The 72,089-nt window shown below is 44.5% G+C and overlaps 2 protein-coding genes across 2 annotated transcripts; both read right to left on the bottom strand.

The window, feature by feature from the left end:
- Positions 1-37,158: 37,158 nt before the first annotated feature.
- SDF2L1 (stromal cell derived factor 2 like 1) lies at positions 37,159-43,387 on the bottom strand. The gene is made up of 3 exons (XM_033953557.1): positions 42,963-43,387; positions 41,075-41,271; positions 37,159-38,779 (listed from the first exon to the last, which is right to left on the bottom strand). Exons 1-3 carry the CDS (start codon positions 43,135-43,137, stop codon positions 38,495-38,497), a joined length of 657 nt encoding a protein of 218 aa, XP_033809448.1. The 5' UTR covers positions 43,138-43,387; the 3' UTR covers positions 37,159-38,494.
- Positions 43,388-50,466: 7,079 nt separating this feature from the next.
- LOC117365723 lies at positions 50,467-70,457 on the bottom strand. Its single transcript, XM_033956475.1, has 2 exons — positions 69,828-70,457; positions 50,467-51,481 (listed from the first exon to the last, which is right to left on the bottom strand). The coding sequence occupies exons 1-2, from the start codon at positions 70,041-70,043 to the stop codon at positions 50,915-50,917; spliced, it is 783 nt and encodes a 260-aa protein (XP_033812366.1). The 5' UTR covers positions 70,044-70,457; the 3' UTR covers positions 50,467-50,914.
- Between the last annotated feature and the right edge of the window lie 1,632 nt (positions 70,458-72,089).

Genomic DNA, 72,089 nt, shown 5'->3' with positions numbered 1-72,089 from the left:
CAGTGCGTTTGATTGTTTGTAGCATTGTTTGTAATTTGTTCTTAATGTACGTTCTTATTATACTTTGGTTTTATATTATGTAAAACCGCTTTGAATTTTAATGAGGCGGTATATCAAATTTTTAAATAAACCTGAAACCTAAACCTGAAACTTCTTATGTTCATTTAAAACTTTATAGCCACTTATTTTAACAGCTGACATGACCCTGGAAAAGCAGACCCAACATGTTTCGCACTCCGTGCTTTATCAAGGGTCCCCCGTGGCCGGTCTTGTCATCTGACTTACACAAAAGTTTAGTGGCCTTATGATAAAGACCACCAACCATTCCTCTGGACCGACTCCATCCTGTTTATACCTTTTTGAAGGTGCGATCTCCAGAATTGTACATAATATTCTAAATTAGGTCTCACCAGAGTCTTATATAGGGGCATCAATACCTCCTTTTTCCTACTGGCCATACCTCTCCCTATGCACCCTAACATCTTTCTAGCTTTTGCCATCAACTTTTCAACCTGTTTAGCCACCTTTAGATCATCACTATCACACCCAAAAGTTCTTCACCCCTAAACTGTACCTTTCCCTCAGGTTTTTGCAGTCCAAATGAATGACTTTGCATTTCTTACCATTAATAATAATAATAATAATAATAATTTTATTTCTTGTATACCGCCCTGCCATTAGTTCTAGGCGGTTCACAATTAAATCTTAGCTGCCAAATTTCAGACCATTCTTCAAGCTTCACCAGGTCTTTCCCCATATTATTCATACCATCAGGAGTGGCTACTGGCTACTCTATTGCAGATTTTGGTATCATCCACAAAGAGGCAAATCTTACTTGACAGCCCTTCAGCAATATTGCTTTCAAAAATGTTAAAAAGAACAGGCCCAAGAACCGAACCTTGAAGCACACTATTGGTAACATCCCTTTCCTCAGAGAGATCTCCGCTGACTACTACCTTCTGTCGCCTTCCACTCAACCAGTTCCTGACCCAGTCTATCATTTTGGGACTCATTTTGAGGGCACTCAGTTTATTTACTAAAATCTAAATACACCACATTTAGCGCACCGCCTCTATCCAATTCTTTGGTCTTCCAGTCAAAGAAATTGATCAGATTTGTATGTCAAGCCCTGATTCTAGTGAATCCATGTTGCCTTCGGTCTTACAATCCACGGTGTTCCTAAAACCGCCCTATTCGACAAATTCATTGACAATAACAGACCACCCTTAAACTAAAACAAACCCTCCGTAAGCGCTATTCAATCTCTCAGGAAGCTCCAATTTTTCATATATTCTTTACCCATGGAACTTAAATTAGTATGTAACTTGTCTATGTAACTTTTCTATTTTAGGCTCCTTATCATTCACTGACTGTCCAGCCTTCTTTCAATGTGAACCGCCTAGAAGTCGCCTGACTATGGCGGTATAGAAAAATAAAGTTATTATAAAACATCACTCTTCTCTGTTTGAAAAATATTTCCATTAATTACCACAGAAGTCAGACTTACTGGGCAGAACGTCCCTAAGTTTTTTCTGTACCCTTGCATTATACACCATTACACCATCACACACATGTAAAATGAGTGGGAGTGTGTGACACAGTGGTTAAAGCTACAGCCTCAGCACCCTGAGGTTGTGGGTTCAAATCCCATGCTGCTCCTTGTGACCCTGGGCAAGTCACTTAATTCCCCATTGCCCCAGGTAGATTAGATAGAGTGTAAGCCCACCAGAATATATAGGGAAAAAAATGCTTAAGTACCTGAATGTAAACCACTTAGGTAATAAGTGGTATATAAATACAACAAATAAATTATTAATTTTACCGAGTATCTGAATCTAAGAAAATTATTGCTAAGAATTATATAAATTATTTCTCAAGCTGACCTCTGAAATGCTCTAGCCATCTGTCGCCATACTTTTGCAAGCCTGAAACAAAAAGTTAAGTACCCCTTTCAGTGAATAGAAAAGATAGCTGGGTTTGGTACCAGTGTCAAACAGAACTTTATTCTGCATGATATGCACAATAATAGAAGACGCAGCAGTGTCAAACAGAACTCCATTCTCCAAGCTATGAACAGCAAACAGAGCCTGGAGTAGAACAAAAAGACACAGGGTTTGGAGCAAAAGTGTTAATTACCTAAGCAATCAAAAGCTGGGATGAGACAAAACAAATGTCATCTACCTGAAAATCCCCAGACAATGACCCTATTAAAATCCAATCAAGGTTCTGCCCAGTTAATAATCATATGACCAGCCAAATCAACTGACATCATCCACTCAAACAGAAACCCGTTTTGAACTATTCCTGATTTGTGATTGGTCCTGACTTCCAGCTCCTATGGTCCATAAAAAGGGGAGGTTCACCTAAGCTCCTCCTCTTTGGATTGCCACTGGACATCTGCAACACACCTTGCTGCGATCTTGCACCTAGGTTTCCATACTCCACTCCCAGCTATTCTGCAACTGAAGAACTTGTCTTCCATCTCCTCAAGATACCCTCTGCAAATAACAGACCCTTTCTCACTCTTCTAACCAGAAGCAACAATAAGAAGAAAATACTTTTGGGGTCTTTATCAGAGTGAGTTACTTTTAGTCCAGCTTAACAATATTTTATTTTGTAGCACATTTCCTTTTTTACAGATCACTAAATTGTAACTAAAATTACTGCATTGCCTGCATAGTATTGTAAATAAACTTGCTCTGTAAAAATAAAAATCTAGTTGTTCCTTAAATGCTCTAGCCATCTGTTCTTAAATATAACATAAAACTAAGTTACACATTAGGTAGGCAGTGCCTTCTCCAAATTAACATCACACACACACACTGATTACACTGCACAACAATTTTTTGGTTAAGTCTTGATTCCTGAAAAGTTTTTGGTGATTATGACAGGTACCAACTTGGTATGCTCAAATATGGTTTTGGTTTTACTGCATCACGTAAGAACTATGAGAAATAGACATTTTTATGTTTACTGACAATAAAATATATAGTCAAGTTTACGTTTCGCACAAGCGACTAAATGAAACAGAATTAAAAGTGTTTTGCTCCCGAGTTTCTTTTATATTCAGTGTCTGGTGCATCACGTTGTAGCATCCAACAATAGTCGGCAAGCATTGACGGATTCCAATTGCCCTGGTATCGTTTCTCCATCGTAGCTATGTCTTGATGAAACCTTTCACCGTGCTCGTCACTCACAGCACCGAGATTTGCGGGGAAGAAGTCCAAGTGTGAATGGAGGAAATGAATCTTGAGTGACATATTGCACTTCATTCTCTTGTATGCTTTGAGAAGTTTGTCTACCAGCTGAATGTAGTTTGGGGCTCTGTAATTGCCCAGAAAATTGTCAACAACGTCTTTCAAGGCTTTCCAGCCAATTTTTTCCGGCCCAACTAACAGATCTTCAAATCGCTTGTCACTCATAACATGTCTGATCTGGGGGCCAACAAAAATACCCTCTTTGATCTTGGCATCAGTTATTCTTGGGAACATCTGTCTTAAATAACGAAAACCTTCCCCTTCCTTGTTCATTGCTTTCACAAAATTCTTCATGAGTCCCAGTTTAATGTGAAGAGGAGGCAAAAATATCTTTGTCGGGTCAACAAGCGATTCATGTGCTACATTTTTCTGTCCTGGAACTAACTTTTTACGGAATGGCCAGTTCTTTCTAGAATAGTGCGACTCTCTGTCTCGGCTGTCCCATTCGCAGATGAAACAGCAGTACTTTGTATAGCCAAGCTGCAGTCCTAGTAACAGAGCAACGACTTTGAGGTCTCCACAGATATTCCAGTTATACCTGGTATACTGGACATACTTTAGTAACATTTCCATATTCTCATATGTTTCTTTCATATGTGCTGCATAGCCAACAGGTACTGAAGGATAAACGTTGCCATTGTGCAACAGAACAGCTTTCAGGCTTAACATTGACGAATCAATGAAAAGACGCCACTCTTCCGGGTTGTGATCACAACCAAAGACCGAGAACAATCCTTCAATGTCACAACAGAAACAGAGACTGTCGACTTGTGCAAAAAATTTGGTTATATCATGATGCCGGTCTCGAAACACAGAAATTTTCGTACCTGGTGATAGCAAACACCATTCCTGCAGTCTCGAACCTAGCAGCTCAGCTTTTGCTTTTGACAGACCCAAATCTCTGACCAAATCGTTCAATTCGGACTGTGTTATCAGATGTGGATCGCCTGATGAGGATGGTTCAAAATCCGGGTCAATGTCACTGTTAGAACCCTGCACTGCAGTTTCTTCATCTGGTTCGTCTAAGGTCCAATCCTCTGGTGGTTTCGGAACTGGAAGACTGTCATCATGTGGCATGGGTCTCATTGCTGAAGGCAGATTAGGATATTCAATTGACTTCTTGTTTTTGGCAGAGAAACCAGACACATTAGTCAAACAGAAATAACAGTCCGTCACATGGTCTTTCTGTTCTCGCCATATCATCGGAACAGCAAATGGCATCGTCTTTCGAGTACCTCTGAGCCAGGCTCTCAGACTAACAGCACATGTCGCACAGCAAATGTGAGGCGCCCATTGCTTGTCTTGATCACCTATTTTGCAGCCAAAATACAGATGATAGGCTTTCTTTACAAGGGCAGTCATCGAACGTCTCTGAGGCGTAAGTGTATATTCCCCACAGATATAGCAGAATGTGTCGCGGCTGTTACGACACCGACGAGACATATTGCCCGACACCAAAACGTCTATAGCATCAAGCTTACTTACTGTTATATTGCTACAGCTACTATACTACTATACTTTACTATACTGATACTATATACACACACGGACTATCTATATTAACCAAATGAGCAGGATCGGTGTATGGAAGCCACCATTATAGCATGGTGAGACAGCGCAAGCTCGTTCAGACCTGCCCAGACATGCCCAGGATGTCATCTTCCATAAAACAGCTTCCAACCTGGCTAGATTTTATGCATGGACATACCCAGGCGGCACAAACCGTTGTTGATAAGACACTTATGGGAGAAAAAATTGTTTGCATCCAAATATAAGAAAAAATCACGACAAAATTGAAGATTTCTCTGAAATGGTACGTGATGGGTAATTTTTGATGTAATATTCATGATCAGCACCCAAAATTCTATAAGAAACACCCAGCAGTGTTCAGGAAGCAAAAACTTTGTTGTGCAGTGTTATCTGGTCACTTTTGAAACCTTTTTGGCACTTATACCTGCTTTTACATCATCTAACTCACAGCGTATAAGTTTCACTTAGGAAGTCTTATCACACATTCGATTATCCCTGCAGAATGACTAAGGGCTCCTTTTACTAAGGTGCACTAGCGTTTTTAGCATGCGTGCAAGATTAGCGCGCACTAGCTGAAAAATTACCACCTGCTAATCTTGCACGCGCTAATCTTGCACGCATGCTAAAAACGCTAGTGCACCTTAGTAAAAGGAGCCCTTAGTCATTCTGCAGGGATAATCGAATGTGTGATGAGACTTCCTAAGTGAAACTTATACGCATTAAGGCCCTAACGCACCTTTGTAAAAGGAGTCCTAAGTCTAGGTCGGCCCACATCCCACCCTAACCACTCCTCCAGAAATGCCCCTTTCAGCTCTGGACGCACAGTGGGATTCAGAGGCCTAAAAAGTCGCTGGATATGTCCATAAAGCCATTTCAATTATCGGCACTTGGACGACTTGTCTTTTAGGACGACCAAGTGCCGATTTGGGGTGTTTTTTTTTTTTTTTTTTTTAGACATGTTTAAGCTTCGATTATGAGCCCTTTAGTGTCTTGTCCCTTTGAGTTGCAGAGGACAGAGCCTATGTGCTGGTCTGAACATGAGCCTCAGGTAGTGATGACTTTTCCATGGCACACAGTACCAGTGAAGTATGCAGCTTGGTTGCCACCCAGGTTGGAGCACCATCTCCTCCAAGCACATCACCCTTCCTCCAGGCAGTGGGGGAGTGGTGCATGGCATGGTCACAGGGCTACAGTCTGCATGTGCTCAGTCATCAACTCTGTTTTTCCTTTGCCCTGGAACAGGAAGTTAACATCAGAGGGAGCTGCGGCCTCTACGTGCACCACCTTATTATTTGCACCCACCACCCTGCTCTTGATACGCTATTGCACATTATTCAGATCTAAAAGCTCCAAAGCAGAAATTAACTTCTGCCACAACAAATAGCACTTGTGGGTTACAACTATTCATGGAAAGCTGTCTTAGGAAGTCATGTTTACATTTTTCATGTGTGAACAGATAGGTGAGAGTTAACAATATCTCTGATCTTTCTCCTCAATGGCTTGGAAGAAATACAATACAATAAATACAATAAAAAAACTGAGATTAATACAAAACACCGCCGTTCGACTAATTTTCGGACTAAGAAAAAACGACCACATCAGCCCCTACTATAAAAAACTACATTGGCTTCCAATTGAAGCGCGAATACTATTCAAATTTGCTTGCACCTGTTTCAAGCAAGCCTGGGGAATAGCACCCTCATATCTACAAACTCACTTCATCCTACACAACCCCACACGAGCGACCAGAAACAAAAATATCTTTGCATACCCAAAGATCACTGGCTGCAGATACAAATCATTTCTGGATAGAACCTTTAAGTTCCAAGCGAACAGACAGCAAGTTTGGCTGAAAAACTACATAAATAAACCTAATCAGTCTTACAGTGCATTCCGCAAATCGATCAAAACCGCCTTATTCGCAAAATTCACGGGCTAAAACGGTCCCCCCCTTCAATAGGACTCCCTCACTGTAAACGCCTTTCTTTCTCTAAAGATGCCCCTCACATATTCAGATATTCGCTTTCCATAGAACTCCAACTCAATGGAAGTTCTAAAGAAATACTCAGATATTCATTACCTATTGAACTCCAAACTATACGTAACTTTCCCTTCTACAATATTGTATTATATTTAGACTCATTGTAGGATACTGTATTTAGACTTATGTATAGTATTATATTCAGACTTATGTATTGTATTGTATTCAGACTTATGTATTGTATTGTGTTCAGATTTTTGTATTATATTGTAGTTAGACTCGTACTATATGGAACTGTATTGTATACAAAATCTTTGTATTGTATTGTATTGTATGTTGACTTATTGTACTGTATTGAGACCTCTTGTTATTCGCTGATTGTCCAGCCTTCTTACACTGTAAACCGCCTAGAAGTCGATTGACTATGGCGGTGTAGAAAAATAAAGTTATTATTATTATTATTATTATTATTATTATTAAATAACCATGTATGGCACTGTGGTGAAAGCTATTGTGCAGAACTTGGACAGTTCCCCAGTCCAGAGTGGACATTTATAGCCAAGGACTGCTGTTGACCTATTGCCAGGTCTTCTGCACCAAAATGTGCACCATGGAACAAGCATCAGTGCTTATAGTAGAAGTGAGACTTTCTTCCTTTCTTGCAGCAGTGAAAGGATAAGCAGCACCAACTTGTGGCCCAAGTGGAAACTGCAGTTTGTAATATACAGTACAGCCATGGAAGTTTATTTCTGCCTTTCCGGTATATCTGATGCACTTATTATGTTAGGCAGGTTTTTCTATTCCATCCTTACCTTTACCCCGGAGAGATTTAAAGGTGCCCTCAAAAGCTTTCTGTATATAGATGCTTTTGATTCATAACAAGTTTAAAACTGACAGATTGACCTAATCTCCGCAATCCCTGTCCTGCCTCTTTCAAACACAGTGGTATTTTAGGCAACATTTAATCCCTTCCCTAACATTTTAGCCTATCTATGTTCTTTTCTTGAAAATTGTAATTCTACCCTTCATCCTCCCTTGCAAGTCTGTCTGTAGTCTATATTTGTTGTCTAAATGTTAGCGGGGCTCATAAAGCAATGTTACTTACCGTAACAGTTGTTATCCAGGGACAGCAGGCAGCTATTCTCACTAGTGGGTGATGTCATCCGACAGAGCCCCGATACGGACGTCTCACAAGCATGTCTTGCTTGAAGAAACTCAGAAGTTTCGAGATGCCCGCACCGCGCATGCGCCAGTGCCTTCCCGCCCGATGGTCCGGGCGTGTCTCCTCAGTTCAGGTAGCTAGCAGAGAAGCCAACCCAGGGGAGGTGGGTGGGACGTGAGAATAGCTGCCTGCTGTCCCTGGATAACAACTGTTACGATAAGTAACATTGCTTTATCCCAGGACAAGCAGGCAGGTATTCTCACTAGTGGGTGACCTCCAAGCTAACCTCAATGGGACGGTGGGAGAGTTGGCAACTTAGGAGAATAAATTTTGTAACACTGTTTGGCCAAACTGTCCATCCCTTCTGGAGAAAGTATCCAGACAATAATGAGAGGTGAAAGTATGAACCGAGGACCAAGTGGCAGCCTTACAAATCTCCTCAATCGGTGTCGATCTGAGGAAGGCTACAGAGGCTGCCATTGCTCTGACCTTGTGGGCTGTGACCTTACAGGGAAGGGGTAATCCAGCCTGGACATAGCAGAAAGAGATACAAGCCGCCATCCAGTTGGAGATGGTGCGCTTCGATACAGGTCGTCCCAACTTGTTTGAATCAAAGGAGACGAAAAGTTGGGGAGCAATTCTGTGTGGTTTGCTGCGATCCAAGTAGAAAGCCAAAGCACGTTTACAGTCCAGAGTGTGTAGAGCTGATTCTCCAGGATGAGAATGAGGCTTTGGAAAAAACACTGGAAGCACAATGGATTGGTTGAGATGAAAGTCAGAGACCACCTTAGGTAGGAATTTCGGATGAGTGCGGAGGACCACCTTGTCATGATGGAAAACTGTGAAAAGTGGGTCCGCCACCAAGGCCTGAAGCTCACTGACCCTGCGAGCAGATGTGAGGGCCACCAGAAAAATCACTTTCCAGGTGAGAAACTTTAGTGGAGCCTTGCTCAGAGGCTCAAAAGGAGGTTTCATAAGCTGAGAAAGGACAACATTGAGATCCCAAAACACTGGAGGCGGTCCTTTCATAAATCTGGAAACCACAGGATGAGCAGAGAGAGGTTTCCCTTGTAGAGGCTAATGGAAAGCCGCAATAGCACTCAGGTTGGCTCGTATAGATGTCGACTTGAGACCAGACTGAGACAGGTGTAGAAGATAGTCCAATACAGAGGATAGGGAGGCTCGCTGAGGCTCCTTAGAGTTAGAACTACACCATGAAGAAAATCTAGTCCATTTTTGGGAGTAGCATTGACGAGTAGCAGGCTTCCTGGAAGCCTCCAAGACATCCCTCACCGCCTGGGAAAACTGGTGAGGAGTTACGTTGAGAGGAACCAAGCTGTCAGGTGGAGAGACTGCAGGTTGGGATGAAGCAGTGATCCTTGATGTTGAGTAAGTAGTGAAGGAAACACTGGAAGAAGGACCGGCTCCCTGCTGCTGAGTTGAAGTAGAAGGGAGAACCAAGGTTGTCTGGGCCACCGAGGAGCTATCAGAATCATGGTGGCATGGTCGGACTTCAGCTTGACCAGAGTCTTTTGAATGAGAGGAAATGGAGGAAACGCATACAAAAAGCGATTCCCCCAATCCAGCAGAAAGACATCTGCCTCGAGGCGAAGAGGAGTGTAGATCCTGGAGCAAAAGAGAGGCAGTTTGAAGTTGTGGGGAGCCGCAAAGAGGTCTATCTGAGGCGTCCCCCACTGTGCAAAGATCTGATGAAAGGGCGAGGAATGCAGTGTCCATTCGTGAGGCTGGAGGAGACGACTTAAGTTGTCCGCCAAGACATTGTCCTTCCCTTGAATGTAGACAGCTCTGAGGAAGGCGTTAGAAACATAGAAACATAGAAAGATGACGGCAGAAAAGGGCCATAGCCCACCAAGTCTGCCCACACCACTGACCCACCCCAATAAGTCTAGATGCTAGTGAATCGTCTTACGTAGGGATCCCACATACATGTCCCATTTGTTCTTAAAGTCAAGCACGCCTGTGGCCTTGACTACCTGCACCGGAAGCTTATTCCAGTGATCTACCACCCTTTCCGTGAAAAAATACTTCCTGGTGTCACCCCTAAATTTCCCCCCTTTGAGTTTAAGCGGATGCCCTCTTGTGGTCGAGGGTCCCCTGGGGAAGAGGATGTCATCTTCCACCTCGACACGTCCTGTGATGTATTTAAATGTCTCAATCATGTCTCCCCTCTCCCTGCGCTCCTCAAGAGTGTAGAGCCGCAGTCTGCTCAGTCTCTCTTCGTACGAGAGACCCTTGAATCCCAAGATCGTCCTAGTGGCCATCCTCTGAACCGACTCGACTCTAAGCACGTCCTTACGGTAATGTGGTCTCCAGAATTGCACACAGTATTCCAGATGAGGTCTCACCATGGTCTTGTACAGCGGCATTATGACTCCTGGTTTCCGGCTGACGAAACTTCTATTGATACATCCCATCATTTGCCTTGCCTTGGATGTGGCCTTCTCTACCTGCTTGGCAGCCTTCATGTCTGCACTGATGACTACTCCCAAATCTCTTTCTACTGAGGTTCTAGCTAATGTTACCCCATTTAAGGTGTAAGTTCTGCACGGATTTCTGCTACCGAGATGCATGACCTTACACTTCGTAGCATTGAAGCCTAGCTGCCATGTCGAGGACCAGATTTCCAACGTACGAAGGTCCTGTGTCATACTATCATGTAAAACGCCATCACTTACTATGTTGCACAGTTTTGCGTCGTCGGCGAATAATGTCACTTTACCTTGCAGCCCTCGTGTCAAGTCCCTTATGAATATATTAAAAAGGAGAGGACCCAGGACCGAGCCCTGTGGCACTCCGCTGGTCACCTTTGATGTTTCAGAGAGGGTACCGTTTACCATCACCCTCTGAAGTCTACCACTCAGCCAATCATTGACCCATGCAGTTATCGTCTCACCCAGCCCCATTGATTTCATCCTGTTTAGTAACCTGCGGTGTGGGACGCTGTCAAAAGCTTTGCTGAAATCCAAATATACTATGTCCAGAGACTCTCCTGAGTCTAACTTTCCTGTAACCCAATCAAAGAAGCTGATGAGGTTGGATTGACACGACCTACCCTTAGTGAATCCATGTTGACTAGGATCCCTAAGATTCCCCTCATCCAAGATAGTGTCCAACTTACGTTTAATTAGTGTTTCCATGAGTTTACATACGATCGATGTGAGACTCACTGGTCGGTAATTTGCTGCCTCTGCCCTACATCCCTTTTTATGCAGAGGAACAACGTTCGCTATTTTCCAATCCAGGGGGACTCTCCCCTTCTCTAGGGAGAGATTGAAGAGCATGGCTAATGGTTCCGCCAGGACCTCGCACAGCTCTCTGAGCACTCTTGGGTGCCCAATCCCAGACTCTGAGAGCTTCCTGGCAGAGGGAGGCCGAGCCCGTGCCCCCCTGCTTGTTGACATAATACATGGCGACCTGATTGTCTGTGCGAATGAGGACCACCATGTCGAGAAGCAGATGTTGAAAAGCTTGAAGAGCATTGAAGATGGCTCTGAGCTCCAGAAGATTGATCTGATGGAGGTGGTCCGCACTGGTCCAGAATCCCTGAGTGCGAAGACCATCCAGATGTGCTCCCCAGGCAAAGTTCGAGGAATCGGTCGTGAGAACCTTCTGGTGGGGAGGAGTGTGAAACAGCAAACCTCTGGATAGATTCGAAGAGGTCATCCACCAAAGTAGAGACTGCCGAAGAGCAGGAGTGACGATGATGTGTCGAGTCAACGGCTCCGACACCTGAGTCCATTGAGACGCCAGGGTCCACTGAGGAATTCTGAGATGGAGTCTGGCAAACGGCGTCACATGAACTGTAGAGGCCATGTGGCCTAGGAGGACCATCATGTGTCTCGCTGAGATGGATTGGTGAGAAGACACAGACTGGCAGAGAAGAAGAAGAGCTTCCAGGCGCTGAGGAGGAAGGAATGCTCTGAGGTGGATGGTATCCAGGACCGCCCCGATGAAGGGGAGCGATTGTGAAGGTTGTAGATGAGATTTGGGAAAGTTGATCTCGAATCCCAAACTCTGCAGGAACAGAACCGTGGACAGGGTCGCCGAGATGACCTCCGAGGCCGAGGGCACCTTGATGAGCCAGTCGTCGAGGTAGGGGAAAACCTGAAGACCCCGGTTCCGGATTGCCGCGGCCACTACTACCAGACACTTCGTGAAGACTCTGGGAGACGATGACAGGCCGAAGGGAAGCACTCGATACTGCAGATGCAGATGTCCCACCCGAAATCTGAGGAACTTGCGAGAGGCCGGATGAATGGGAATGTGAGTGTAGGCCTCCTTGAGATCCAGAGAGCATAACCAGTCGTTCTGCTCGAGGAGGGGGTAGAGAGAAGAAAGGGTCAGCATGCGGAACTTCTCTTTGACTAGGAATTTGTTGAGGACCCTGAGGTCCAAAATGGGGCGCAGGTCGCCCGTCTTCTTCGGAACAAGGAAGTACCGGGAGTAAAACCCCTGGTTGTGTTGGTCCACAGGGACCGGCTCAATGGCCCGGAGCCGGAGCAAGGCCTGGGCTTCCTGAAGAAGAAGGGCGGTCTGTGTCAAGTTGGAAGGATACTCTCTTGGCGGGTGGTCCGGAGGGACCCGATGGAAATGAAGAGAGTATCCTTCCCTTATGATAGTAAGAACCCAGAGGTCGGTGGTTACGGCCTCCCAGCGATGATAAAAATGATGGAGGCGTCCTCCGATGGGAAAAACAGGGGGAGGCGGAACGAGACTGGTTATGCCCTCTACGAAACAGTCAAAAAGGCTGAGGAGCCTTAGGGACAGCAGAAGGTTGAGACTTTTGCTGAGCCTTCTGAGGGGGCTGCCGCTTCGCAGGTTGCCTCGCAGGAGGAGCTTGCCTCGGCTGATAACGCCGCTGATAGATCAATGGCGGTCGAGAGGGCCGATACTGCTGAGGCTTAGGCTTCGGCCTAAGAATGGACTGGAAGGACCTTTCATGATCAGACAGCTTCTTAGTGACTGTCTCGATGGATTCGTCGAAAAGATCCGCCCCAGCACACGGGACGTTTGCCAGCCGGTCCTGAAGATTCGGGTCCATGTCAATGGTTCGTAACCAGGCCAAATGGCGCATCGCCACAGAGCAGGCTGCCGCTCGGGCCGAGAGCTCGAAAGCATCATAGGCAGATTGCATCAATTGAAGACGAAGCTGGGACAGCGAGGCAACCACCTCCTCGAACTCAAACCGAGCCTGGGACTCGATGTAGGGCGTGAATTTCCGAAGCACAGGTAGAAAAAATTCCAAGTAGGTGGCAAAGTGGAAATTATAATTCAGGACTCGAGACGCCATCATAGAATTCTGATAGATGCGTCGTCCAAACTTATCCATGGTCCTGCCCTCGCGGCCCGGAGGCACCGAAGCATACACCTGGCCAGGATGAGACCGCTTGAGCGAGGATTCGACCAGGAGGGACTGATGAGAAAGCTGAGGCCCCTCGAAGCCCTTGTGATGCACCGTGCGGTACCGAGCATCCGATTGTCCAGGGACCGCAGGGATAGAGTAAGGAGACTCAAAGCACCTCATGAAGGTCTGGTCAAGGAGCTTGTGCAGAGGTAGGCGTAAGGACTCGGCTGGAGGACGAGGCAAGTGCATGGTATTGAGGTACTCCTTGGAGTATCGAGACCCGGCATCGAGGGTAATGTCCATGTCATCCGCCATCTGTCTGAGAAACGAGGAAAAGGACAGTTGGTCCGCCAGCGCCGGTCTGCGAGAAGGACTAGAAGAAGTCGAGGCCTCGGGCTCCATAGAGGCCTGTGAGCAACAGGGCAAGTAAAACACCTCGGGGTCCTCGAACTCCGGGCCCGGAGGAGGAGACCCAGCCAAAGCAGAATACCCCATCCGAGGCAATTTCTTCTGAGGTGAGACGATCGAGTGCCGAGAGGAATGCCTCGAAGAGTGTCTGGATCGATGCTTGGAAGGGGATCGAGCCCTTCTGTGAGAATACTGGTCCCCAGAAGCCTCCAAGGAGCAGATAGGACTCGAGGCTGTCGATCGGAGAGGCGGAAGAGTCGGCGCCTCCCCAGAAACCGCCCAGGCTTGATAGGGGGTTCGGAAGAACTCGTCCTGCTTCCTGCTATGCCCAGGACTGGGAGGCCTTGAAAGTGGACGCCACACTGAGTCATGGGGCAGGGTAACAGGTTCCAAGGGGGGCAAGTCGCTAAGCGAAGCTTTCCTCGAGGGAATAGGCTCCAAAGGAGGCATATCACTAAGGGAGGCCTTTCTCGTGGGAATCGGTTCCAAGGGAGGCATGGCACTACCTGAGGACCGCCTTGACGAACTGGACACCGCCCGCCGCTCCTCCTCGCTAAGCAACGAGGTCGAGCGGTGCGGTGGAGGAGGGGGGGGGCGGGCCGCCCCTCGGAGCCGGAACTGGCAGGTCACCCTGGATTGAGGCAATCAGCCGGGGAACCATGGTGGTCATGAGTTCCACAAACTGAGCCTCCAGAATGGACCTCAGCGAAGCCGATATGGAGGGATCCGCACCAAAAGGGGGCCCTTCCGCACGGTCTCCGTGCTCTTTCGGTGCTGCGTGCTTTTGCTTGCCAGCCTTCGGCACTTTAAGCACCACCGGTGGAACTATAGGGGTCGATACCTGTTCCGAGGAGACGGAGGAATGCACCGGCGCCGAAGTTGAGGCTGAAACCGGCGTGAACGAGGCTGGTTTCAGAAGGCCCGAAGCGGCCGGGGAGGCAGAGGGCTTCGCCGAAGGAGTCAAGGCACCAGTTGATGTCGAAGACGAAGGATCCAACGAAGCTTCCATCTTGAACATGGACTCCCACAGCAGGCAGCGGCGCTTAAACGCTCGCGCCGTCAGAGTGGAGCAAGGCCGGCACGATTTCGGAAAGTGGTCTGGGCCCAGACACTGTAAGCAGCGTCGATGAGGGTCCGTGAGCGAAATCGCGCGCTGGCACTTGCTGCACTTTTTAAAACCGGTGATCGGCCGGGACATAGGCCGGAAAAGTTTCGCCTCAAGGTCGAAGGCGCAGGGCCCCAGCCACGCGGCCGACCCTGTATCGGAAGTAAACTTTTTTTTTTAAAAGAAATCAAAGAAAGAAAATAAACGCACGGGAGAGCCAAAAGAACCCAATCCGCGGCAATAAGAAGGCAAAAAAACAGATTCAATGGGCGCAGAATTGAAGTGAACTTCTCAGCTCCGCGGAAGAAAAAGAACTGAGGAGACACGCCCGGACCATCGGGCGGGAAGGCACTGGCACATGCGCGGTGCGGGCATCTCGAAACTTCTGAGTTTCTTCAAGCAAGACATGCTTGTGAGACGTCCGTATCGGGGCTCTGTCGGATGACATCATCCACTAGTGAGAATACCTGCCTGCTTGTCCTGGGATAATAATAATAATTACAAAAAAAAGTCTAAAAAGTGACCTAAATCGGTACTTGGACGATCAAAAAGCCAGATCATCCAAGTACCAATGATCAAAGCTAGTTTTTGACATATCTAAAACCATCTTAGGCTTTTCCCCTGTCTCTAAACGCATAGAGCAAAAAGAGACATTTGTAGAGGAGGGGAAAGGGCGGAAGGTGGGCCGACCTAGACATAGTCATACAGCAGGTATAACCAAAAGTGTTAACAGGTTGCTTAGTCGGCACTTATACGTTTTGACTTAGACCAAGTCAAAACAGGTATAAGTGCTGAAAAAGGGGCCGCTGCGCTGATCGCAGCTGCCACGATTAGCTCAGCGGCCCCGGCAACCTGCCCACCCCCCACCACAATGATCACGGCAGGAGAGATGCCTCATCTTCCCTGCCACAATGGCGATCGCCCAAACTTCCGCCAACCGCGGCACTTCGGGGTGAGGATCGCGGCAGGAGAGATGAGGCATCTCTCCTGCCGTGATCATTGTGGTGGGGGGTGGACAGGTTGCCGGGGCCGCTGAGCTGATCGCGGTGCCACGATTGGCAGCAGTTCAGGGGATCACTATCGCGGCAGGGGAGATGAGCCATCTCTCTTGCCGCAATCGTTGCTGGGGGGGGGATTCTGTAACCGGTGTTCTTTTTGACAGATACCGGTTACAGAATCCAGCTTTTAGGCGAAGGACTGGTCCCTCCTTCACCTATAAGGTCTTCTTTTGGGCGTTTTGGACATAGGCTGTTTTTTGGTTGGTAATGTTTTGTAAATATAGTGGTGGTCTGGGTGTTTAAACAGCTGAACGTAGAGGTAGGCCATTAAAAAAAACCCAAAAACCCTCATTTTGGATGTTTTTTTTGAGCATGAACATTTCTCCTGCTTCTACTTTCAGCGTTTAGGGCCTAGGCCAAAAAGAGACTTAGGCGTTTTTTAAATTATGCCCCTCCACATGTTTATTTTTTATTGTTAATTGCTTAGAAATTTTTTATATAAGCGTTTTATCAAATTTTTATATAACTTGGAAACTAATTAGTTCAAGGATGGATAACAAAGGATGGACCAAATTGTCCAGAATTACAAAGTTGGAGCATAAGATTTATATTACAATAAAGAATCATTTATGATGAAAACAAAAAATATTTCATCAGTTTCCTAAACCGGAAATAATGCCCATAAACATGAAGTCCGAAACGAAGCTGATTCCATAAACGAACAAGTCGATACTGAATTGACAAAGAGAAGTGTTTGATTTTACTTTCTTAGCCATATGAAATTTTAGTTGATAAAGATTTCTCATATGATATTTAGAAAGAGGATTATGCAATAAAGTCACTAACCTCCCCCTTTACAAAAACTATAGTTTTTAGCCAGCCACAGTAGTAACAATTCAGATGCTCATAGAATTCCTATGAGCGTCAGAGCTGTTATCGCTATGGCCGGCACTAAAAATTACACCACGATTTTGTAAAAAGGGGGGCGGGGGAGGGTAAATTAGTCCAATATTTTGGAGCATTGTCCATCAACATCCTGAAAACTGTGACTCATAACTTGAATTTTAATTTAGCTATTAAAGGTAACCTGTGATACAATTGTTATAAAAAGCGAAACAAAAATAGTTAAAGAAGAAATCTTTTTTTTTTATTTTTTAAGTTTCAGCCAGAGTATGCATCTAACCACAGCCAACTTCAGCAGGAATATATGCAAGTAAGGAGGCAAAATGTTAGCAGTGAGGGGTTTGCAGTCTGCTAACGCAGCTTCAAAACATAGGGAATACAATATACAGTAAGTCAGTGGAATGTATTAGACATCACTGAACACTCCCTCGCCCCTTTTATTATGCTTTGTACTGGGAAGGCCAGATAAAAAACAAATGTCATGCAGTAAGGGAAATGGGATGGGACTTGATATGCCACCTTTCTGAGGTTACAACCAAACAGTTTGCATATTATATACAGGGAAATGAATTTGATATACTGCCTTTCTATGGTTACAATCAAAGTGGTTTAGATATTATATACAAAAACTTATTTTGCATCTGTTTAGGGTTACCATATGGCTCCAAAAAAAGGAGGACGGCTTGAGACATCCAGGTTTTACTTTAATTGAAAGCAATGCAAGTAAAACCAAGATGTCTCAATCTGTCCTCCTTACTTCCATTGCTTTCAATGGAAGTAAAACCTGGATGTCTTAATCCATCCTCCTTTTTCTGGAGCCATATGGTAACCCTACATCTGGGGCAACAGAGGGTTATGTGATTTTCCCAGAGCAAAGGGAGCTGGAGTGGAAATTGAACCTGGTTTTCCATACCACTTCACTAACCATTAGGCTACTCATCACAGTAAATAAATAGGAGTGAATATTTTTCACTCCGTGCATAATTAAACTCTGGAATTTGTTGCTGGAGGCCATTTTAGAAGCAGTTAATATAGCTGTGTTAAAAAAAAAAAGGTTAGACAAATTCCTGGAGGTATCTTCAGGGGTGGTGGTACAGGCCTTCAAGGGGGACAGGCATTCAAGGGAGGGGGGGGGGGACAGGATTTTGTAGATTTCAATCATTTCTCCTCAGCCATCTCTTTTCCAAGCTGATGAGCCCTAACCTTTTTAGTCTTTCCTCATCCCCTTTATCATCTTGGTCGCTCTTCTTTGAACCTTTTCTAGTGCCGCTATATCTTTCTTGAGATATGGAGACCAGAACTGAACGCAATACTCCAGGTGAGGTTGCACCATGGAGAGATACAGGGGCATTATAGCATTCTTAGTCTTGTTAACCATCCCTTTTTTTAAATAATTCCTAGCATCTTGTTCGCTTTTTTGGCCGCTGCTGCACATTGAGCGGAAGGTTTCATCATATTGTCTACATTCAAAAGGAAGCTGCAGGTATTTTTTGTGGGTCCCAACTGTTATTCTGCAGGGATCTGACTAAGACACTAGGCAGGACATAAGAACATAAGAATTGCCGCTGCTGGGTCAGACCAGTGGTCCATAATGCCCAGCAGTTCGCTCATGCGGCAGCCCTCTGGTCAAAGACCAGCACCCTAACCGAGACTATCCCTAACAGCGCACGTTCTTGTTCAGCAGGAACTTGTCTAACTTTGTCTTGAATCCCTGGAGGGTGTTTTTCCCTATAACAGCCTCCGGAAGAGCGTTCCAGCTTTCTACCACTCTCTGGGTGAAGAAGAACTTCCTTACGTTTGTACGGAATCTATCCCCTTTCAATTTTAGAGAGTGCCTTCTCGTTCTCCCTACCTTGGAGAGGGTGAACAACCTGTCCTTATCTACTAAGTCTATCCCCTTCAGTACCTTGAATGTTTTGATCATGAACCCTCTCAATCTCCTCAGTTCGAGGGAGAAGAAGCCCAGTTTCTCTAATCTTTCACTGTACGGCAACTCCTCCAACCCCTTAACCATCTTAGTCACTCTTCTCTGGACCGTAGTATTAGGACCTAGCTGAATATCAGCCGAGAGTTGCATAAGGTGATCACATGAACTCACTGCATCACCAGATATGTACAATAAAACTGGTGGGGGTAGACCTTAGTCAGCCCTTAAATACATGTGAGATGGGAAGTAAGAGGAATCAGGATCAAGGGGGAAGGAGGATTAGCAGGACAACTAGGTCAGCAACCCAGGAGCTAACCAGCTGCCAACCAATATTCAGGTCAGTGACCAGTTAGCTTTGCTGCTAAAGTTAGGACAGAGCAAAAAGGCTGTTCTAACTTTAGCTGCAAAGCAACTTTTAATTGCCTACCTAACCAATTGGTCTGAATATGGCTGCTCACTGGTTAGGTCCTGCCTCTTAAGAACATAAGTATAGCCATATTGGGTCAGACCAGAAGTTCATCTAGTCCAGTATCCTGTCTCCAACAGAGGCCAATCCAGGTCACTAGTGCTTGGCAGAAATACAAATAGTAGCAACATTCCATGCTACCAATCCTGGCAAGCAGTGGCTTCCCCCATGTTGTCTCAATAACAGACTGAGGAGTTTTCTTCCAGGAACTTGTCCAAACTCTTTTTTATTAATGCAAATATGCTAACCACTGTTACCACGCCCTCTGGCAACAAGTTCTAGAGCTTAATTGTTCTTTGAGTGAAAAAATATTTCCTCCTATTTGTTTTAAAAGTATTTCCATGTAATTTCATTGAGTGTCCCCTGGTTTTTGTAATTTTTGAAAGAGTATAAAATCAATTCCACTCAGGATTTTGTAGTCCTCAATCATATCCCCCCTCTGTTGTCTGCTTTCTAAACTGAAGAGCCTTAACCTCTTTAGCCTTTCCTCATACAAGAAGAGCTCCATCCCCTTTATCATTTTAATCATTCTTCTTTGAACCTTTTCCAATTTCACTATATCTTTTTTGAGAGATTGAGACCAGAACTGAACGCAACACTCAAGTTGCGGTCACACCATGGAGCGATACAGAGGAATTATACTGAAATATTCTTGGTCTTATTTATCATCCTTATCCTACTAATTCCTAGCATCCTGTTTGCTTTTATGGCTGCACCATGCTGGCAAAAGATTTCAGCATAGTATCTACAATGACACCCAAATCCTTTTCTTCAATGTCGACTCCTAAGGTGGATCTTAACATCAGGTAATTATGCTTTGGATTATTCTTTGCATTTGTCCACATTAACCCGTCCTTTACAAAGCCGAAACTACCATTTTTAGCACCGGTCACAGCAGTAACAGCTTGGGCGCTCATAGGAATTCTATGAGCGTTGGAGCTGTTACCCCAGCGGCTGGCACTAAAATACGCAGATGCAGTTTTGTAAAGGGAGAAGGGGGGGGGGGGGGGAAATCTCATCTGCCATTTGGATGCTCAGTCTTCCAAGTTCCTAAGATCTTCCTGCAATTTTTCAGTCAAAATGTGTTTTATAAAGTTTGAATAATTTCATGTCATCTGCTAATTTAATCACTTCACTTGTCATTCTGATTTCCAAATCAATTAAATATTACCAGTCCCAGTACCAAACCCTGTGGAACTCCACTATTTATACTCCTTCATTGAGAAAAATGGCCATTTAACCCTACCCTGTTTTCTGTCCATTGACCAGTTCCTAATCCATAGCAGAACATTGCCTTCTATCCCATGACTTTTTAATTTTCTTAGGACTCTCATGAGGAAAGCCTTCTGAAAATCTAGATGAACTAGATCAACCCTCTCACCTTTACCCATATGTTTATTCACACCTATTTTACTTGGGCTTCAAGTCTGGCTTACTGGTCTGTAATTTTCCAGATCACCCCCCAAAATCCTTTTTTAAAAAATTGGCATTATATGGACCACTTTCCAATTTTAAAGTACTATGAACGATTTTAGCGACAGGTTACCCACTCACTAACAGATCAGCAATTTCATGTTTGATTTCTTTCAGGGGTGTATACCATCTACTTCTGGTGATTTAGCATTCTTTAAACTTGTCGGTTTGGTTCAGTACAGCTTCCTTTCAGTTTCTCTGCATCTTCGCCCTTGAAAACCATTTCTGGTGTAGGTAGATCTCACATCTTCTTCCATAAAAACTGAAACAAAGAGTCAGTCTCTTAAGTATGGCCTTGGGCTTCTCGAGTGTCCCTTTTGCTTCTTGATAATGTAATGGTCCCACAGATTCTCTCACAGGCTTTTTGCTTCTAATGTACCTGAAAAAAGTTACTATGAATTTTAGCGTTTGGCTCCTCCTATACTCTGACCACTGACTGCCCTGGCACTAACTGGGCAGTACAAGAGCAGTCTGTGATGATATTCAGTGGCGCTGTCTAACTGCCACTAAATATCACAACTTAGGCCAGTGATTCCGAAACCTATCCTGTGGGAACTCCAGCCACTCAGTTTCTCAGGATATCTACAATGAATATTTATGAGATAAGAGTTGCACACCAAGTAGGTAGTGAATGCAAATCAATCTCATGCATATTCATTATGGATATCCTGAAAAATTGACTCGCTAGGTATCACTGACTTAAAAAGTCAGAAGCTATTTAACCAGGTAGGAGCCTCTGCTGGCCATTTAAATAGCTTTGAATATCAGGCCCTTAGGCCCTCTTTTACTAAGGTGTGCTATGCTTTTTAGCACGCTAAACGCATGCATGTTATTCTATGAATGCATTAGCGTTTAGCGCGTGTGTAGATTTAGCACGCACTACCTGTGCACTAAAACACTTAGTAAAACAGGGGGTTAGTTTCCCCTGTATGATTTTGTCCTTCTTGAGCAGTATTTCTACTTAATGAGTTAATGGAGCAATTTTCAATCCAATCCTTGCCGGGGGAGGAGGGAGTGGGGAGTAGAACACCCAGCCAATCAGGCTTTCAGAATATTCACAATCCCTTCCCTGCCCCTGATATTCAGACTGCAGGAGATAGCTGGCAATTTCACATGGTCCACAACAATACCAGAATCAATGCCTGCACCATATCCAGTGACAAGCACTGAATTTCCTTTGATTTTTGCTGGCCAAGGCATAGCTATCTAAGCCAATATTCAGCAGGTAGCTGGCTAAGTCTTAATGGCCAAAGATAGACCACATTTTTAGGAAGCTCCATTTAGTTGCCAAGCTTAGCTGGCGAGCCACTGAATATTGGCGGCAACTGGCTATGTTATGTGATTGACTGGTAACCAGCTGTATGCTCTAAGCCAGATATTCAACAGGTGATCAGCAGCTATCTCCCATTGACTATTGTTAGATAGCCAGCTCTATGCCATTTAGCCAGCCGAAACTGGCTAGCTACATAGCACTGACATACAGTGCCTCTTTGGTATACAAATATTTTATGCATATTCATTGTGGATATACTGAAAACCGGTGTGCCCCAAGGCCTGGGTTGTGAAATACAACAGTTTCACTGACTTCCTCACAAGCTTTCTGCTTCTAATGTACCTGAAAGTTTAGCTGGCGAGCCACTGAATATTGGCGGCAACTGGCTATGTTATGTGATTGACTGGTAACCAGCTGTATGCTCTAAGCCAGATATTCAACAGGTGATCAGCAGCTATCTCCCATTGACTATTGTTAGATAGCCAGCTCTATGCCATTTAGCCAGCCGAAACTGGCTAGCTACATAGCACTGACATACAGTGCCTCTTTGGTATACAAATATTTTATGCATATTCATTGTGGATATACTGAAAACCGGTGTGCCCCAAGGCCTGGGTTGTGAAATACAACAGTTTCACTGACTTCCTCACAAGCTTTCTGCTTCTAATGTACCTGAAAGTTTTTATTTTTTGCCTTTATGACAACCTTTTCAAATTCTTTTCACTTTCCTTTTCAGTGCTTTGCATATAACTTACCACTACTTATGCTTATTCCTATTTTCTTCCTTTTCCAGTTTTTTTTTTTAAAATGTTCGATTCTAAGAGCCTTTTTCACCTTACCATTTAAAAGAGGCATAGCAGGGGTGGTGGCACCCCCCAATGCCACACTCACACCATCCCTTCCCAAACCCATACCTCTTTCAATCTTTGCTAGCGCAAGCAGCTTCTCCGACCTGCTGCTTACATTGGCGCTGGCTTTCCCTCCGACGTCACTTCCTGGTCATGCGACCCAGTAGTGATTTCAGAGGGAGCCATGGCAGCACAAGCTGGTCCGCGTGCTGCAGGAGAGGCTCAGCGGACCAGAGGGGAGGTAGAAGAAGCCGCCAAAGGAGTCGGGCAGAGGCAGGCAGGCAGAAAATCAGCTGGGGTAGCGGCGAGAGGAAGCTCCGCCCACCCCCCCGCGTCAGAGGCAGAGTCAGCGCCCGGGCTCCCCCTTAAAAGGAGTCGAGCCGAGCGCGACCTGCACTCTGACCGCGTGCTGCAGGAGAGGCTCAGCGGACCAGAGGGGAGGTAGAAGAAGCCGCCAAAGGAGTCGGGCAGAGGCAGGCAGGCAGAAAATCAGCTGGGGTAGCGGCGAGAGGAAGCTCCGCCCACCCCCCCGCGTCAGAGGCAGAGTCAGCGCCCGGGCTCCCCCTTAAAAGGAGTCGAGCCGAGCGCGACCTGCACTCTGACCGCGTGCTGCAGGAGAGGCTCAGCGGACCAGAGGGGAGGTAGAAGAAGCCGCCAAAGGAGTCGGGCAGAGGCAGGCAGGCAGGCAGAAAATCAGCTGGGGTAGCGGCGAGAGGAAGCTCCGCCCACCCCCCCGCGTCAGAGGCAGAGTCAGCGCCCTGGCTCCCCCTTAAAAGGAGTCGAGCCGAGCGCGACCTGCACTCTGACCGCGTGCTGCAGGCGAGGCTCAGCGGACCAGAGGGGAGGTAGAAGAAGCCGCCAAAGGAGTCGGGCAGAGGCAGGCAGGCAGAAAATCAGCTGGGGTAGCGGCGAGAGGAAGCTCCGCCCACCCCCCGCGTCAGAGGCAGAGTCAGCGCCCGGGCTCCCCCTTAAAAGGAGTCGAGCCGAGCGCGACCTGCACTCTGACCGCGTGCTGCAGGAGAGGCTCAGCGGACCAGAGGGGAGGTAGAAGAAGCCGCCAAAGGAGTCGGGCAGAGGCAGGCAGGCAGAAAATCAGCTGGGGTAGCGGCGAGAGGAAGCTCCGCCCACCCCCCCGCATCAGAGGCAGAGTCAGCGCCCGGGCTCCCCCTTAAAAGGAGTCGAGCCGAGCGCGACCTGCACTCTGACCGCGTGCTGCAGGAGAGGCTCAGCGGACCAGAGGGGAGGTAGAAGAAGCCGCCAAAGGAGTCGGGCAGAGGCAGGCAGGCAGAAAATCAGCTGGGGTAGCGGCGAGAGGAAGCTCCGCCCACCCCCCCGCGTCAGAGGCAGAGTCAGCGCCCGGGCTCCCCCTTAAAAGGAGTCGAGCCGAGCGCGACCTGCACTCTGACCGCGTGCTGCAGGAGAGGCTCAGCGGACCAGAGGGGAGGTAGAAGAAGCCGCCAAAGGAGTCGGGCAGAGGCAGGCAGGCAGAAAATCAGCTGGGGTAGCGGCGAGAGGAAGCTCCGCCCACCCCCCCGCATCAGAGGCAGAGTCAGCGCCCGGGCTCCCCCTTAAAAGGGGGCGAGCCAACGGCGCGCGGCCGTTCGGCGCGCGGCGAAGGCGAGCGGCAAAGGCGCTCGCCTTAGCGAGAGCGCCTTTGCGAAGAGCCTTAAGAAGAGCCAAACAGAACACCGTAGGGCATATCCTTTGTTCTAAACACCCTATTGCTCAGATCTCTCTAACACCTAACTCTGAACTCTCTAACACCTAACTCTTCAACTTTACTCCTCAGACGCCCTAACCTCAGAGGCCCTAACCTCACATACTCTCATACTATCTCTCATACTCTCATATTATCTCTCATACTATCTCTCATACCATCTCTCTCTCTCACATTTACTGTCTCATACTATCTCTCATACTCTCATACTATCTCTTATACTCTCACATTTACTCTCTCCCTTTTGTTGTTATGGCAGGGCGGACAAGGAGTGTGAAACCTACAAGCAAGGTCGGCATCCCCTGCACTGAGGTGATCCGGGAGATGACCTCAACCTATGTACAGACGGAGGAGAACACAGCACCATGAAAGGACGTCTCCGTGCAGACCGAGACCATCCCACAGCAGTACATTATGACCTCCACACAGACAGAGGAGGTCAGCCAGCAGGATGACGACATCATGCAGGAACTCAGGAGCCTCAGGGAGGAGGTGAAACGTCTAAGAGGCATTAGAGAGGACGAGGCCTATATCGATGGGATAGTGCAGGAACTGTCCCAAATCACAGAACGGGCCCGTGACGGATCTCCCATGGTGACGCCAGGGCCGTCACCACAGAAACCAACTGTTGGAGTTCAGGAGATGGATGGAGACACTGACTCCTGGCAGTTGGTGACCTCATCCACAGGTAAATGTAGGAGACCCCGCCCCCCATTTACAAACTCTTCACCTTCTTACTCTTTCTCTCACCAGGACAGCTTCACATCGACTCCACATCTGAACCTGAAGAACAGATTCCAGATCTTGCAGGAGGAGACTACCGACGTGGAGCAAGACCAGGATCAACACATAGCTCCTTCTCCGGGGACAATGGATCGACACACCCAAAAGAAGCGTAGAGTCATAGCCATTGGGGACTCCATGTTGAGGGGCACCGAGGGACCAATATGCAGACCAGATATGCAGTCGAGGGAAGTCTGCTGTCTTCCTGGAGCCAGAATATGAGATGTGACCACCTGTCTTGATAGACTTCTCAAGCCCCAGGACTACTTCCCCATGCTGCTCATCCACGTCGGAACGAATGACACTGCCAAGAACACCCTGGAGGACATAGCCAGAGACTTCGGAGCTCTGGGAAAGAGGCTGAAGCAGACAGCACAGGTAGTATTCTCTTCAATTCTTCCTGTTAGGGGCAGAGGAAGGGACAGGGACGAACGTATCCTGAAGACGAATGAGTGGCTACAACGATGGTGCCGGGAGATGAACTTCGGATTCTTGAATCACGGAGAGACACTACAGGGACCAGACGGACTCCACTTGACCAACAGAGGTAAGAACGTCTTCGGACACCGACTAGCCCACCTACTTCGAAAGGCTTTAAACTAGGTAAGTCGGGGGTGGGTACCCACTTTTACACCAGAGCAGTAAGTAACAATCCTGATGTGGCGAACCAAAACTCCGCTTCTAAGTCTAAGGTAAGTACCCTTACTGCAAAAGAATTGCTAGGAGACACTTTAACTCAAATGGGTGGTTCTCTGCATGAGCTTAGTAAACAAAAAGAGTGGAGAGCTATGTATGTTAACGCACACAGCCTAGGGAATAAATTTCTAGAACTGGAAACAGAAATAGTTAATGCAGACCTAGACGTAGTAGCAATTTCAGAAACATGGTTCACAGACTCTCATGGGTGGGATATAACTATACCAGGATACAACCTGCTTCGCCAAGACAGAGAGGGTAAGTTAGGAGGAGGGGTAGCACTTTATATCAAAGAAAACATCAAGACAACCAGAATCACAGATATCAAGTACACTGGGGAATCCATCTGGGTAAACCTGGCCAGAGGCGGAGAAAAATGCTTGTATCTGGGTGTCGTGTACAGACCTCCAAGACAATCGGAGCACAAGGACATTGAATTAATTGAAGACATTGAGAATATCACCTTACGGGGAGACGTTGTTCTGTTGGGAGACTTTAACATGCCTGATGTAGATTGGAACACACTTTCAGCGACTACTTATGATAGCAGGAGGATATTAACGTCCATGAAGGGAGTACGACTCAAACAATTGGTATTAGAGCCCACTAGGTCCCAGGCCATCCTGGACCTGGTACTTACGAACGGGGAAAGCGTCTCAGAGATCTCGGTGGGAGAACCGCTAGCCACCAGTGACCATAACATGGTATGGTTCAACCTTAGGAAAGGCTTCCCTAGATCACAAACAAAAACAAGGGTACTCAATTTCCGGGGCACTGACTTCACACGCATGGGAGACTTCGTCCATCAGACGCTTCAGGTTCAAGAAGTAACGGAGAATGTAGAGGTTATGTGGTCAACCTTGAAATCGACCCTTCATGAGGCAACTATCCGCTACATAAAATCAGTAACTAAACAACAAAGAAAAAAGAAACCCCAATGGTTCACTGATGAGGTCTCGTACCTCGTCAAGGATAAGAAAAGAGCGTTTCTCTTGTACAAACGCACGGGGGAAAAAGAAGCAAACATTGAATACAGGACAAAGTCTGCAGCGGTCAAAACAGCAGTCAGGGAGGCCAAACTTCGAATGGAAGAAACTCTAGCGAAGAACATTAAAAAAGGGGACAAATCCTTCTTCAGGTACATTAGCGACAGGAAAAAGAATGCAGACGGGATAGTACGCCTTAGAACGCCAGACAGGAATTATGTGGAAACAGATTCTGAAAAAGCCAAACTACTGAACGATTACTTCTGTTCAGTCTTTACCTGCGAGGCGCCAGGGCACGGGCCACGGCTGGAAGCAAAGGAAAACAAGGAAGACCCATTTCTGAATTTTGAGTTCACACCAGCTGATGTTTACAGAGAACTTTCAAGACTCAAGGTGAACAAAGCCATGGGACCGGACAATTTACACCCAAGAGTGCTCAGAGAGCTGTGCGATGTTCTGGCGGAACCGTTAGCCATGCTCTTCAATCTCTCCCTAAGTACGGGGAGAGTCCCCCTGGACTGGAAAACAGCTAACGTCGTTCCTCTGCACAAAAAGGGTTGCAGAGCAGAGGCTGCGAATTACAGACCGGTGAGTCTCACATCAATAGTGTGCAAACTTATGGAAACTCTACTTAAAGGTAAATTAGACACGATAATGGATGAAGGGAATCTAAGGGATCCCTGTCAACATGGATTCACCAGAGGCAGGTCATGCCAATCCAATCTTATAAGCTTCTTCGATTGGGTGACAGGAAAGCTGGACTTGGGAGAGTCTCTGGACATAGTGTACTTGGATTTCAGTAAAGCTTTCGACAGTGTCCCACACCGTAGACTACTAAACAAGATGAAATCAATGGGTTTGGGTGAGAAACTAACTGCATGGGTCAGTGATTGGCTGAGTGGAAGACTTCAGAGGGTGGTGGTCAACGGCACCCTCTCTGAGACATCGGAGGTAACTAGTGGAGTGCCGCAGGGCTCAGTCCTGGGACCATCCCTTTTCAACATATTCATAGGGGACTTGACCCGGGGGCTTCAGGGAAAAGTAGCACTGTTCGCCGATGATGCCAAACTGTGTAACATAGTAAGTGAAAGCAACCTACAGGATAGTATGACACAAGATCTGATCACGTTAGAAAACTGGTCCTCGACATGGCAGCTAGGCTTCAACGCTAAAAAATGTAAGGTCATGCATCTCGGCAGAGGAAATCCATGCAGAACATACTCCTTGAATGGAGAAACGCTAGCTAGGACCTCAGAGGAACGGGACTTGGGGGTAATCATCAGTGCAGACATGAAGGCTGCCAAACAAGTAGAGAAGGCCTCGTCAAAGGCAAGGCAAATGATGGGATGTATCAATAGAAGCTTCGTCAGCCGTAAACCTGAAGTCATAATGCCACTCTATAGAACCATGGTGAGACCCCATCTGGAATACTGTGTGCAATTCTGGAGACCACATTACCGGAAAGATGTGCTTCGAGCTGAGTCAGTCCAGAGGATGGCCACTAGGATGGTCTCCGGACTCAAGGGTCTCTCATACGAAGAAAGACTGGGCAAACTGCAGCTCTATACCCTAGAGGAGCGCAGGGAAAGGGGTGACATGATTGAGACATTTAAGTACGTCACGGGTCGTGTCGAGGTGGAAAACGATATATTCTTTCCCAAAGGACCCTCGGTCACAAGGGGGCACCCGCTCAAACTCAGAGGAGGGAAATTTAGTGGTGACACCAGGAAGTATTTCTTCACAGAAAGGGTGGTAGATCACTGGAACAGACTTCCGGAGCAGGTGATCAAGGCCACCAGCGTGCTCGACTTTAAGAATAAATGGGACATCCACGTGGGATCCCTACGAGGGTCGAGTTAAGGAACAGGTCATTAGCATTCAGACTTAATGGGGTGGGTCAATAGAGTGGGCAGACTTGATGGGCTATGGCCCTTTTCTGCCGTCATCTTTCTATGTTTCTATGTTTAAGCAGCAGGCTGTAGTTGCTCACACTGACGAAGATTTAAGGAGGTATGTGGGGACAGGGAAGGGAGGGCACAAGCTTGGCACAGGAGAGCAGAGAGGTGCCAGCGCCCCCACCAAGTCAACACCTAGGGCAGTTTGCCCCCCTCCCCCCTTACTAAGCCATTACTTTTAACCAGTCTGGCTGTCGTTTGCCCTTCCATCTTTCTGAAAGGTGATCTAGGCCAGTGTTTCTCAACTTGGTCCTGGAGTACCCCCTTGCCAGGCAGGTTTTCAGGATATCCACAATGAATATGCATAAACTTGATTTGCATACACTGCTTTAATTATATACAAATTTCTTTCATGCATATTTATTGTTGATATCCTGTAAACCTCACTGGCAAGGGTACGCCAGGACAAAGTTAAGAAACACTGGTTTAAGCTTCCAAGACTGATTAAAAATACTATGTCCACACCTAATTTAAACTCCTTTTAGCATTAGTTACCCTGTTGAAAGTTCAAGGCTGACAGTGTAAGGAAATGTATTCACTCCAGTTATTAACTCAAATTTGATCATCTCATTATCACTATCATCGAGCAGACCCAATACTTATTTCTCATTCTGTCCTGCATTCAATTAAGGGCTAGATCTCAACCACTATACTGCCCTGAAAAGCCAAAACAGAATAACTGTTGAGAAAGCTCGTAAATATGAGAAAAGTCGAAGAAACTGATTGCTTTGAATAAATCCCCATGATTTAATACAGGCCAAAACTAGGGTGTTCTGGCTTAACCTATCTCTCATTTAGCAAGAGATAAAATGTGTTGCACTTTTGCTACAGGCTTGAAAATGCATCCAAGCATTAAATGGTTTCCATACTAAGAAATACACAGTAACTATAGAACATCTGGTGAATTAGCTTAGTTTTGATAATTCTGGCTTTTCAGGCAGTACTGTAAAGCCAACAAAACTACAATTAGCACAAAACCATGACTGGTGTAGGTATAACTTCTTCTGTTGCTCAAGAAACCAAAAATTGACCATGTATTGATCTCTCTCTCTTCAAACATACTGATAAAGATAAATTTGATAGAGGACGATACTGGAAGAATAGCCTAGTGGTTAATGCAGTGAGCTGGCAACCTAGGAGCTGAGTTCAATTCTCACTGCAACTTCTTGTAACCCTCCATTGCCCCAGATTCAAGATATGTATCTGTATAATAATATGTAAACCACTTTGATTGTAGCTACAGAATGCCAGTATTATCAAGTCCCATCTCCTTTAATAAGGCTGGAGTAATTTTTTTTTTTCTGTGTGGTTGATTCACATTCCAACTGTACACTGCACTATCAAATAAAATTCAGTTTGGTATTTTTATTCATGACCTTTTTGTATTATATTCAAGCTGCATATTACTTGTACATATTTTGAGAGAGTCACATTTTTGTTATAGACTTCATATATTTAGGCGATTCTTTCCATAGGGGACGTGAGGATGTTTATGCCTCAGAGGATCCCTGCTCAGTTTATAAGTGCACCTTCATTTTGGTTTTTAGGACACATTTTTTTTGTGCATTTCTATTGTGTTAAAATTACAAGTCCAGACTGTTACTACCATATTCCCCCTCAAGATCACTTCGCTCGACTCAACAAAATCTTCTCTTAATCCCTTCAATTTGCCATATCGTATATGATACCACACAGAAAACTTATCTTCTCAGTCACTGTGCCAACTCTCTCGCATGCTCTACCTAATCATCTTAGGCAAGACGGCTGCTTATTAAAATTTAAATCTAATCTTAAAACATTTATGTTTAAAAGACATTTTCGATATATAAAATAACTTCAAACATTACCAAGCCAGGACTATTTCTTTTTCCCTTTTTTATTTTGCACTATAATGTAATTAATGACCCTCTTTCCCTTCTGTAGCAAGTTTATGTTTGCGGGAATTTGTCTCTGATTATATTTATGTATACTGCTTTGACTTAAAGATAGGCAGTATATCAAATTAAAAATAAACTTTAAACTTCTGGGTGCAGCTATGTTTTTGTCTCTAACATTTTTGATTTGTCCCTATAAAAGCCACTCCAATTACCATTCTGGGTATAATTCATTCCCCACCTTTGACAAAAAGGGCACTGTGCCCTAAATATGATTTTGAAAAACTGGCTCTTCATGGAGCCACTCATATTACAACAATGGATATCTTATAACTATGGAGAGGTGTAAAATCTCATACTGGAGCTTGTTGATAGGCAAATAATTTCAAGCAAGCTGGGAACCTTTTTGGGTGTCTAAATGGCACTGTGAGGAGCAAAATATTAAATTGTTGATGTAACACATGGATATACTTTTAATCATAGGATGTGGAAATATTATTGTACATGTTTTATGTATTTTGGTACAATAAAAGAGAATTTCAAATATTAAAAAAAAAAAGTGTAGCTCATTTTGTTTGTTCCTAGATTTGTATATTTTTGGAGCATTTGTTCTAAATTACTTAATCCCTTATATATTTTTGTGTTAACCTATATGTGCGACACATCAGGCAGTGATTTTTCTAACGATCATTCAAACTCTTTCACTTCTTCAACCTATCCCGAGTTTGAATAATCTTAAGTTTAAAAAAAACCCCAAACAATGTAAAACCCTCATCAGAGCAACATTATCCCCTACAACTCCTAGATTCTGATAGAATGAATTTAATGACATTCCTATGCTCTAAGTCACATGATCAGCAATTGGGCAAGCAATCATTTTTCCAGTTACTAACGTGTGCTTCTTTAGAAATAATTAATAGTAGTAGTATTCCTCAAGAACAAGATTAAAGTTCACATTTCTGGAACTGTGTCAAGAGGGAGTGGTTTAGTGGGTAGCAGCATTTTTACTGCAAATATGGTTGTTTTGTCTACCTAAAACAAGGAATTATAAGATAGAATGGATACTTTGTTTATGCATAAATTCACACACAGAAGTCCATCGCTGTATGCAAAACACGCTTTGCCCCCTCTGTGGGCAATTTTGCAAGGGACTTTCATCCACTCAGATAATGTCTTGTGAAGGAGTTGCCAAATGGTTCGTGCAGTGGACTGAAACCCAGGTTCAGTTCCCAATGCAATTCCTCCCGTGACTCTGTGAAAGTCAATTAACCCTCTATTACCCTAAATATAAATTAAAGTACATGTATAAAATATGCAAATGGCTTTGATTGCAACCACAGAAAATCAGTATATCAAAACCAATCCCCTTTCCCTCTTATGTTTAAAATTTATTTTATTGAGCTAATCAAAAGCACCAAATTGAAGAACAGAACAAAATGCAAACAAGATCAACATTTTCCACAGATCTTCCCCACGAATAACCCCACCCCACCCCCCGGGTCCTCCTTCTTCCAGGTACAACATGACTGATAAAAACACAAAAGAAAATAGGCACACCAATTACAACAAGGTGGGACAGGAAACAAGATTCGACAGTTAAGCAATCGGCTACGAGCCAGAGGAGTCATGGTTGTCCAAAATGGTTCCCAAGTGCGCTGAAAGATGCAACCCGAGAGAGAAGAAAGGTCCATCACATCCCTCCGCTCCTACATCAGGAGAGTAATCATCCGACAGCGCCAAAGGGAGTAATCCGGAGCATCAGTCTCAATACATTTCAGGGCAACGAGAACAGTCCACTTAAGAAAAGCTGCAGCCCCCTTGTTCGAGGGAAGTAGTGAGGGACAGCTCCAAACAAAAACAAAGGGGAGCATTGAATGGTAATTGTTCACCCTTTCCGTCTTATAAAACTGGCCAGCAGTAATACATACCAGGTCTGACAATTTAAGTTCATGAACTTGCCACCGTGCACTTACATTGGCAACACTGCACAAACAGCTCAGTAAGGTTTCATAACTTTGGCATCAGTGTCTCACAGCTGTGTTCGTGTTGACATATTGCGTTCATTCTTGTATGTTTTTGTGTGCCGTTGTGAGAATGTCGGAGCTCGAATTAGAGCATCGAACAAAATGTTTAATCCATTTATACATTGCCGTTTTCTTCATGGCATTATCCCCATAAACTTGGACTAACATGTGCCTGATTTCACTTCCACTCTTGCCAAGTTTAACAAGAAATTTAACGTTCGTTTGTTGCTCTAATTCAAGCGCCGACGCTCTCACAATGGCACAAAAAGATGCAACAAGAATGAACGCCACTCAGCAAGACACCGCCACACGTCAACATGAACACAGCTTTGAGGCACTGATATACCAAGGTTATGAAACCTTACTGAGCTGTTTGTACAGTGTTGCCAATGGAAGTGCACGGTGGCAAGTTCATGAACTTAAATTGTCAGACCTGGTATGTATTACTTCTGGCCAGTTTTGGGAAAGGGGACTTGTTTTGATATACTGGTTTTCTGTGGTTACAATCAAAGCCATTTGCATATTTTATACAGGTACTTTATTTTATATTTAGGGTAATAGAGGGTTAATTGACTTGCCCAGAGTCACGGGAGGAACTGCATTGAACTCTCAGACTATTAGTTGTGACTGCATTTTATGAACTGCACATATACACTTTTATCAAGGTGCGGTAGGCGGTTAACGCGCAGAATACCGCGCGTTCAACCACCTGCTGCGTTAGTCGCTAACGCCTCCATTGACGCGGAGTTAGTTTTTAGGCTTGCTGCGAGGGTTAGCGCGGGATAAAATGTTCAATGCGCTAACCCCCCATAGCGCACCTTGATAAAAGGAGCCCTTACTCTTACCAGCCTATTGCTGAATATAATTACACTTACCTTTGAGCAGCTACCTACCTTCCCTTCAGTAAGTTTATAGAACAGACATAGATCACCTTTATAATATATTCAATACTTGCCTCTTATAATGGTTGAATGGTTGATTTTATACTTGCCTCTTATAATGGTATAATGGTTGATTTTATAAAATCATTCAACCATCAAATGTGGGAGAGCAGTGACAACTTATCACCACAGTAGTAGCAGCCCTTTCTTGGTTTAAAATCTTATCCGATGACTGCAAGTAAAATGGCATAGTTCACTTACAATTTCTCAGAGCCTTGTGGACACTGCATGGGAGAGACTATCTCTGGCCCTAAAAAGTTTAACATTTATCTCGCACTATAATACAATCATTGTGTTTAATTCTTTATAGATGACATTCAGCTTATTTCTGCAGTGACTCTACTTCTCCTGTTTCCTTTAGGCTTTTTGAAATGGCTTAAGCTAAATTCTTCAAGGACTGATGCCATACTTTTTTCTTTAAACCTCCCCCTCCCCCCAAATTTCATTCCATTGAATAACATTATCTCATGTCTCTAAAAGATTCAGTATGTATTCTTGGTTTCACCATTGAAAAGTCTCTTTACTTTGATTCCCACATATCTAATTTAAGAAATGTTGCTCTATCCTTGAGCATTTATATAGCCATTACTTGGCCAACCATCTCCAAGACCTTTACACCCTTGTCCTGTCCCACCCCCACGACTACTATAATTCTCTATAGTATAGCCTGATCTTAGAGCTACTCAATTTTGTTGTCTCCAATTGATTCAGAACTAATAAGCTTCTATATGGTAAGAAGAAATTTGGCAGTCCCCCACCTTCTAAAGGAAGAACGCCAACTTCCCAGGTCCTGTTAAGTTAAGATGAAAAGTCTGAATCCATATGCACCATACAGATGTTCCAGTGCATCTCATACCGCCTGATATTCATGCTTTTTATCCTGCCAGAAACAGCTCCTGGCCGGTTAAATAGCTTTTGGCTGGTTAATCATTAATATTCAGTGGGAGACAGCCAGCTATCTCTGATGAATTTTAGTATTTAGCTGGTTATAGTGCACGATAGCTGCTGATTTTAAGCACTGACTGGCCATGTTTAGTGGCCAAATCAGGTAATGCAAAGAGCTGGTCTATCTTTGGCTGTTATAACTTAAACGGCCATCACTTAAAAATCTATGGAGCTGGCTAAGTTTGAGCCAGCCAAAAATAGACTGGATATTTAATGCCAGTCATCAGAAACAGTCTGACCTTGAAGATCCAGGCTCAGTGTAAACTGCAGGAGTTAACCGGTCTCCCCTCCATGGCCTGAAAATTGGCTCTATAGCATTCAGCAGGAGAAGCTGATCTGTAATTTTCTCTTTGGTTATCAGTGATAATCTGCATCAGCCACTGGAGATTTGATGAAAACTAGGTAAACACTCCAGCACTTTCTAAAAAAAGAATGATGTATTAGGATAGACCAAAAAGTCCATTAATCCCTGTAGCCTACCTCAGGCAGTGGCTAATACCCAGCAGAATCCAAAAGATTACATCCATTCCTTACAGCATGCTGCTGGGAATGAGTATTTTCGTGGCTAGTAACTGTTTGAGCTTTTCTGGTACAAGCTTCTCCAAACTCCTTTTTAAAACCCCAACTATGCTGGCCATCTAATCTTCTGTAAAATTCAACTGATTTTATTTTCTCCAAGATATTTTAAATTTGCACTCAATATTTTCATGGTGCTCATCTCCCTTAAGCGTAGCTGACCTTATGTTTTAGCAGCATATTCATGGGACTCAGCAGAAACATGCTTGCTCCACTCAGATTTGAATATTGACAGCAAATCTCTGCACACCAATTGACCTGACAATTTTAAAATCTGGAAAAGCAGTGCCTCCCTGGAATGCTGAGCCCTGGGGCAGGGAATAAAACAGGGGAAACAAAACCACAAACTCAAATGTACAGGATATAGAGTGGAATTGTACTAATCAGAATGATGTCCACACAAAGAAATGTCCTTTGGCTCATCTGATGGTCCAAATAACTTTATTCATCCAGTAACTCAATGACTCAACATATACGTGTTTCGGCCAAACAGGCCTGCCTCAGGAGTCTTTAGAGTCTTCAAAATAATGTCAGGTGGTGAGATAGATAAATGTGTAGTCTCTCATGTAAACGTAAGAGCTTCTGTAGCAGTACTTTGAGCCAAAAGGCGTGCTGGGCGTTCTAGAACAAAAAAAACGCCTGACACGCCTTTTGGCTCCGAGTACTGCTACAGAAGCTCTTACGTTTACATGAAAGACATTTATCTATCACACCACCTGACATTATTTTGAAGACTCTAAAGACTCCTGAGGCAGGCCTGTTTGGCCGAAACATGTATATGTTGAGTCATTGAGTTACTGGATGAATAAAGTTATTTGGACCATCAGATGAGCCAAAGGACATTTCTTTGTGTGGACATCATTCTGATTAGTACAATTTCACTCTATATCCTAAGCCCTGGGGCAGGACAACTAGTCACAATTACAAAAAAACCAAAACAAACCACACAAGAACTTAGAACCAAAAAAAAGAACAGATAAATTTAACTTGTTAAAATACATTTAAACCCCAGCTTTGAGAAAGACAATTAGCAGCCTGTATTTACATAGCTAACAGCTATTGCTGACACACATTTTATTTTTTTCTCTTTAAAAACAAACAAAAAAAAAAAGCCAGGTACCCAACATGCTTTAAATATAAACAACTTACATATGAAAAACAAAAACCAGGAAGCACTGAGAAGCCAAATAAAAAGTACCTCCTGTTCCAGTTCTGGACCTGACTACAGTGGGAAAGCAGGCACTAGTGCATTTGCCTTGATCCTAGGCCTGAATAGCACAGAACCACTTGCAAGTGTGGCCTGTTTTGGTTCGAAGACAACCAAGGGCTCTTTTACACCATAGTTTTTGGTTGGGATGTTTTAAGACATCACGAACATTGCATTCAATAGCTGATTCAGTTGGAGTTGCAGTCCTTCACTATCTCTCTTTTTTACTAAGCTGTGTAGAGGTTTCTACCATGACATAGAATTCCAATGAGCGTAGAAGCATTTAGCATCCTGGGCAGTGGTAGAAACCTCTGCTGTGGCTTAGTTAAAAAAAAAAAAAAAAAAAAGTGGGGGGGGGGGGGGGGGAGGGTATGACAAATGCTTCTCCCTCAATAAGATATTTTAAAGAAGCGAAATCCCTGAATTTGAAACCTGCTTCTAACCTTTACTCTCTCTCTACCATGCTGAATTTTCCTGCAAAAAAAAAACCAAACAAACAAAAAAAAACCCCAAAAACACCCAATTTTTTTTTTTAATTTAATAAAAGTCCAGCTGTTCCTAATGAAGTCACTTTCTTCTGTAAAAGAGAAAACTAGTCACTGAACACATTTCACAAATTTTGTATAAGTAAACTAGCCATTATCACCTTAGGGAAAGTGCAAAAGTAGTTTGGTCTCCTAGGAATAGGTTTAAGTGTATAGAATGATTTCAGCCTCTTAACACGGCTGAGGAGGCACTAGACAAACAAACTAGAAAAAAAAAAGTATGGAAAATTTATTGTGTACTCAGCACAAACAGCAAACCTTAATTAACATGGAACAATGTGGTCACAGAGGTGATCTGAAAACCAACATCCCCAAATGATGTACAAACCAACCATGCCTTAGGTTTTGCAGTTAAAACAGTACATCAAAAGAAAAAAAAAAATTCAGCACGGGAGAGACAATATTCAGAACGCATTTGTGAAGATTTTTTGATACCATATAAGTAAAAGAAATATAAGTTCCTCCTGCAATCAGTTTTGGTTTGCAAGCACAGAACAGAAAAAACTATACACAAGCTGTTGTGGGAAACCAAGGACTAATATCTGATTGAAAAACACAGCTACTACAGGAGGTTCATTAAAAGGCATTTGGGCCCAGATACAGGAAAAAAAAACCCTCTCAAACTCCAGGAAAAATATCCAATAAGAAGCAGCACAATAAGAAGGGATTCTTAATTTGGATTTGATGCCTTATGGTCAGGTTGCAACACCCATTCATTCAAATCAAAAGCACCGTTTCTGTGCAGTGAAAACTCTATAATAAATAAAAGTTTTAAAAGATAAATGTTTCTCCTCCTATCAGACTCCAAATTAAATAATGACACTCAAGACATGCTTATCGACCATATGAAACTGGCAGAGCAGAAATTTGAGAAACGTTTGGTGCCATAGAAAAGAAGGAAAAACTGAATGTTTTCCCAAATGGGAAATGTTCAGGTGGCATATTACTCAATTTTCCTCCACCCTAGAAATAAAAAAACTGTTTACATCCAGCTGGCTCACATACACACACACACCCTCTTGTAGGCTGTAATTCATGGACTGAACTGCTGACTGCCCCAAAATTAAGTCAGCTACCAAAGCATTCTCAGCACCAGGCTCAGCAGGTGCCACCCAATGCCAGCTAAACTCTACATCCTAGGCACCAAACAGAAGACTCAATTCTGTTTCTTTTATTGGGTCCACACTAAGAACAAAAGATATAAACACAAAGATGCGACTAGTCAGTGAAGCTCTGCCCTCGCTCTATGTAACCAGGTGATAAACAAAAGGTATGAGAGCATTGCAACTTCAACAGGTCCTCAGTCTCTGCTCAGTCCAACATGTACTGTCAGAAAGGACTGTTTAACAGCTAAAAGGAGAACACTTATACTAGATCTTTACAAAAGAAAGTTTCCATAAAAGGTGTTTTGCTCATTGTCCTTGAGGTCACTGAAAACGAGCAGTTAAAGTGAAATGGTGACCCAGCTTTTGCAATCCAGTGCATGCTTCTCAGAACTGGAGGGGACTGGAAGCCGAGCCACCCTCATCCTTTAGGCAGAGACAGGCTCTCACAGCTCATCATGTTTACCAGCCCCTGGTTCTGTGCTTGGTTTGATGAAAACCCCCTCCGTCACTTTCCAGTAATTGTGAATGTTAGGGGTGGACATCCCATGAACTTCCCGCTGGCCTCTGATAGGGTGATTGTATTGCTCTCCTGTTATGGTCAAGAACACATCTGTTCCTATGTGTTTGAAACGTACTGCATCCTCCCGCTCCCAGTGTGTATCACTACACTGTACTGCCCATACATCCAGGTCATCTCCTTCACCATCATCACCAAAGGCGCTTACTTCCTGCCAAAGCAAATAAATAAGGGTGTTAGCAAGTGAGAAAGTGGTATGGTAGGCAGCGTATCCTACAGTCAGCAGCTTTTCTTATTCAAGAATTAAGGCAGAATAAACAAAACCAACCACATGAGGTTTGCCAGGAAAAGGAAAACCTTTCCAGTATTTTAAGAACAGTTAGCAAGAATATGTATGGTAGACAAGTAGATTTTACACCTTTTACAAAAGACTGAAAGCAAAGCCATGTTGAAGTGGATGGGGAAAAAAAAACGCTTAGTCTAGAAAGATCTTTGAGAAAGTTTTTGTGGGGCTTGAGAAGGTTGATATTGTCCTTTATAAAAGTAGTAAAAGAGAAGACTAATGATGATGGGAAAATTAACATATACTCTTCTGAAGGAAAAAGACTGGCAGTGCAGCTTGAGTGATGCAGATTACAAGGCTTGAGGCAGCATGGGTTTACTGAATAGAAATTATGTCTGAAAATGTGAGCGAGTGCTTTGATTGGGTGAACAGAGAATTTGACCAGGATGGACCCTGAATATAGTAGACTTGGGACATGAAAAACTTCACTAAAATTCATGTAGAAGGCTGAAATAAACAGAGCAATCTAGAGATTGGAACCTATGAAGATGTATGGCCTTAACCAGTTTCTAATCTAGTTCAAGAGAATAAGGAAGACAGAAAGGTAAAGAGTAAACTGCTTCATGGATTATCCCGGGGCTAGTTCTGCTCAATATTTTTATGATAGGGGAAGGATTATCTTTCTGTGGAGGTCACCCTTCAGGACATAGAAGGTAAGAGAAAATCATTGAAAGTTTGAGGAGTGGTTGAACAATTGGCAGCTAATTTTCAACATACAAAAAATGTGAAACTGAAGTGAATAGATTGTTGTAAGGTTATTGGTTAGGCATCACTATTGAGTACTGTGTCCAGTTCTGGAGGCCTTATCTTTGGAAGGATACATACAGCAAATAGTTCCCCCCCCCCCCATAGATTACCAAAATAGTTCCCCAAACTGACCAGGAATCTAAAGTGTGCATGATAATTCAATTACTTGAAAGGTATTAATGTACAAGAAAATAATCCAGTGGACAAGAAATTCTTGAACAAGAAGTCCTGATATGATGCTCCAAGCTACTGAACTCAAAATCATGGAGAAAGAGCTAATGCATTAAATGCCTCCTGGGGCATGCTGTAGAACTAAAATAGTAACGGATTTCAGGAAGATAGGGAATAAGCAAAGGATCACTGATTAAGGCCAAAAAAGTCAATGAGACAATAGATTCATAATCTAGTGCAGGCTTGTCCAAATTCAGTCCCAAAAGGGCTGCAAGCAGGCCAGGATTTTCTGAATATGCATGAGTGTGATCTGCATAAAATGAATGTAGTAGATATGCAGATCTCTCTCATGCATATCCAGAAAACCCTGGCCGGTTTGCAGCCCTTGAGGACTGAACTTGGACAACTGATTAAATAAATATTGGGGTTGCCAGAATGAACTGCAAATTGAGTTAGGAGTCTTAATAGAAATGTAGGCAATTATATAGCCAGTTGTATCTGAGAGGCTGCAATGACAGATTTAACTAGCAGTTGTTCAGCCCAGTAATAACTAGAGGTCCTCCTAATGGACATACAAATGCTAACATAGCCAGACTTGCCTGGAAGATTACACAGGGATCTAAACTCACTACAACAGAAGCTATTTGGCTTAGCTGCACTTGACTGGGTTGGTGCAGCATGCTGATGGCAGGAGTATTATGCGGAAGGGCCAAGTAGACAGAGGTCATGTTCAGGCAACATCTATGCTACCAACACAGTAGCTAATCAAATTATTCCTAAATTGTATGATTACACATGAGGTATAAGGGGGCTGAATGTGAATGAAACAAAGGCATCTCACACTTTACTCTTGGGTAGTGGGACTTGCAAAGAAGAAAGACAATACATACTCGTCTTGCTCAAGGAGAGAGATCTTGCAAGCAGCCATGACCTATGATTGATAGCTGGGATAAATCTTTAGCAATGGGAACAAGAATTAAACAGACTAATTGGATCACAAGACCTTTTTTTTTTTTTTTGCTATTACATCACAACATATGGAACAGTATTTTACGAACTCCAGGGTCTATATACTGTATATCTAATATGCACTGTTAGTCAGATCCCAGTTATCCTAATGGGGCCTATTTATTAATGTATTACAGTTTCACAAACATGCTCAGTTGTTTTTATGCTACTGAAGAGTAAATCAAGTCTTATTTTTAACATAAAGCATACAGGAATGGCAGAAGCGGCCAGCAGTACCTGGTTGTTGGAGAGAGGAGAGGAGAAGTGGTGAGTGTGCAAGTTCTTGCCAGTATTAACATGGGTAAGCCTCACAGCTTGCCCACACTTGATAGGTGCTCCTCTCATACAAGCGCCATCTGTTTTTCCACGTATCCTCCAGTAGCTATTGGCATCATCTGAGACTTCAATGCCAGTTACAGACTGTTGCCCACTCCCTTTGGTAAATTTAAAATCAAGCAAAACATTGTGAAACTACATATATTTTATATTTAAGTTAGAAAAAGCCACTACATACACCTTATTACTGCTCCTTGTGACCCTTTAAATGTGGCTGTGTAACTACAAAAAGGCGGTATAGAAGTCCCTATTCCTTATCCTTTTCTAAAACACCTACAGGAGCGCAAGTGCATTTGCCAGCAGGCACAGAAGGAGCAGACACTACAAATAAACACTGAACCTAACAGCTTCCATTTGCCACTCCATTGTACAAACATACATTAAGTGTCAATTAAGCAAGGCTGCAAATTTTAACTTGATTTCATTTTGAAGGTGTGAAAACTATATGGCAGTAAGAAGAATGACTACCTTATGCCATTGTGTAAAAAGCTAAGCATGCTTTGAGCTGGTGTATAGCCTGACAGATATTTTCCTCATATACATGCGTGTTCCCCATTTTACAAACGGAATACATGTAAATTCCTAAATTGTCTACTCTACATGGCATGCTCTCTGCATATAAATGGCTTTTTCTAACATCTATATTTGCATGTGTATCTGATATATATGTATAATTTTTATTTATTTACTTACGTGTGATATGTTTCTAAAAATAAGGGCTAAATTATTCCAAGTCCTATATTTAAAGTTTCTGACATTATGGTTTAACTAACTGACACCAACAAAACAACCCTAGCGCAAAAAAAAAAATGTACTGGGTAAATAGTGGCAAAACCCTGCTTCCCCTAGCATTCTTTCTCTCCCCTCTCCTATTGCCTGCCTTGGATCCTTGATCTGGGTAATTGTCTTACTCTGGTGCTAGATAGCTTTCCAATGGCAAGCTAAACCCCTTTCACCTCTCCAGACCTTTTTCTCATCTCCCCACTTCAATTTTTTTACTTCAATAGGTCATAGGACAGTTATAGCATAACCATAATAAAAGACTCAAGTTACTGGGCACAGGGCAGTCCAAATCAGAGTAATAATAAAATGCCAGGGGTAGCAGCGCTCACTTCTACTCACACTCATCATTCTTAGCTCTATCCTTTTCAAACCTTCACTTCTCTAACTCCCGATCACTTCCTGGAACCCGAGTTGTGTAGAAGGGGTACAAGTGGATCAATTTTTCACTGCATCAATATTTACAAAGAGTAGGGGACACTGGATGAAGTTAGAGTAATACTTTTAAAACCAATAGGAGAAAATATTTTTTCACCGAGAACAGTTAAGTTCTGGAATGCGTTGCCAGAGAATGTGGTGAGAGAAGTTAATGTAGCTGGTTTAAAAAAACAAAAAAAAGGGGGGGGGGTTGGGTAAGTTCCTGCAGGAAAAGTCCATAGTCTGCTGTTGAGACAGACATGGGGGTGAGGGGAGAGCCACTGCTTGCCCTAGACCGGTAGCATGGAATGCCGCTACTATGAGTCTTTTGCCAGGTACTTGTGACTTACATTTGCCTCCGTGAAGACGGGATACTGGGCTGTTCTGACCCAGTGAGCCTATTCTTATACTCATTCAGGTCGCTCCCTCACCGCTCATATCTATTTCCCCTTGTTTTATTCTCACTGCATTAGATTTATTAACTGCCTTTGTGAAGAGATCACATATTTATGCAGCACTTTACACACTTCAGTATTGCCCCTTTCAGCGCCTCTCCCCTCCCCCAGCTTTAGGCCAGGCTCCCGCCGCTCACCGGATCCGTACTTGACGTCGTGCGAGTGCAGCCGGACATTGTGGCGCGTGTTGAGCAGTTTCACCACAGAACCGCAGGTCACATACTCCAGGTCAGTGTCCCCGGCGACCCGCAGCCAACAGCACAATAACCCCAAAAGCGGCACTACCGGCCAGAATCTACCCGCTAGCCGCATCGCTTTCCCGGCCTCTACTCACAACCCACACCTTCGCCCACGCACTTCCTACAACATGGCCTGAGACCAATCAGGAGCCGACAGCAGGATGTCGGCACGACCAATCATCACAGGCAGCGCAACACGAGGAGCCATGCGATTGGTCGCTCATCGAGGAAGCCACGCTCACAGCTCAACAAACCCAATCAGCCGGCGCCGGCAGGGACCTTGATTTGTTGTACAGAAAAGGGACACGAAAGGCGATATTATTGGACTACGGTGGTGTAGCTTGAGATCTTAGCAGCCAATGAGAATTGCCTTCAGAGGCCGCGTTATTTGAAGATGTACACCGGAAGCAGAAAGCACAGTTTTAAGAAGCATTCTGGGAAATGGGGGGAAATGCTGCCCTTTTCTAGGCAAACGAGTCTAGTCTATTAACTCAACATCCTGTCTCCGTTAGATGCGAAAGAATAGATCCATTCACTTAGTTCACTTCCAGGAATTAGCAGTAGCTTTCTGACGGTTGCTTAGCTAATGATTATGTATGCATAGGAGCCAACTCCGGGGGTATGACAGTATGAGCACCCCCAATATTGAACAAACTCCATAGCATTATCCAGGGTCAGGGAGAAGTAATTTCCATTGGGTTTAGCACCCTCAATAATTTTGAAAAGTTGGCTCTTATATATGTATGGACATCTAGGATGTTCAAACCTTTTTTTAAGTCTAGCTGTGATGCCTTGACCACATCCATTGTCACCAGTGCCTTAGTAATTATCGCTGATCAATGCTATAGTTATCACTGTCATATCTTTAGCATACTTCGCTTCACAAACAGGGCAAGCAGGATCATTTTCGTAACATGACCGTAGAACAACAGGCAAAGTACTTACTGTCACCATCATTACACAGTTACTAGCAGCTCTATCTTGTTGAACTGCCCAAGGACACCTGAAGGAGGGGGGGTTAGCGTATGAAAAGGGGCTACATATGCTGCTTTTGTTATTGATCTGTAGAGTGGCTACACCTGTATTCTATGCAGTTCTGGTCACCCTTTCTCAAAAAAGATATGATGAAACTACGCTCATTCCACTACCTTCTAGTCCATCACTGCAGATCGAATTCTCAAGCAAATTTTTGGGCATCATTATTGATTCTACACTTTTCTTTAATGATCATCTCAACTCTCTGGTTAAAAAAAAAAAGTTTTTTTAGTCTTCACATGCTGAGGAAAGTGAGATCTTGCTTCCGCCAACATTTTGCTGTCCTTGTACAATCAATCATTCTTTCCAGACTGGACTATTGTAATTCCATCTATCTAAGTCTAACCAAGAAAAATCCTCAAAGACTTCAGTGGATCCAGAACACTGTGGCTAGGTTGATCTTTGCAAAAAGTGAATTTGATCATGTTTCCCCGCTTCTGTCAAAACTGTACTAGCTTCCCGTGATTTCTAGGATTCGCTTTAAATGTACCTGCCTAATTTTCAAGATCCTACATGGCATTCTTCCTCCCCTAATCCCACTATCCTGAAATTCTTCGAGACCTGACACTACCAGATCCACCCACATACTCAAACTATCTTTCCCCTCGTTAAAAGGTGTCATGTATGCAGGTAAATTAGGGAAATCACTTTCTTCAAATTCACTGAGGTTTGGAATAACTTCTTGCCCCACTACGGAACCTCAGCTCATTCCAATTATTCCGAAAGCATCTGAAAACTTGGCTTTTCTCCAAAACGTAAAGTTATCTATTTAAAATGTAAAGCTTGCTATCCTCTTCATAACCTCTAATTTCTTATGTCCTTCCCTCATTTATTTGAATTACCTGTAAACCGTGTTGAGCTCTATATTTATGGAGATGATGCGGTATACAAACTTAAGGTTTAGTTTAGTTTAGAAACTAGAAAAAGTTTTGAGAAGGGCAATAAAAATAAAGGGAATGGAACCAATTCCCTAGGAGGAAAGGCTAAAGTGGTTAAAGCTCTACTGCTTCAAAAAGAAATGATTAAGAACATGTATTAGAAGTATTTAGAATCATGAATGGGAAGATTTTACTTCCAAGTACTATAATATTAAGAGTAGGGGACACTTGAAAATAACTGGTAGCAGATTTAAAAAAAAAAAAATAAAAAAAAATCAAGAAAGTAATTTGCACTCGGCCATTAAGCTGTGGAATGTGTTGGAGGATGTCCTAAGTTAATAGCATAGAAAGTTTCTAGAAGACAAATCTAAAAATGATTAACCCATTAATTATGCTAGTGCAATAGGTGTGTCATTCTGGATGGATGTGTAGTATAACCAAGCAGAAGGAATCCACTCCACTTTAGCTTTTAAATCCCTCCTCCTTCATTAGAGCTATGCTGCCCTCTTCTGCATGCTAGCTGGAAAGAGTCTTTCAGATCTGCTCTGTATATTTCCTTAGGTCGCAGCTACAGTTCAGCGGCTGTTAGATATTCAGGCCATAGAGTTTGTACCGCCTGAAGATTTGCCCAAGAAAGGCTCAGACAATTGAAGATCCATCCTGGATCTTACAAGTGCTGTGTTTTCACATGGAGACATAGAAACATGATGGCAGAAAAAGGCCAAATAACCAATCTAATCTGTCCATCCGCAGTAAACATTATGTTCTCTCTCAGAGATCCCAAGTGCCTAGCCCAGGGGTCTGCAACCTTTAAGACATAAAGAGCCACTTGGACCCGTTTTCGAAAAGAAAAAAAAAACTTGGAGCCGCAAAACCATTATAAAACAAATCTAACACTGCATATATTGTTTCTTATCTTAATGCTATATACAGGATCACTAAATTGAAAATAAAATCATTTTTCCTACCTTTGCTATTTGGTGATTTCATGAGTCTCTGGTTGCACTTTCTTCTTCTGACTATGCATCCAATCTTTCTTCCTTTCTTTCAGCCTCCTGTATGTTTCCTCTCCTCCAGACCTCATTCTCTCCCCCAACTTTTTCTTTCTGTCTCCCTGTTCCCCCTTCTTTCTGTCTCCGTGCCATCCCCCAAGCCACTCGGTTTGCTGCCACCGCAATCGGGGAACAGCCCCCAAGCCACCACCGTCCCAAGCTTTCCCTGCAGAAGTGTTGCGCTGACCAGCATTCCGCTCCCTGACGTCAATTCTGACGTAGGAGAGGAAGTTCCGGGCCAACAAGGCATTTCTCCTCATTCCATCCAGCCTGAGCCCCATCTCTCCTTGATCCAGCATTTCCCTTCTGTGTCTGTCAGAATTACCATTCCACCTATTTTCCAGCATCACCCTTCTTTGTGTCCATCTCACCTATATCCCTATCTCACCACTTTTTCAGAATCTTCATTTGTCTCTGTCCTTATCTTTACGCCATGTTCACCATTTGCCCTTTCAATGTCTTTATCTCCCCCCACACACTTTTTCAGCATTACTTTTATGTCTCTATTTCACCTCCTCTTCATGTCCCCTCTGTATCTCTATCCTTATTCAGTAGGTCCTGCTTACCCTTTCTCTTCTTTGTGTCACTATCTCCATTTTCAGCTTTCCCCCCCTTTTCCTTTGTTACTGCACCCTGTAGCTAGCCCTCCCTCCACTCCGGCCCAGCCCAGTATGAAATATTTCCTTTTGTTTCCCTCCCCTCTCTTTTTCTCTCTCTCTTCTGCTCCCTCACCCACGAGTCCTGCATCTGGCCCTCTCCCTTCTACCTGCACCTGGCAACACCCTCCTGCTTCGCGGCTCTCTTCAGCAACTTGTCAGCAGCGGTGATCAAGACAAGCTGCCGACATCGAGGCCTTCCCTCTACGAGTCCCGCCTTTGTGGAAAAAGGAAGTTGAAACAAGCGGGACTCGCAGAGGGTAGGCCCCGACGTCAGAAGCTTGTGTCGATCGCTGCTGCTGAGTTGCCGAAGAGAGCCGCGGAGCAGGGGATGTGGCCGGAAGCAGGTAGAAGGGAGAGGGAGATAGGAAGGCTGTAGATCTCCGGAGCATGACACCGACCCCGGCCAGGATGATTTCTTTTTCAGCGTGCACCTTACAAGTCCAGCATCGCGACGGGAAATAGCCATGCTGAGCAGTGAGCTCAGCACTACACAGATGAAAGCCTTGCTTGCTGATTGGTCCGGCGGCACGGCGGGGCGGGGCCGCCGGACCAATCAGCAAGCAAGGCTTTCATCTCTGTGTGCTGAGCTCACTGCTCAGCATGGCTATTTCCCGCCGCGACGCCGGACTTGTAACTGCATGCCTGCGTGACACACTACCGGAGCCGCAGCAAAGGTGGAAAAGAGCCGCATGCGGCTCTGGAGCCGCAGGTTGCCGACCCCCGGCCTAGCCCAAGCCTTCTTGAATTCAGACACAGTTTGATCAATCATAGCAGCGGTGCCACGGGGGAATTTCTGGCCATCTTCAGCTGCTGCTCGCGCCCTCAGCTCTCTTCTGACATTGCTTCCTGGTCGCAGGACCAGGACGTGATGTCAGAGGGAGAGCCAAGGCTGGCGCAAGCAGCAGCTAGGAGATGTTACTCACTGCCACTGAAGATTCCGAAGAGGTACGTGGGGCGGGGGTGCAACAGGGAAGCAGTACAGAGGGTGTGGGGCATGTAACGAAGAGTGCAGGGGGGGTGAAGGGAACGGTGATGCTGGGTGCAAACCGCCCCAGGTGCTCCTTCCCTCGCTTTGCCACTGGCTCCAGCATTTGGGGGTTTGTTTCCATTTTTTACTACAGATTGCCAGTGTCTGAACAATAAAAACATACCTCTTCATCTAACTGCCCTGCCCTTGCCTGATGGATTACAAAGAAATGTGTATTGGTACCAGATCCCGGTGTCATGTAATGAAAACTTGTATTGACAAATCTTGCACAGTAACTATGGCAAATCTAACCTGTAAACTGTCTATGTGTCAAATTAGGATAAAACTTGTATTGGAAAACTTGCACTGTAAGGATAACTTTGGCAAACTGTAACCTGAAAACTGTATACAGTATTAGTATTAGATCCCTAGTAGGTATCAAGTTAGGATAAAAACTTGTAATGTAAACTTGTACTTAAATTATGACAAATCCAGTGCAAATCGTAACCTGTTAACTATATATGATGTATGTGTAACCTGTAACCCATTCTGATCTCTTTGAGGACAATGGGACAGAAAACAAATTAAATAAATAAATATAGTTTCTGTAGATAAGATACCACCAAGATGTGTGATGCTCCAGCAAGTTCCTTGGGTAACATGACCATTTATTTTTTTCATCAAAAGGGGACATCTATTAATTGGCAGTCCCGCCCTAGCCCCGCTCCCACTTTCTTCCATTCATTTTTCATGTACACATAATATCTTATTAATACCTAATGGTAACCATAAAATTTTTTTAAAAACTACAAAGCACACTATACGCAGAGAAAATGTTAATTATCATTTATATTTGGGGGGGAGGGGTTTCAAAGATTTCAAGGCAGATGACTTTAAAATATGCAATGTCACCTCAGTAACTATAGAAAAATAGACAAATATAGTGCAAAATATAGACAGCAGATATAAATTCTCAAAACTGACATTTTGATCACTACATTGAAAATAAAATCATTTTTCCTACCTTTGCTATCTGCTGATTTCATGAGTTTCTGGTTGCATTTCCTTCTGACCGTGTATCATTTCTTTCTTTCTGCACTCAGGCCCAACAATTGTCCCTTTCTATTCCCTCCCTCTTTCCTTCCCATGTCATTAGTGCCCCCAGTGCCTCCGTCTCGTGTCCTTAGTGCCCCCAATGCCTCTGTCCTGTGTCCTTAGTGCCCCCAGTGCCTCTGTCCTGTGTCCTGTGTCCTTAGTGCCCCCAGTGCCTCCTCCCTATGTCTTGCCTTCCAGCCTTTGTTCCACCCCCTCCCCCGAACCCAGCCTGCTTGCCAGCCTTCCTCCTTCCCTCCCTGCCTTGCCGATTCAAAGCCTGGTCTGCTGCTTCTTGCCTTCTTCCCGACATCAATTCTGATGGAAAGTTCCGGGGCAGCCAGGCAGCTATTTGCTGACCCGGAACGTCCTCTCCGATGTCAAAATTGATGTCAGAAAGAAGGCAAGAAGCTTCGGCGGCGGACCGGGCTTTGAATCGGCGCAGCAGGGAGGGAAAACAATCGCCCGTCCCGGTGTCCCTGCGCACAGCTTCGGGATGCTGTCCCTGAAAATGGGACATTTCGGTGTCTCGAAGCAGTGGGTTGAGGCAACGGGACGGTCGGTCCGAAAACAGGACTGTCCCGTTGAAAACGGGACGTATGGTCACCTTATCCGTGGGTCTACATCAAAATATCTTGGTTTGACAATCTACTAATACAGATTGAAAACAAATTACACAGAAACTAATCTGTCAATTCAACAGAAAAAAATATAGAAAAATTCTTGCTCTAGATTTTTAAATATTCAGAATGTAGTGCTCACATTTTAATTAGCAACCTCAAGATGCGTTATATTCAGGTTCAGTAGGTATTTTTCTGTCCCCAAAGGCTTTACTTTCTAAGGGGTTTATTCGAACTTCACGGTATAGCGGTATATAAGAAATAAATTATTATTATTAAGCTGTATTATGGCAATGCTGTGCATTATTTGTCCATTATCCTATGTTAATTAGCAATAACATGCATTATTTGCCAATAATAGAACTTAACACAGGATTTCTTTTTACAGCTCTATACATTACATATTAACGAGCATGCAAATGCATGTAAAGCAAGGAAAAGAAATAATGCAGCTTGCACAAGCTGTATCATTCCTTGAATGTAAGCAAACTTTTCCTGGGGAGCTTTAGCCCATCAACACACAAGCTGATGCCCTTAGGGAGCAAGTTAAAGTGGTCAATCTTACTTCTAATCCTTTCACAAAAAGTGCATCTAGTGTAGAAGATAAGACCTGCACAGACCCTCAGCTTCAATCCAACGCAGAAGGTACTGTCCACAGCCAGGACCCACCCTGATCTTCAATCCAATATAAAATGTTTCTCTATGCCCACACCCTCACCTGTTGCCTATTATCCTAATATCTACCAAGAGTCTCTCTTTTAGGGGGGAGAGTGATTTCTAGTTGCTGCTGCCCTCATGGCTCTCTCTTTACAATACAAATGATTATGCCAGGCCCATAGCAGTAGTTTCATGGTACTCGCCACTGCCACTTGTAAAATGATGGCTTCCAGGGCAGGAATGAGTTGAATTGCTACTGTCCCCCAGTGTAGGGTTGCAGATTTTCCAATCGGAAAATCTGGACCCCCCTAGATCCACCCTCAAGACTGTCCAGTTCCACCCATCCCTGCCCTGTAACGCCCTAATCGTGTCAGGCAGGGAGGAAGTGCATGGATGACGTTTGTGATGTCATCGCATGGCATCCGCGCATGCGTGGTCTTCCTCCCTGCCTGACACGATTTCAGGAGGCTTTTCAAAACCCGGACAGTGCCAGGTTTTGAACAGCCGTCCAGACCCCTCAGACATGTCCTCAAAAGAAGATAAAAGATTCTTTGAAATGAAAAATTTCCCATTATTTGTGTATCTTTGGATATTTTTGTTTTTATCTGCAGTTCTTAGTTTGCTGATATTTTTGGAATGGATGACTCTGTTCCCATTTCTTGGAGAATTTTTATTAGATGACAACACTTAGGAAGGTGCAGCTGGCAGCTGTAAATGCACTGATGAAAACTCCAGCCCGAGGTCACACAGCAGAGGAAGGACTAGTGTTTGCTCGGCACCCAAAAGCATATCATGTCTTAAGGACAGTCGTTATGCTTACTGCCTCTCAAGAAACAAACCAGAGAATTAGTATTACAGCAGTACAGCAAAACGTTCCAGATCGCTTTGTTTTAAATTTTAGGCAGAGAAGTTTTTGATTTGATCTGCTCCACAGAATTCCCAGCCAAAGGTAGCAAAGAAAGTGATGAGGGGTTGGAAGTCAGGAAGGATGGGCTTGCTATCTCTGGCAGTTCCAAAGCAGAGGATTTGGAAGGAGAAATATTAGGCCTGTAGAAATCTGTTACAGTTAACATATTATCGGAGGATGATTTCCAGGGTATGTGGAAGCGCTTGTTGTGTTGTGTTGATGCCCAAAGCGGATGAGATGCTAAACAGTTTTGTTCATGTAGGGTCAGTGGTGGGTTGGAGATAGGATACACTATCCTGCCCTGTGTTGCTCTAAGGCTATATATTCCTTTAAGATAGTCGTCTGCAGAAGGCTTTGCAAAGAGCCCAATTTTGCTTTCCAGACTCTTTTCAAATTTGTATTTGTAGACCAAGAGCGAGATGACATGTTCAAGGATGCAGTCCAATACACCGTCTTGGTTGTAACCTGGGTATATGATTTTGGGAAATGGTTCACACTTCCTGGGTGATGATAACCAGTTGCTTAACGAATTAAACTCTTTTGAGGTAAGCTAGAGATCAAAAGCAAAAATGTAAAAAAAAAAAAAAAAAAAAAGAGAGAAAACATGTTACCAATTTTCTGTCAACAAAGTCCAACTATCAGAACAAAGTGCTACCTAGCTAGCAGCTAATTATCACCCTTTATCATTCACCAGTCTTCTGAATTTCTCAAAGATTCAGCATCATTCATATTGTCTGAGGTTTAGTTAGACAAGACAATGTATCACATCAATAAAAGTGGCCTTTATACAGACATTTATCACTAATTTGTTTGGGATAGAGTGTCTCGCCATTTAGAGCTTAAGGAGGGAATTTATCAGCTTCGGTTATTATTAAGATGTGTTATTTTACTGACTCATAGAAACATGTTATATTACAAGTTCCATTTTATGCAGTGAAACCTAGTTACTGATAATTGGGGTTAACTAAAAAAATAATACTCCTTAATGGCAGCCCACGTTGATGTATCTGGGTTGAAGACTGGTTAAGATGACTTTTGGGGGTTAACCCAGTACCCCTACTGAACAATGATGATAGTGACATATAAGGGTTCTTCAAAAAGTTTCCACACTTTCATATTTTTGCAGGAAATGGTTGGAGCAGGAGAAGTGGTAAGAGGGCGCATCGTAGAATGTCAGGTGACTAGTCAGTCAGGCAAAACAGGGTGATTATGTGGAAAAGTGATGTAATTTACTTTTCAGATATTTAATAAATAAGTGTTAAAAAAAGTGTGGAAACTTTTTGAAGATGCCTCATAGTAACAATAAATGACAGCAGATCAAGACTTGAACGGTCGGTCCATCCAGTCTGCCCTATAATTATTTATTTAAAAATTTTTTTATCAACCTTCTGTTCCTAGGCAGCATTACAAAAGTAACATACACAGAATAAAATAGACAAGACTTATAGTCATCTTGAGTTACAAATTAATAATTACATCTTAGGAAGCCTTAATTAAATGGATCTTCACAGTGCCCTTTGTCCTAAAACCAGCAGTAAACAACACATGGAAAAAATTATGTTCTTACCTGTTAATTTTCTTTCCTTTAGACGCAGCAGATGAATCCAGAGACCAATGGGATAGCACACATCTACCAGCAGGTGGAGATAGAGAAACTGATTAACAGGTGGTCCTATTGGCTGGCATGCCTTCTGCATCTTCAGTATTGCTCCTTGTCCAAGCATCCGTAACCATCAATATGCTTAGCATGTAAAAAACTTCTTTCCCATAACAAATTTCAAAAGATAATAATACAGAATACAACTATCAATAATAACAGACTTTGAAAGTTGCAAAAGAAAAGACCGACTGTCAATATCCAGAAAGGGTGGGGCTCTGGATTAATCTGCTGCGTCTAAAGGAAAGAAAATTAACAGGTAAGAACATAATTTTTCCTTCCTTAGCAACAGCAGCAGATGAATCCAGAAACCAATGGGATATAGCAAAGCAATCCTCAATCTGGGTAGGAAGCAAACGTCGCCTCCGCAACAACTGAAGCAATAAACGCAGCCTCCGCATGCGCCTCCACATCCAACCGGTAATGCTGAGATAAAGTATTCTTGGAAGACCAAGTAGATGCGTGACAAAACTCCTCCAAGGAAAAAACCTCTGGACTGAGTCCAAGTAGCCGCCATTGCTCTAGCTGAATGGTTCTTCCGCCAACCGCTTCCCTGCCATCAAGTAAGCGTAAAGAATGTCCTCCTGGACCTTCGAGCGATAGAGGCTTTGGACGCCGTCATAAGTTTGTCACGTCCCTTGAAGAATACAAAGAGGTGATCTAAACGACTAAAAGTCATTAGAAACCTACAGATTGCAGAGAATGCTACACACTTTTAAAAAACGCAGTGAAGAAAAGCTCGCCTCCCCATTCCTCCTCCCAGGAAGAAGGAAAAGTGAGAGCGGTATAAAAGAAAGGATGACACCACCTTAGAAAGAAATTGTGGTACTGTCCGAACTGACACCCTAGAATTTGTAAATCAGAAATAAGAATCCCCGCCGTACAAGGCCTGCAACTCAGAAAACCACCGAGCTGAAGCTATGGCCACAAGAAACACCGTGTTCAACGTCACAGCCTTTTAGAATCTCAAAAGATAAGGTTGAAATGAAGCCTTCTGTAAACTGTGAAGAAATACCTTAAGACTGTACTCTGGACAGGGCTTCTTAAGAGGTGTACGAATATAGTGTACTCCTTTTAGAAATTGAATTACATGAAGCTGAAAAGTAAGCGAAGAGCGAGATACCTACACCTTGTAACAAGCTAAGATTGCCACTTGAAGCTGAAGGGAATTGAACGCTAACCCTTGGCAATACACTTGTGTCAAAAAAGAAAGAATATATAAAATAGAACTCTGGAAGGGTGCCAATGTTGAGAAGTAGTCAAGAAAGGAAAAGCCTCCAAAAGGAAGCATAAGCAACAGGTGAAGATGTCTTTATTGCCTGGAGAAGAGAAGAAATAACCTGCTTCGCATAACTCTTACACGTCAGCCATGACTTTTCAAAAGCTAGGTCGTAATATCAAAGTAGGAGGAATATCCATGTTGATTGGACCCTAGGTGAGTAAATCTGGAGATACCAGGAATCTCAACAGTTCGGCCGTTGAAAGACTCCTCAGATCCGCATAGCAAGGATGGTGCAGCCAATCCAGAGATTCTCTAATTACTGTGCCCTGAAAGCGAGACTGTACCTGTCGCCCAAGTCTCTGGGAAGAAACACATTCCTCTCCTACGTGAACAACATCCCCTGATATTCCAATAATTAGTATAGGAGAAAAGAGCTCTTTGGAAATTTGAAGATTCACATCCAAAGAATTGAAGAAAAGAAGTTCAAATAAAAGAAATCACCCGTGTGTGTCTGACAAATTGACCTGGCTGGAAGACATCCAAATCAAACAGTCGTCTAAGAAAGAAAGTACTTGAATCTCCTGTTTGCATCAAAACACTACTACTGCCCTCATTTTCTAAAATGTTCATGGAGCCGTGGCTTGGCCAAATGGCATCTGCCAAAACTGATAGCGCTGCTCGATGAGAGCCAAGCGAAGATAGTGCAAATTCGGTGTCCATAAGGAAATCTCACAGTTTTTCTCTGGAAATGTCTAACTTTGAGAAACTAATTTACCAGAATGAGATCAAGCCCCCGTCTGACCAATTCCCCCATCTTAGGCACTATGAAGTAAATGGAATAACTTCCCTTATTTCCGGAAGAACTAAAACTACTACCCCGAGTACCAGTAACACTTAAAAGGAGTCTCGCACAAAAGTAACCTTTGGAAGCTCAATACATGGTGACTCCAAGAAAGAATCTGAAATGGGAGGAGGATTCAAAGTTGCAAGCATCATGAAAATGTCCAAAGCCCCCTGACCTGACATCATACTGTCTCCTCCCTCACGAGAAAGCATAAAGAAGGAAGTGAAGACCCCTTCAGAATGAAGAGCAGACAGTCGGGGAATGGCTGGACTAGAGCTGTAAATTCTGGAAGAAGAAAAGAACTTTCCCACAAAAAATCCAACTTTGCAATGTAAGATGGACTATGTCAGAATTGTGAAAACAGTACTAACTCCATACAATGTTAGTCAAAAACTTACTGCCTTTAAAGTGAAGACGAACTAGACAGAATCTAGAAGCTGCATTGACCGCCCCATGGGAAATAATATGCACCCTAATTGTTATCAGACAAAGCTCACATCCCTAAAGAGAGCTTCAGGGATGATTCCAATAGCCACATAGCATTTGCTACTCTGTGGGTTTGAGAGAATAGGTAACTTGTCCCTGGTTAGAAGGAGCCACACAGCTCTTCCTGCCAGTTTGAGGGACTGTGGGTTGGGAGAATAGGTAACTTGTCCCTGGTTAGAAGGAGCCACACAGCTCTTCCTGCCAGTTTGAGGGACTGTCTAGCAGGTGCCATGAGAAGATGGTGACTTGAGAAATCTGTGTGAGAAGCTTTGAAACTTGCAGTCCCTGGCACCCTAGAAATAGAAAAGACAGTTCAGGAATCAATTCTATAGTGCTACGAGACACACACAGCGCTGCACAGAGGCACAAAGAAGAAGAAAACCTCTAAACTTCCATAGATTCACTCTTCAGGAACACCGAGAGAGACAAGAAGATGCCCGTATGAAACACAGGGTACTCTCATGCCGCTGACATCACTGTGCAGCAATTTGCCTTCTGCCGACCCATAACAGCAAAAAACTGAGATTGGGTGGCTGAGCACAGGGCAGAATCTCTTTCTTAAGCATCGTGAGGCATAACAGTACAGTCTCAATTAAAGTAGTTAAGTGTTTTCAAGCAGAGAGAGTGGGGAAACACACACACAAGGTATATCACCGCAACAGTGGCAAAAGCTGTTGAAACACTCCTGACGTGTAGAACCCTGAAAACAGGGAAGCCGCAGAATAGTGACCCAAGTCAGCTGCAAAATAAACTCCGTAAACGCTGCGGTGCTCCCACTAGCGCCGGAGACCCAAGCGCGTGCCTGTTTAATGGCTATCAAAAATGCATTAAAACCTACTCAGAGCCAACCATTAAAATATTTTTCACACTGTCATGGTATAAAATGCTTAAAATGAACATTGGAGATAAATAAATGAATGCTGCTTTGTTCTCAACTTAGGAAAATAAGCGCACACCTCTTGCGCTCAGTCAGGAACCGACTATGTGAAGAACACACCCAGAGCCGTCCAAATATTTACCTCCACCCGGCCACGGGAACTGCCAAGCAGAGTCTGCCTCGGGGAGAAATCCCACTATCGCTGTGGCGCTGCTGCCAAAGTATGAAAACAAGCGCACGCGCCTACAACACGCGGGAAGGCACTAGTTCTGTCAATGGAACTCTATCCATATACTCGAAGCCCTTTACTGAATAAACTTCATACAAATGTAAATTTACTTGTCAGTCACTAAACCATTTCCACAACTCTACAAAATATAGCGTTTAATAAAAAACATATTCCTTCTGTAGACTCACACCGAACCTGCAGCTCCACCACAACCAGAAACCAGAAAAGAAGTTCAAATAAAACATATACCCACAACTTTGTTGATAGTGCCGGGAGATGCTGGTTGCTCAGCACTATGAGGGCAGAACTGTTTAATAGTCACTGTGGTCTCTCTCTCTCTCTCTTTTTTTTTTTTTTTTTACAATGAAGGGAAAGAAGAAAAATTGAGACCCAGTCAGACCCTCTATCGTTGGAGGGAGGGTGAAGCAGGGACCTGGGGGGGCCCAGGTGTAACCCCTAAAGCCGGCACCGTTCATCCGGACACTCCTGTCTCACTGAAGAGAAACCTCAACAGGAGAAAATAATTTTCCAGTCACAGCCAGAATTCAGAAGCTTGTTGAATAGAGACCATCACCTGTTGGGAGATAGAGCATACTGAAGATGCAGGAGGCGTGCCAGCCAATAGGACTACCTGTTAATCAGTTTCTCTATCTCCACCTGCTGGTAGATGTGTGCTATCCCATTGGTCTCTGGATTCATCTGCTGCTGTTGCTAAGGAAACGTATTTTATTGAAAAGCTTCTAAAAATAATTACATGCTTTACAATTTCATAATTAAATAAAGATGTCTTTATTTCTTTGATATTTATGGGCCATAGACCTTAGAGATCACCCAGTACTATCCTTAGGTTCCAACTACTGGAGATGCCATTGAAGCTCACTCCAGCCTATCCAAACCATCTCATATGTGGGATTCAGACCGTGAAAATCTGCCCATTCATATTCTAATTGGAGATCCTGTGTTCATTCCACACTTTTTTAAATTCCATCACCGTTCTGCTTTCCACCACCTCCCTCGGGATGGTACTCCAGACATCCACCACCCTCTCCATGAAAAATAATTTCCTAACATTACTCTTAAGTCTACCACCCCTCAATCTCAATTTATGTCCTCTAGTTTTACCAGTTTCCCTTCTCTGGAAAAGATTTGGTTCTTCTGTATATTAAATACCTTTCAAATATTTAAATGTCTGTTATCATATCACCCCTGCCCCTCCTTTGCTCCTGAGTACACATGATGAGGTCTTCTTGTACTTCTTTTGGCGCAAACCCCCTACCATTTTCATCGCTTTTCTCTGGACCACTTCAAGTCTTATATCCTTTGCCAGATATGGCCTCCAAAACTGAACACAATACTCCAAGTGTGGCCTCACCAACAACTTTTACAGGGGCATCAACACCTCCTTTCTTCTGCTAGTTAAAGCCTAGCATCCTTCTAGCTACAGCAACTACCTTGTCACACTGTTTCGTCTCCTTCAGATCCTCAGACACTATCACCCCATGCAGTGGCTTAGCCAGGGTAAGAGGTGCCCCTCCCTGCCCTCTTCTCTGCTTCCCCACTGCTCCTCCCCCCCTGTGGTGGTGGTGCCCCTCCCCCTGCTCCTTCCCGGATGCCCCATAGTAAGGGCCTTAGGCGTCTGGGCCAGTCAGAGCCTTAGGCCCTTTCACGGTACATCCGGGGAAGGGCCTGAGGCTCTGATTGGCCCAGGATGTATAAGGTCCCTCCCATTTTAAACAACGCAGGCAGGCCAGCTGGAAGGAGGGAGTCTGCCATACATGCATCTATGTGGAGGTACGGGGGGGTGTGTCGGAGGCAGGGAGGGGTTCTATGGCAGGGGGGTCACTTGGCAGTAGGGAGAGTGAGCATCTCTCCTGCTGTTGTGCTTTTGGTTCTTTTTTTTTTTTTTACGCATTTTTTCTGCACGCGCCCATCACTATCATCAGCGATGGGCACATGCAAATTTAACGAATTTTCGCTACTGTCCTCTGACCTCATCTGCATGCGTGATTTCTTGGTAATGTCTCGCTTTTTTCAATTCGCTATCAAAACGTCTGCGTTAACAGACTGTTGCTTTTTAACGTGGCTTTTTGAGAATCCTGGCCAGAGTGCCTGAAGGCCACTTTGATGGCCGGAAAGGGGGGTAAATACAAAACATTGTTCTTTTCAACCTCCAATGAGCCACAACTCGTCATAGTCCCTCAACATACATAGGTTTTCTCCATACAGAATTAAATTCAAACATATATTCTACATTCATAGAGCCACTTGGCCTCTCCCCAACAACTGGTGTAGAGCAGAACTAGGGTATTTTCCCATAAAATGTGCTGTTCAAAAAATATTTGCTTCTAATACAATATCAATAGCAGCAAAACAAATGTCAGTGCCAGACATATTGCAAATTAACACAAAACTGTACAAAAATTCATTCAGGACCTAGAGAAAATCTACCATTCTGCCATAAACTTCCAAAACTCACATAACAAGGACAATACCTAGGGAAAAGCAGTATCAGAAATATGCAGTGGGACCTAGAACATCAGAACAGCTATTGGGGAAAACTGAACAAGCCAGATTACTACAGATCCTTACAAAGAAACTCCATACCACAAAAATATCTGGCCTCTGTCACTCACACAGAAAAGAGAGAGCCCTTCACCAAATACAAACTCAGTGACCCTAAAATAACAGAAATATGTAGCTAAAAAAATCATCTGAATCCCTAAGAAATCAGACTCTTATATGCAGGACACCAAACAAACAAAACTAACCCCCTTGTACTGTGAAAAAGCACAGTTACTTACCGTAACAGGTGTTATCCAGGGACAGCAGGCAGATATTCCCACACATGGGTGACGTCACCGACGGAGCCCTGCAGCGGACAGCCTCGAAAGCAAACTTGCTTGAAGATCTCGAGCTTTCGAGTGCTGCATCGCGCATGCGCGCGTGCCTTCCCGCCCGAACCAGGGGGCGCATCTCCTGTGAGGATCCTCAGTTCAGATACCAAGCTAAGAAGCCAACCAGGGGAGGTGGGAGGGTTGTGGGAATATCTGCCTGCTGTCCCTGGATAACACCTGTTACGGTAAGTAACTGTGCTTTATCCCAGGACAAGCAGGCAGCATATTCCCACACATGGGTGACCTCCAAGCTAAGTAAAAAGGGGGGAGGGAAGTTGGCAATTTACGAAAAAAGATTTTGCAAAACAGATTGGCCAAAATGGCCATCCCTCCTGGATAAAGTATCCAGACAGTAATGAGAGGTGAAAGTATGAACCGAGGACCAAGTGGCAGCCTTGCAAATTTCCTCAATAGGAGTTGATCTGAGGAAAGCGACAGAAGCCGCCATAGCTCTAACTTTGTGGCCCGTCACTCGACCCTGTAGAGGAAGACCAGCCTGAGCATAGCAGAAAGAAATGCAAGCAGCCATCCAGTTGGAGATGGTACGCTTCGAGATGGGATGACCTAATCTATTTGGGTCAAAAGAAATGAAAAGTTGAGAAGAAGTTCTGTGAGGTTGAGTACGTTGAAGATAAAATGCCAACGCACGTTTACAGTCCAAAGTATGCAGTGACGCCTCACCAGGGTGAGAATGCGGCTTAGGAAAAAATATCGGTAGCACAATAGATTGATTGATATGAAAATCAGACACTACTTTAGGTAAGAATTTGGGATGTGTACGGAGAACCACCTTATCATGGTGAAAAACTGTGAAAGGCAGGTCCGAGACCATTGCAACTCACTAACTCGACGAGCTGAAGTGAGGGCAATCAAGAAAACAGCTTTCCAAGTAAGATATTTAAAATGAGCCAAGTCAATAGGTTCAAAAGGAGGTTTCATCAGTTGAGCCAGAACAACATTAAGATCCCATACAACAGGAGGCAGTTTGACAGGTGGATGGAGATTAAAAAGGCCCTTCATAAAACGAGAAACCAGAGGGTGTGCCGAGAGCGGTTTCCCATCCAAAGGCTAATGAAAAGCAGCAATTGCACTAAGATGAACTCTAATAGATGTGGATTGAAGGCCTGACTGAGATAAATGAAGCAAATAATCCAGAACGGAAGCCAAAGGGGAAGATTTTGGCTGAAGACTATGAGTGGAACACCAAGTCGAGAATCTGGTCCACTTTTGACCATAACATTGACGAGTGGACGGTTTTCTGGAAGCCAGAAATACATCCTGAACAGACTGAGAAAATTTAGCAGAATCTGTCAAGTAGAAAGGAACCATGCTGTCAAGTGAAGAGACTGCAGGTTGGGATGAAGTAAAGACCCCTGACTCTGAGTGAGCAGAGAAGGAAAAACTGGCAGAAGAAGAGGTTCCTTGATGCTGAGTTGAAGAAGAAGAGAGAACCAAGGTTGTCGGGGCCACCGAGGCGCTATAAGAATCATCGTGGCATGGTCCGACTTCAGCTTGACAAGGGTTTTGAGAATCAGAGGGAAAGGAGGAAAGGCGTAGAGGAACTGACCCCTCCAATCCAGAAGAAAAGCATCCGCCTCGAGACGAAGAGGCGAGAAAATGCAGGAACAAAACAGAGGTAGTTTGAAGTTGCTGGGTGACGCGAAGAGATCCACCCGAGGAGTCCCCCATCGAGCGAATACTTGACGAAGTGTGGGGGAGTTGAGCGTCCATTTGTGAGGCTGAAGCAGATGACTCAATTTGTCTGCAAGGCAATTCTGAAGGCCCTGAATATAAACAGCGCGAAGAAGGATGTTGTGAGAAATCGCCCAAATGCCACAACCTCAGAGCTTCCTGACAAAGGGAGTGGGAACCCGTCCCGCCCTGTTTGTTGACATAATACATCGCTACTTGATTGTCCGTCCGAACAAGGACTACTTGGTCGTGAAGGAGGTGAAGAAAAGCTTTGAGAGCAAGAAATATCGCTCTGAGTTCCAACAGATTGATGTGACATCGATGATCTGTGGCGGTCCATAACCCTTGCGTATGAAGACCATCTACGTGGGCTCCCCATGCGTACTCGGACAAATCTGTTGTGAGAACTTTCTGATGAGGAAGGTGGTGAAACTGCAAACCTCTGGAAAGATTGGAAGAGAGCATCCACCAGCGGAGAGACTTCTTCAATGAAGGCGTCACCGCTATATGACGAGAAGGCAGATCCAGGGCTTGTTGCCACTGGGACGCCAGTGTCCACTGAGGAATGCGAAGGTGGAGTCTTGCAAAGGGAGTCACATGCACCGTAGATGCCATATGTCCGAGAAGGACCATCATTTGTCGAGCCGTGAGAGTCGACAGGGAAGTTACGTGATGACAAAGGCGTAAGAGAGTGTCCTGACGATTGAGGGGGAGGAAAGCTCTCATGCGAACAGAATCCAACACGGCGCCAATAAATTGGATCGATTGAGTTGGAACCAACTGAGATTTGGGAAAGTTGATATGGAACCCCAGACTTTGAAGAAAAGAGATAGTCTGAAGGGTCGCTTGAGTAACCCCTGGAAGAGAAGGAGCTTTGATAAGCCAATCGTCGAGGTAAGGAAAAACTTGAAGGCCCCGAGCACGAAGGGCCACGGCTACCACGACTAGACACTTGGTGAAGACCCGGGGAGAGGTTGCCAAGCCAAACGGAAGAACCCTGTATTGAAGATGAAGGTTCCCCACCTTGAACCGGAGATATTTGCGAAAATTCGGATGGATAGGAATGTGAGTATAAGCCTCTTTGAGGTCCAGTGAGCACATCCAATCTCCCTGATCCATGAGGGAGTACAAAACCAGAAGAGAGAGCATGCGAAATTTCTCTTTGACTAGAAATTTGTTGAGAGCTCGGAGATCCAGAATGGGTCGCAAATCCCCCGTCTTCTTTGGAACTAGGAAGTATCTGGAGTAAAACCCCAGATTGTGTTCGGAAGGAGGAATCTCCTCCACCGCTCGAAGGCGAAGAAGCGCCTGAGCCTCCTGAAGAAGAAGGGGGAGTTGCGAGGAACTGGAAAGACACTCTCCTGGAGAGTGATCTGGAGACACCTGAAGTAGGCGCAGAGAGTATCCCTCGCGGATGACCGTGAGGACCCAAAGGTCCGATGTAATGGTTTCCCAGACAGATGTAAAAAGGGAAAGGCGACCTCCGATGGGTAGGGAGGAGTTTGGATGCAAGGAGGTTGGAATGCTCACCACTGGACCGTCAAAAAGACGGAGCTGTTTTGGTTAGAGCAGGCGCCTGGGACTGAGGACGTTGTTGTTGGGGCCGTCTAGGTGGAGGCCTAGAGAAAGCTGGCGTGGACTTCATCGGGTAGCGACGAGCTGGAGGTTTGTAAGCTCTAGTCGCAGAAGGTTTTGGTTTTGGACGAAGAAGAGAGGCGAAGGAGCGTTCATGCTCAGAGAGCCTTTTAGTAGCCGCCTCAATCGAGTCATCAAAAAGCTCAGAACCTAGGCACGGCAGGTTCGCTAAATGATCCTATAAGTTGGGATCCATGTCCACTATTCTGAGCCATGCAAGACATCGCATGGCCACTGCAAATGCCGAGACCCTGGAAGAAAGCTCAAAAACATCATAAGATGCCTGCAACATGAAGAGACGCAATTGAGAGAGAGACTGAATAATGTGTTTATATTCAGAAAGGCGTTCTCTGGGCCAGTCTGGGCAAAAGGATGACAACTGCTTCAAAAAATAATTAAAATATGAAGTAAAGACATAGTTGTAATTCAAAATTTGATTTGTCATCATCGAATTTTGATAAAGTCTGCGCCCAAACTTGTCCATAGTTCGCCCTTCGCGCCCCGGTGGGACTGTTGCAGACACCTTAGAAGGATGAGCCTTCTTCAGGGACGATTCCACCACTAGAGACTGATGAGAAAGTTGTGATTTCTCGAAACCTTTGCAGGGAACAGTGCGATACCGAGACTCCAACTTCGATGGGATCGCTGTCACAGAATAAGGAGTCTCCATATTCCGCAGGAAAGTCTGCTTCAGCACCGGTGTCATGGGCAGATGCAAAGTCTCCTTAGGAGGATGGGAAAGCTCCATATCCGCCAAATATTCAGGCGTGTACTTAGAATCGGAATGCAAGTCGATGTTAAGCGCCTGTCCCATGTCGAAAACAAATTTCGCAAACGAAGAAGACTTCGAAGTCGAGGCTTCCTCTGGGGAGGCAGAACGAGAATGAGGCGCCACTGAAAACGATGGAGAAGCCTCGCGTGAATATTGAGAGACGGGCTCCGATTCGAGGTGCAAAGTGATGGAGGATGCTCCACTGCCAGTCAGAGGAGGAGTGGCTGAATGCTTCCGCTTAAGACTCCGAGATGGAGAGGTGCGCGGAGTGCGAGGTTTAGCCAGAGGAGATAGATCCCGAGATAAACGCCTCGAAGGCGGAGTCCTCGACCTCGAATGCCTCGATGAAACCGAAGAGGCAACAGTACTGTGAGAGCGAGGCACAATCTTCGAAGTGAGATCCGAAGGCCTCGAGCTCTTCGAGGGAGTGAGCTTCGAAGACCGAGACCGATGCTTCGATCGAGGCAACGATAGTTTAGAAGCCCGTTCAGGAGAGGAATCCGACGAGGAAACCTTAGATCGAGACCTGTGACGAGGAGACCGTCGACGAGGCGCAGACTGCTGCTCAGGCTGGAGTTGCGAAGACAGAGTCGAGGCCGGGACCAATTGAGCCACTATCGAGGAAATCTGCGTAGTCAAAATTGACTTAAGCATGTCCTCAAACATGGGGACGGAGACCAAGGGACTCGGAGTCACAGGTGGTCTCGTGCGTTCCAAGGAGGGCGACCTCGAATGAGAGTATTCCCTGGACTTGGAAGCACGTTTTGAAGATGGTCGAGAAGACGGAGTCGAACCTGGAGCCCCAGGTTGCGTGGACGCAGACTCCGTCGGCTTCTTAGGGATGGTACCTGAAAAGGAAGCAGGAGACTTACCCCCCAATCCAGGCTTCGAGGCCACCGCCGAGGCCTTCGAGGCCGAGGCCTGTCGAGGAGGCGAGGTCGAGGTCTTAGCACTCGAGGATTGTCCCGAAGTCGAGGGCTTAACAGATGCCTCGACCGAGGCCACAGCTTTTTCAGGCTCCATTCGAGGAAAAAGTTCTAAGAACCCATCACAGCGGCGCTTGAAGGCACGAGGTTGAAGAGTGAGGTGGCGAAGGCAATCTTCCGGGCGATGAGTCGACCCGAGACAGATCATACACCGACTATGGGGATCAGTGATGGAGATAGTCCTGCCGCACTGATAACACCTTTTAAACCCGGTAACAGGCCGGGACATAGATAGGACAAAGTCCGTGTCGAGAACGAGGAAGAGAGGCCTAGGCCTCAATCTCCCAACCCGACGACAAATAAAACACAAAAGGAATTGTATTTTTTTTTAATTTTTTTTAAAAGAAAAGAAAAGAACAAGAACACAGCAACCGAAAACAACAAAGAGTACTCAGCCGCGGTGAAGAGAAGGCACAACGCTACGGGAACCAAGTCGACAAGTCTTCTCAGCTCCGCGGAAAACGTTGAACTGAGGATCCTCACAGGAGATGCGCCCCCTGGTTCGGGCGGGAAGGCACGCGTGCATGCGCGATGCAGCACTCGAAAGCTCGAGATCTTCAAGCAAGTTTGCTTTCGAGGCTGTCCGCTGCGGGACTCCGTCGGTGACGTCACCCATGTGTGGGAAATGCTGCCTGCTTGTCCTGGGATAATATAAAGATAGCAGATGTCAGGGCAGTGTTTGTATGGGGGGAGGGGGAAGGGAGGTATTTTCAACCAGGACAAATGCTCTGGGCACCAAGCCTGCCTGAAGCTGAAGAAGGCACAATCTTATTAGGCTTTGGGGTCGTCTCCCAAATTTCTGCTTTGGGCCCAAGCCATGTCTAATACCAGCTCTACACATTCCAAAAACTGACATATTCAATCAATAAACAGAACTTAACATTTTTCTTTCTATTTTTGTTGTCTGGTTATTTTGATTTTCTAATTGCGATAGCCCAGTCTCTGGTTTCTGTGTTCCTCTGTCTTCTCTTAACTTTTACCAGTATCTCCTATCCAATCGGTATTTCTTCTTTCTTCATGTCCTTCATCCATTTCCCTTCTATGTCCTCGTCCTTATCCTCCCCTCTGTATCTTTGCTCTTCCTCAGGTCCAGAGTTTCACCTTTATGACCCTGCCCTTATACTTTCCTATGGGCAGAATATTCCCATTCCTTCCCTCATGCCCAGCAACCTTCTATATCCTGTCCCTCCCTGTGGTAAGAATCTCCCCCATTCCTTCTCTCATAGCCAGCACCACTTCCTTTGTCCTGCCCCCCTCCCTGTAGCCAGAACCTCCCCATTCCTTCCTTCACACCCAGAACCCTGCATTCTATCCCTCCCTGTAGCTAGAATCTCCCTTATTCCTTTTCTCATATCCAGCCAAAATCCCATCCCCAGCTTGCCCTTCCTCTGCCCTGTCCCTCCCTATGTCCAAAATCTTCCCCCACATCTAGAATTCCTTCTTGACATCCTTTTTTCTGTCCACCTCACACACCCCTCAATCTAGCATCTCCTCTTTTCTCCTGTTCTCCTATGACCTTATTCCCCCCCCTATCCTGGTGCCCATACATCTTTCCTCTGTCATATTTCCTAGGCAATCACCCTCCCTCTCCCCCAGATATTCTGTATCCCTATAGCAGCTTCCAACCCTTCACCAGTAGTTGCCACTGGATTACCCGAAGGCCTGCAGTCAGCAGAAATTATCCTCTGAAGGCAGCATGGGACCTTGCAGCTGCGTGTGCACTAACAGAGCTGCAGCATCCTGACCTAATGGAAACAGAAAGTTTGTGTCCTAACGGGTAGGATGCAGTAGACTGGTAAGCAAGCAGCTGGAATATTCCACACTGCTTTCAGAGGATGACCTTGCCACCTCCTGCAGGTCTTCAGATGTTTGGATACAAGCAGTGGTGGCAGTGACAGAGAGAGAGAGCGACATGGGTGGTCAGCAGAAAACCAGCACTTATAGATGTTTTTTTGTTCTGCATTTCCCCCTGTGAAAACTGGGCAGGCCCAAGGCGAATTTGGACAGGCCCAGGCCACCCAAAGCTACACTCCTTACTAGCACCTAATGCAGCTAAGTAAAAGGCCTTTGTGGTCAGTTTCCTAGTCTGTACTTTTTAAAAGTGTAAATAAATGATTTGTTTACCTGTTCCACTCCACTTAGGATTTTATAGATCTATATCTTATCTCCATGCAGAGCGTGTCAATTTTAGGGGTATATTTTTATTTTTTCAAACTTTTTTTTTTTGGGTATAAGCAACCAAATTATGCAGTTTTGCACGCTGAATCTAAAACTATCTTTAGAAACTGCTTAAAGTGAGTCTTACCTACATCAAATCATAGTTGAAATATGTAGAAATTAAGTAATATTTATTTGAACGTACAAATGAGGAAAGGCTAAAGCGGCTAGGGCTCTTCCGCTTGGCGAAGAGACAATTCAGGGAAGATATGATAGAGGTCTATAAAATTCAGCACATCACTTGTTTTTGGTTTCTATTCTTTATTTATTCAATTTTCTATACCGTTCTCCCAGGGGAGCTCAGAATGGTTTACATGCAATTATTCAGGTACTCAAGCAGTTTTCCCTCTCTGTCCCGGCAGGCTCACAATCTATCTAACGTACCTGGGGCAATGGGGGGATTAAGTGACTTGCCCAGGGTCACAAGGAGCAGCATGGGTTTTCTCTTTCCAAAAATACTAGGACTAGGAGGCATATGATGAAGCTATTAAGTAGTAGATTTAAAACAAACTGGAGAAAATATTTCTTCACTCAACCTATAATTAAACTCTGGAATTTGTTGCCAGAGAATATGGTGAAAGCAGTAAGGTTACCAGGGTTTAAAAAAAGGTTTGGATAATTCCCTAAACAAAAGTTCATAAGCCATTAATGAGATGGCTTGGTGAAATCCACAACTTATTCCTAGGATAAGCAGCATAAAATCTGTTTTACTCCATGGGATCTCACCAAGTACTAAAGACCTGGATTGGCCACCACTGGAAACATACTAGGCTTGATGGGCCTCCGGTCAATCCCAGATAGCAACTCTTATGTTCTTAAATTGTTATTGTTGTTAAGGTGCCCTTGACTCGTGCTTGAGTCCTAGCGACTTGATGAATTGTGAATCTAAAAAGAAATCGGTTTTGTGCTAGTCTGGAAGGTCCTCCAGCGGCATCCCCATGGTTGTTTTCAACATGTCCAGCTATCTGATTGCAGGTCGTCCTCTTTGCCTGGTTCCTTCGATCTTCCCAAACATGATGTCCTTCTCCAGTGATCTCTCTCTTCTGATGGTGCGACTTCATCATTTGGGCTTCGAGTGACATAGTCGGTTTGATCTCTTCCAGAATCAATTTGTTAGTTCTTCTGGCGGTCCATGGCACACCCCAAATTGTTCTCCAGCACCAAAGCTCAAATGAGTCAGTCTTCTTTCTGTCTTGTTTCTGTAGTGTCCAGCTTTCGCCTTCATAACTGACCACTGGGAAAATGAGTGTGTGGACAAGTCTGATCTTTGAATACTTTGTCAAGAGCCTTCATTGAAGAGTGACCAAGTGATATTCTGGGGAGTATTTCTGCCCTGTTAGTTGCTTCTTTGTTTACAAAAGAGCCCAGGAGATAGAATAGAAGTTGTAAAGGATTTCAAACGCCTTCAAGCTCAAAATCTTCATTTTCCATGTTCATGATCTTCGTCTTATGTTCAGTTCTAATCCCATGTTATGACTTTCGGCTTTGGCTTTTCTCATTAGAAACATAGAAGATGACGGCAGAAAAGGGCTACAGCCCATCAAGTCTGCCCACTCTGCTTACCCACCCCTGTCTATGCCCTAATGACCCAATTTCCTTATCTTGACCCTCGTAGGGATCCCACATGGGTATCCCATTTATTCTTAAAGTCTGGCACGCTGTCTGCCTCGATCACCTGCACTGGAAGCTTGTTCCAATGATCAACCACTTTCTGGTGTCGCCATGAAATTTTCCGCCCCTGAGTTTGAGTGGGTGCCCTCTTGTGACCGAGGGTCCCTTGAGAAAGAAAATATCATCTTCCACTTCGACACGTCCCGTGAGGTACTTAAATGTTTCGATCATGTCTCCCCTCCCATTAGATACAGCATGTCTTGTTTGCGGCTAGTGATGAGCATTGTATTATCTGCAAAGCACAGGTTGTTTATATTTCGGCCACCAACTTTGAAGCCGGCACTCTTCTTCCAAATTTGCTTTTCTGAAGATGGTTTCACCATACAGGTTGAACAGATAAGGTGACAAGATGCTTCCTTGCTCGACGCCACGTTTTATTGGAAACCAATCAGTGTTGCCATTTCAGTTCTTGCTGCAGCTTCTTGATTTTCATATAGGCTGTCTATCAGCCGTTTGGGTATTCCCATTTGAACTACAGTTCTCCATGGTTTATTATGATCCACACAATCAAAAGCTTTGCTGTAGTCGATGACGCAAAGCTATAGGGGTTTGGGGTATTCTTTGCTCTTCTCCAATATCCATCTAATGTTGGCAATAATGTCTCTTGTTCCTGGACCTTTTCCGAAACCAACCAGCCTGAACATCGGGTAGTTCTTGCTCAATGTATGTATGATTGGAGCCTTCATTGTATTATTTTCAGCAATATTTTCCTGGTGTGTGGAATTAATGCAATTGTTCTGTAGTTGTTACAGTCCTTGGCATCACCTTTCTTCGGTATAGGTATGAACAGTGATATTCTCCATTCGGTTGGCCATGTTTTTTCCTTCCAAATATGTTGACACAGTCAAGTAAGAGCCATAGCACCTTCTGAGCCTTTAATTAATTAAATTTGAATACCATTGATAACAGGTGACTTGTTTTTCAATAAAGCTTTAATTGCTGTTATGACTTCTTTTAAAATATCTAGTTCTTTGGTTCCAGTTTCCATTCAATGCCCCCAATATTATCTCACTGCCCTGTTTGTATAAATTTTCTGTATATTCTTCCCATCTCTTTTTAATGCTTTCTGGATCATTCAGTAAGCATCCCCACTCAAGGCTGGAATTTCTGCTGCAATTTATTAATCTGCTGAAAAGCTAATCTGGTTTTTCCATTTAGATGTTCCGATTCAATTTTATGACAAATATCCTTGAGCTATCGTTCCTTGTCTTGCCGAACCTGATGTTGAAACACTCAGTTCATTTGAGATACTTTTTCCTCTATCATCAGATAGTTTTGCTCGTCTTCTTTCTTCTGCCAACCACTTTGCTGGTTTATTCCGAGATCCAAGGTGATTTCTTATATTTACACAAAATTTACAGCTAGTTGTTGATTTTCCGCATAAAATTGGTACCACTGTTTCACTAGTGCTTTTTAAAATTATGACCATCTTCAAAATGTACCCACACTACTCCCTCAGCCATCTTTTCCTCCAAGCTGAAGAGCCCCAAATCGCTTTAACCTTTCCTTATATGAGACTGGTTCCATCCTCGTTATTACTTTGGTTGCCCTTTTTTTTTTTTTTTTTTTTTTAATTCCACTGTATCTTTTCTGAGGTGTGGCAACCAGAACTGTAACACAACGTTCAAGGTGCTAAGATCTTAAATAATACTGACTACAAACGCAGGATTTAAAAAAACCCACAAAATCAAAGTTTTCCCAAGCACCATCCTACCTTTCGGGTCCTTTGTCTCAAATAGGTGTCCTCGAAATAAGGCACACGAAGTCTGCGTAGGAGTTCGCTTTGTTGTGCTTCCACCAGCTGCGACTTCGGTTTTGGGCGGGAGGCTGCGCCACCACGTCTCTTGGGAGCAGATTTCGGGGACTTAGGCGAAGCCTTCCCCGCGTGAGCTCGGGTTTCTGCGCCTTCCTTACTTCTTGATGGAAACATGTGTTCGGGGGGGTCTATGGACTTACTAAGAGCCAGTGGGTTTGGGTTTCTAGATCTTTCCTTAGTTCTTGCCGATGACACTCGCTGGGTCTAGTTTCTGGAGTGAAGTCGATCTTTTTTTTCGCTTTTTTCTGTATTCTCCAAAAGAACGGACCTAGCCACACTCGAGGCTGCTCCATGCGTTTCCTTAGCGTCCTTCCCTCCGGGACGAGCCCCCTTCCTTGGCCACGTTGGATGAATTCGGGGAGACCCTTTTCCACATCATCCTGGAGAAGTCGCGGACGCACTGCAGCGGGGCGGCCTGTCAGCTTTGCTGGACTCGGCAAAAGCCCGAATCTAGGCCTCCTCTTCCCCACTCTCCCTCCGACGACCCCGGTTTTGTCCTCCCGTTTCCCTTTCCCCTCCCCCCCTCTCTCTCTCCACGGTCTGGCCACTGATCGGATCCCCGCTTGACGTGATGCCAATGCCAACATTGTGCGACGTTTTAAGTAATGTCAGTGGGGGTGGGGCGCTAAGGTAGCGGCCCCTACAGCAGGAGTCTGCCTATTGACTACGCCAGATTCTGTAGCAAGAGTTTCATTCCTGGCCTTTTACATTTACCCGCAGTGCATTCTGGTAGGGGTAGTCCTTCCTTTGGGAAAACTGCACTTCAGTTCCCAGAATTCTCAAACTGGGATTGGAGCCTTCCTCCGGCTCCTGGCGTTCCGTCCATAGTAATGCTATTCTCAGGCTCTTATGACCCAGCCGGACGGTGGCACTGGGCCCTTGCAGGATATGTTTTAAGGCAGGGGTCCCCAAAGTCCCTCCTTGAGGGCCGAATCCAGTCGGGTTTTCAGGATTTCCCCAATGAATATGCATGAGATACCCATGTGGGATCCTTTCGAGGGTCAAGATAAGAAAATTGGGTCATTAGGGCATAGACAGGGGGTGGGTAAGCAGAGTGGGCAGACTTGATGGGCTGTAGCCCTTTTCTGCCATTATCTTCTATGTTTCTATGAGATCTATGTGCTTGCACTGCTTTCAATGCATATTCATTGGGGAAATCCTGAAAACCCAACTGGATTCGGCCCTCAAGGAGGGACTTTTTTAAGGAGTCCAGGTTATTCCAAATTTGGAGGGGGGGAGTTACAAAGATATAATATGTCCCAGAAACGGAATTGGCAACATGAGGAAAGGGTACCAGCAATTAATCACTGGAACTTCCCAGAAATATAATCTGGCTGCCTTAGGTAAAATGTTAATTTCCTTCAGGAATAGTAGGGATGATACTAGTTAAAAAACTAGTCAGAAAAATGCTTAGATCCAAAAATATATAAACTGACCTCACATTCAAACTAGTAACCTAAACATGGATAGCGACCTGCAATTAGGTAAAATGTTGGCTTTTCAGGCAGCTCTATGTGAGAAAGAAATTGGTATTCATATATCAATTTTTACATCTTATTCAGATTTTAGAAAAATGTTGAAAAAACATATCTTTTTGGTAAATACCATGACTAATTTTGGCTCTTAGAAAATTGTTGGGGAAATGTATTTTCTGTTAAATTTTATGATTGATTGTGATCTGCTACATTGTTAGTAACTCTTGACCTGTAAACCGTACAGAACAGCAAGGTCGCTACGGTATATAAGAACCAATGTTTTACAATCATTGGAACTTGCCATATTGCTGCTGAAACCGCTGGAGCCTTTGTTATGATCTGTGCGACAGACACTGGTTCATAGGAGCTGTCCAGTTCCCTTGTTCTCAAAACCTTTTGCTTTCAGGGACAATGACGTGACATTTTCAGCATGTCAGATGCCAAGAGCTGCATCCTAATTCCCGCTAATATCAGAAACTTTTCTGCAAAATCTCTGAAAATTGTACTCATGGCTGAGCTGGTCCATTGTTCTACCTGGGAAGGGGGGAAGCAATTGTCTGGGGCCCCTGCACCACAAGAGCCCCCTTAGCTTGATGCATAACTTTAGGGCTCCTAACGCTAATTAGACTGAGGGTTCAGTTTCTGCCCTGTGGGTCCCAGTCTGTGTAACCTGCCATGGTTCTAC

This window comes from Geotrypetes seraphini, chromosome 8 (assembly GCF_902459505.1).
Source record: "Geotrypetes seraphini chromosome 8, aGeoSer1.1, whole genome shotgun sequence".
Lineage (NCBI taxonomy): Eukaryota > Metazoa > Chordata > Amphibia > Gymnophiona > Dermophiidae > Geotrypetes > Geotrypetes seraphini.
The sequence above is the reverse complement of the archived record's forward strand: the minus strand, read 5'-3'. Positions and strand labels throughout refer to the sequence as shown.

Bases quoted from the DNA above. Each gene is read 5' to 3' on its own strand.
- LOC117365723 (XM_033956475.1), bottom strand. From the start codon at position 70,043: ATGTTTCCATCAAGAAGTAAGGAAGGCGCAGAAACCCGAGCTCACGCG. The intron at 51,482-69,827 runs GTAGGATGGTGC...TTTGATCTCTAG, and splicing joins TGAGACAAAGGACCCGAAAG to CTTACCTCAAAAGAGTTTAA.
- SDF2L1 (XM_033953557.1), bottom strand. From the start codon at position 43,137: ATGCGGCTAGCGGGTAGATTCTGGCCGGTAGTGCCGCTTTTGGGGTTA. The intron at 41,272-42,962 runs GTGAGCGGCGGG...AATTTACCAAAG, and splicing joins CGACGTCAAGTACGGATCCG to GGAGTGGGCAACAGTCTGTA. The intron at 38,780-41,074 runs GTACTGCTGGCC...TTGCTTTGGCAG, and splicing joins CTCCTCTCTCCAACAACCAG to GAAGTAAGCGCCTTTGGTGA.